The sequence below is a fragment of the Haemaphysalis longicornis genome, unplaced genomic scaffold, assembly GCF_048455015.1.
Source record: "Haemaphysalis longicornis isolate Haplotype H1 unplaced genomic scaffold, Haemaphysalis longicornis Haplotype H1 scaffold_7, whole genome shotgun sequence".
In the NCBI taxonomy this organism is placed as follows: domain Eukaryota; kingdom Metazoa; phylum Arthropoda; class Arachnida; order Ixodida; family Ixodidae; genus Haemaphysalis; species Haemaphysalis longicornis.
The window spans coordinates 188,587,785-188,659,456 of NW_027526422.1; the positions used below are offsets into that span (position 1 = coordinate 188,587,785).

At 46.7% G+C, this 71,672-nt stretch overlaps 3 protein-coding genes across 3 annotated transcripts; all 3 read right to left on the reverse strand.

Annotated features, from left to right (window-relative positions):
• Nucleotides 1-7,562: 7,562 nt before the first annotated feature.
• LOC144145637 (uncharacterized) lies at nt 7,563-13,622 on the reverse strand. Its single transcript, XM_077677311.1, has 3 exons — nt 13,469-13,622; nt 9,027-9,146; nt 7,563-8,042 (listed from the first exon to the last, which is right to left on the reverse strand). Exons 1-3 carry the CDS (start codon nt 13,526-13,528, stop codon nt 7,893-7,895), a joined length of 330 nt encoding a protein of 109 aa, XP_077533437.1. The 5' UTR covers nt 13,529-13,622; the 3' UTR covers nt 7,563-7,892.
• Nucleotides 13,623-17,178: 3,556 nt separating this feature from the next.
• Nucleotides 17,179-43,168, reverse strand: LOC144146720 (uncharacterized). Its single transcript, XM_077678648.1, has 9 exons — nt 42,821-43,168; nt 39,166-39,363; nt 35,078-35,474; nt 33,275-33,405; nt 30,029-30,067; nt 26,423-26,560; nt 24,606-24,850; nt 19,942-20,036; nt 17,179-17,320 (listed from the first exon to the last, which is right to left on the reverse strand). Exons 1-9 carry the CDS (start codon nt 42,864-42,866, stop codon nt 17,179-17,181), a joined length of 1,431 nt encoding a protein of 476 aa, XP_077534774.1. The 5' UTR covers nt 42,867-43,168.
• A 13,424-nt stretch (nt 43,169-56,592) lies between these two features.
• On the reverse strand, nt 56,593-67,214 carry LOC144145638 (uncharacterized). Its single transcript, XM_077677312.1, has 2 exons — nt 66,747-67,214; nt 56,593-57,149 (listed from the first exon to the last, which is right to left on the reverse strand). Exons 1-2 carry the CDS (start codon nt 67,026-67,028, stop codon nt 56,832-56,834), a joined length of 600 nt encoding a protein of 199 aa, XP_077533438.1. The 5' UTR covers nt 67,029-67,214; the 3' UTR covers nt 56,593-56,831.
• Nucleotides 67,215-71,672: the final 4,458 nt, after the last annotated feature.

Sequence of the window (71,672 nt, forward strand, 5' to 3'; positions counted from 1 at the left end):
GCCTGCCGGAATGCCGCCGAGCCATCAGCGGAAGCATCATGGCCGCTTCTTCAAAACCAACAGCACTGGCGCGTGGCTGATTGTGACAGCCTGCTTCGGGACTGGTCTGGTGGGCATGCCTATGATTTCCTCGGCGCGTACAAGGACAAGCCTACCGCTCTTCGACTGGCCTCTTGGTACAACGTCTCCTGCGCAGATCAAGGCTACACAGACGCCAGCTGGACCGTGACGTCATTCACAAGGGGTATAAAAGCCGAGGACTCGGCATCTCTCGTCAGTGGGCAAGGCGGCAGCAACGCCGGCACGATGTTCACCCATCGTCTACTTTTTGTGCAGGTATGTTACTACCAAAATGCTCGGTGCATGCGGTACGATGACCGCTTTCTGTTGCTGTTGCCTTGCCCATTTGACGTTGTTTCGTTGTGTTCAAATGATTTACTGCCAAGCAGTATATGTGTAACCCCCCCAGTTTTCATTCCGGTATCATCAATTTACTCGGCGCCGCTCCGGGGATCCTCGTCACCACCGCTGACACCTCTTTCACGTATATTTTACCCCTCGCCACAAGCGCGCAGTCAGCGGCTAATGGCGTTTTGCGGTTTTCAGAAGATTGTGAAAAGTAAACGGAAGCACGGATGGGCGTTTAAGAATGTACTGATGATTACTACACTCCCTAATATGAAATTTGTGTGCAGCGCAAGCTGCAGTCTTATCGGTCACGGCGCTTTTCTGCAGCGTCTCAGGAAGTGTTCGCGCGATCACCGAACGTACGGCGGCGTGCGCCACTCTGCTGCTACCTCGCAGTGCGCCGTCGCCACCGGCCAGAATGTTGCAAATCGTGTTTGAACCTGCCGCGCAAATGTCACGTGGTTCCGATTAGCCGCGGTCAAGGCAGCAGCAAGCATGTTGTTGCATATCGTGTTTAAACTTCTCGCGCAAACGTCACTAGGCTTGGATTAGCGAAGAATGGAACAGCGTATGTGGAAAGTGTCAGGGGTAGGGCGCTTCTTGGTGGCGACAAACATGAGTGAGGAAAAGGCAGTGAGAAAGATGACGACACTCATCTCCGTTTTCTTTCTTTCGTCGCTACTGCGTTCCCTCACTCGATTACGTGGACATAAACAGACGCCGCTCCCGCGGAGCCCAGGTAACGTCTGCCCCCTAAAACGACCGAAACCCGCCATCGCCGTTTCCACGCAACTTCACTTCGCCAAGTAGCTGCGAATCTCTCCCCGAAGAAGAGGAACTTCCCCAGTTGGAACGCCAGTTTAAGGCTATATTTCTTTTTCATCTTGGAAGGCCTTCTGAGCGACATTTTCACCGGTGTCTTTCACAGCTAGACTTCATGGTAGGCTTCACTTCAGCTAGGCTTCACGCACAGCTAGGCTTCATGCCGCTACCGATGAAACGCCGATTTTACTGGTGGGAGATTTAGATGTCAAAATTACATGACTCAATGCGGTTAGTCGGCTGTCCTCCTCAATCGAATGTTTCGGGTGTGGGTTAATGTGTTACACAGACAGTCTTACATACGCATGAAGAAGCATAACAGGAGGAACGAAAGGGGACCACCACGTGTTTGTACGCGGGGATAGAGCTCAAGGGCTTCCAGGTTTCAAATCGTTATGGGACGGATGCATGCCGTTCGTTTGGAGGAAGAGCAAGAATCGAAGCGTTGGCCCGAAAACAAGCGAGAATGGGCGCAAAAACAACGGAAAGCTGCTGGCACCGCCATTACCGCCTCACGTTCAGCACGTGGAGTAGCGGCGAGGCGAATTCCTCCCGGATGAAGAGAAAAGTGCCCGGTTGAACGCCGGCGTGAGCCAATATCACTTCAGAGGGCTTTCAGGGATATTTTCGACGACGTCTGTAACTTCTAAGCACGCGCACACGACCGGTAGCCGGTTTATGTGTGCGCAGGTTTGTAGAGGAGAATAGTCGGAGGGAGGAGGGTAGGCGGGCACGCGCAGCTGTAGGTTTCATGTACGTACTGATGGGTGGAGCGTCCGTTGTGCTGGTGCGAGATTTACACGCGGACGTTAAACGCCCCAATGGGACCTGTCCGGAATCCTTAGTGGTAGAGCGGATTGGGTTTGTGTGGTAGGCTATATTAAGAACACCGACGCAAACCCCATGTCGTTGTCTATGGACGTAAAAAATGCCATGTGACACAGTTCGGAAGGCTGAGACGTGGAATGACCTGCTTCTTTAATGTTGTTACGACAGTTGAGGCCACAGTCTGAACCCGGCCTTACACAAACAGTAAGGTGCTTTCGACGCGGGAGGGACACAGGCAGTTCCATGTTTATCTGCCAGAACAAAGTTTTGATCCGTCAGAAGTTCGTTCAGCTAATTGGCTAGGAAAGAGGCTCCGTCGCAAATTACGATAAACGTGTTTCTTTTCGTGGACTACGTGAACTGCGTCCAGCTTTGCAGGTCATCCTTCTTCAAAAGGTGGAAGGGCACGAATTTTTTTTCTGCACTGATCGCCTTTTGCTGAGCGGAGATATTGAACACAACCCGGGACCCTCCAAGCCCAACCCATCCTTGACTTTTCAAAGCGCAGAAGGACCTAGCTCTGGTCCAACTACTCGCTCCCAAACAGATTCAAACTCCGCTCGGCAAATAGCCGCTGCAAATCCTTCTGAAATTTCTACAGTTATTGGCATGTTTAACGAACTGCTTGAAGGGCAGAAAAAAATGGCTGAAGATATCGCCTGTATAAAATCTTTTCAAGAGTCGGTTCTCACGATTCGACAATCTCGAATCCCGCGTAGCAGTGCTTGAATCATGCAGCCCTGTTGTAGAAAATAGTGCGCTTCAGGATCACCTGCGCTCAAAAATTGACAATGTTTCCGTCGTTGTGACAGATCTGATTTCAAAAAAACGACGATGTAGAAAACAGGTCAAGGCGTGACAATATTATTTTTCATGGTTTGGCAGAACAGTAAAAAAAACTAGCGCGGATCTTCTAGCCAATATTTCTCGCCTAATCACTGGTCCCCTCAGCGTTGAATGTCCTCAAATCGAGCGCTGTCATCGAATTGGAAGGTTGCGTCAGGGCCATCCTCGACCCGTGATGCTGAAGTTACTGAACTTCAACAGAAAATTTTCAATTCTTATAAACTCTTTAAACTGAAGGACTTAGCTTCGCACGTAACAGAAGATTTTTCTGCCAGGGTTCGGTCCATCCGTAAGAAGCTATGGGATGCATCCACCTGTTTCAGAAATAATGGCTCCTCTGTCAAGTTGAGGCTTCACCACGTATTTATTGATGATGTTCGGTATGAATGGGACGAAGCTGCTAGTTGTATGAAAAAATGGCGGGAAAAAACGCATGCGCAGTCGAATTTCACTGCTAATGCCACTACTTTATAGTCTCCCAGTAGTGTTCCGTCGTCTTCTGCATCCGCACCACCCCCTGAATGACTGAACAAACTTTCAAGAGTCAACATTAATGCAAGAAATATTGCTAACACGTTTCCTAGTTTCTTATCACTTGTTTCTTCGTATGCCCCTCATGTGTTTGGCATCACTGAGACCTGGCTAAGTAAAGACGTACATGATTCGGAATTCAGGGCAAGTTCGCCCTGTGTCCTGTGACCTTTCGTTTATAACTTGACAAAAATCGGGTACCGCGAGCTGCAATAGTGCAGCACTTTCTGTCTCTGCAGTTTAAATACCCATTTGCAGAATTCTACAGTGACGCTTCTAAAACCTCCACTATGGTCTCCTGCGCTGCTCATGGTCCGAATTTTAATGCAGCCAGAACCATGAGCATACACACCATTTTTTCAGCAGAAGTGTATGGAATTTTTCCTATTGTACAACACATACTTGAAAATCAAATTCAGAAGTCTATCATCCACACAGATTCCATGAGTGTTGTTCGCGCACTGTCATCGCATAAGCCCCCCCAAACCCACATAGTTAATCTTGTATTCAACACCATCATGTCTCTGTATGCGCAAAAGCATCCGCTGCTCCTCTGCTGGGTCCCAGGACACGCTGGGATTGCTGGGAACGAGTTGGCACACGAGAGGGCTGCTGCTGCTGCACTCAGGAACACTGTAGACATTACAACGATACCCCACACAGACCTCAAGCCACACATAAGACAACACCTGTGCAGAACATGGCAAACACACTGGGATGAACAGACAGACAACAAACTACATGTAATAAAGCCACACTTGGGACGGTACACATCTGACTCACACAACAGACACACGGAAGTCGCCTTGGGTAGGCTGCGGATAGGGCACACCCATGCAAGGCACTCGTATCTGCTGAGGGGATCTTCTAGACCCCAGTGCAGCAGGTGCGGAGAGGCCCTATCCGTAGTGCACATACTAATCACATGCAAGGCACTTCACACAACACGACACAAACACTTCAGAGAACTCTACAGACAACATATTCCCCTACATCCATCGCTGTTTCTAGGTGACGATGCCATGGTTTCCGTGAAACGTGTGTTTGAGTATTTGTCAGACGTCAAGATTTTAAACCTCATTTCCTATCACGCATAATCAAATCTGGCCCTATACACCAGCCATCACCATTGCCATTAATTGATTTTATTGTTATTCCGGCTTTAGTAGCCACTAATTTTTTTAGATACTTTTGTTTGGTGCTCTTTGCCCCACCTGGCCTTGCGCCAAAAAACTCCAACCATCATCATCATCATCCTGGCTACGTTGCCGTTCGAGGGGACCGGGTGAATGGGAGAGGGAGAGGTGTCGCCTTGTTATTCTAAGCAGGTCTGAAGTCTTCAGTGTTATCCGCACCTATCGAGACAGGATCATTTTTTGTAAACTGTATTTGAATGGTCGCACCTTCGTAATCGCCATGTTTTATCGTCCTCCTGGATCTTCAGTGGAGGTATTCCACAACCTTGTTCAACACATTTATGACCATAATCTGTTTTCCTCTGAGCTCATTTTCATGGGTGACTTTAACGCTCCTTATATTTGTTGGAAAACCTTAACGTACTCCGCCCGTGATTCATGTGTTAGCCGTGACAGCATTAACTTTTCCTTGGACTTCGACTTCTCTCAAATCGTCCACGCTACCACTAGAGAGCAGGCTATTTTGGACTTGGTATTCCTCAGCTCTAGTATCACGGAAACAGGTCACGAATATGAAATTGAGGAAATTTCCGATCATAAGGCCGTTATTGTTTATTTAAACTCGCAAGTCTCCAAATCAAGCTTGACTTTCACTCCATTCCCGGACGTCAGCAATGCTGACGATGTTTCGATCACAGAGTATTTGACAGCTAGCTTCGATGCATTTAACGAACTCACCGCCCCAAGTGACGTCGATTCACTGGTTGAACAATTTGAACATTTAGTAGTAAAAACTTGCGTAAGGCGATTCGTTCCTTTTAAAACAAAAAAGAAAAATCCTAAAATTCCTTAGACGTCGCGAGAGATTTTGCATCTGTTTCGTCATGTTGCTAGATTAAGGCGACAGAGGCGACTGAATGATCCGGAAAGCGTCTCTCGTTTTAACGAGGAAAAGGAAGAATTTAAATAAAAATTAGCTCAGCAAGGAATTTTTTTTCCGCGCAGAATTAAATAACTTGCTAACAACCAACCATCGTAAATTTTGGAGCTCAGTCTTGCTACGCGACTCATCGTCCACATCAATCATTGTCGGTAGTGAGACTACGAGTGATCCGGAAACTATATCAAATGTTTTCAACACTCATTTCCAATCTGTATTTTCCAGCGACTGTACGGCGCTTATCACCTTCGTTGTGCCCAGTCAATCTTCTTCAATCCGCGACATTACTATTTGTGAGGACGGAGTATTAAATCTCGTTCTCAACTTTGAAACAAAAACATCTGCTGGCCCAGACGGCATACCTAACCAATTAGTACGTTATGCCTTACGGATGTCCCAATATCTCACAGTTATAATTAGAAAATCGTTGGCTACGGGTGATGTACCAAAATCTTGGAAACGTGCTAAGGTAACTGCCTTTTTTAAGTCGGGAGATAAACAGCTCTTAAATAATTACAGACCAATTTTTTGAAAGCCTATTCTTGCAAACTCCTAGAGCACGTAGTATACAAACACATAATAAAATTTCTTGAGGAAAACAACATTTTGTCTAAAACCCAACATGGTTTCAGGCAAGGGTTTAGTACCCTAACCCAACTGAGTGAAGTTGTCCATGATATTTCAGCTGCCCTCGATGCGGGGAAACAGGTCGACGCCATTTTCATTGACTTTGCTATAGCCTTCGTTTTCATAACCCCATACTAAATTGTTGTCTAAAGTTGACGCTATTCCACAAAACCCGCTTCTTGTCACCTGGATCCCCAGTTTTCTTTCAGATCGTTGTCAATATCTATCCTATAACTCCAAAACTTCCGGCACTGTCACAGTCACTTCGGGAGTAGCATAGGGTTCAGTCTTGGGACCATTACTCTTCTTACTATTTATTAATAATTTGCCATCTGACATTTCTGCAAAATTCGCCTCTATGCTGATGATTCTGTTCTTTACCACAGAATCAATTCACCTTCGGACCACTGCCACTTGCAGGAGTCTTTCGCAAGGTTTTGCAGGTGGTGTGATAGCTGGGACATGAAAATTAACTTCTGCAAGACGGTTCTACTGTCCTTCACCAAGTTCTCACTTCTCCCGTTTTGATTAAATCCTCAACGATGCAATTATGGCTAGGATCACAGAATACAAGTACTTACGAATTATAACCACCCCGAACCTCTCTTGGCATTACACACTGATTACATCTGCAAAAGAGCATTAAAATGTTAGGTTACCTCCGCCGTACACTAAAAAACACTCCTAAGGACACTAAATTAACGTTATATAAGACCCTCATATGACCGCTTCTCGAATATGCCTCTCCAGTTTGGAGCCCTTACAAGAAAACTGTAGAAGAAAGCTGTACTATTTATTTGCCACCGCTACGATCGTTATTTTTCCCCACCCTCAACACTGTCTTCTTTGAATTTGACACCACTTTCGGAGCGCAGGCGCATTGAGGCTCTGAAATTTCTGCACTGCATCATAAATGGCTCCGTCGCCTTTCGCAGAATTCCCTTACAACGTTTGCCAAACCCCGCACTACTAGAAAGAAGCCAGTTCAAGTTAAACCTGAACCCCTACTTCGCCTGCACCAAGACTTCCAAATACAGCTTTTTTTCACGTAATGTAGAGCAATGCAACGCAAAGGAACTTGCTTGGCGACTCCACCCGCTCTCTTTCTTCGTCTGCATTTCTATCCGCTATTTTTTACGCACCAACATATCCATACCGTCACTGTGTTCATTATAGTGTGTATTGGGAGTGTTCGTGATTTTTCCTTTTGTGTGGTTCTGTTGAACAATGTCAGTGTACGTTGTACGGGTGATGTATATGCTTTGCATGCCCCACTCCTGTGATAGCCCAATGGGGCTGCAGTATTTACTAATAAAATAAATAAATAAAACTGTTCCCAACATTCTAAAATAAAGCGTAAAAACTTGCGTCATCTGCAGTGATTGCTCACAAGACATACAAGGCTACATGATAGCAATCGTCACTTAACGGCAAAATGGACGTGTTTAATAAGACATCATAACCATAGAAAAAAGGGCATTCTGAAAAAACCAACAATCAGAGCGCATCGGCCCCTAGTTTAGGGACGTGGCGAGTCTTTCTACTAAACTGAATATAATGCGACTTTAACATTGTACTTCTATCTATACCGTCCCGTTTACAAGCCGTAGTTTTGGCATATGCAAATAAAAGTTAAAACGCAAGTATTATCGTCCATTTCAGGCTAAGGTACGAACTATCGCAATAGTTCTCGTAAAGTATGTGTTTCGCTCAACGTAATTTCACGGCAGGTTGAGAGTGGCTGCGTGAGCATGTCATCGCCGCGTGCTTCCGTTGACGAGGCTGCGAAGCCTCTGGAGCACAGGCGCGGGACCGGTGCCGCATGCTTCTCGGTGGTCGTCCAGCTCTACATGGTACACGGCCAAGCACAGTCTCGGGCTTTCGCGCTGTTGGACAAATATGGCCTGCAAGAGGTGGAACAAACACTTCTTACAACGAAGCCTGTATAGGCTGTTTTGCGTCCTTACGCTTTGCAAGCTGGATTTGCGATATGGGGTGTTCTCTGCCTACACCTTAACGTTGTGCCTTTCCCGCCTTAACACCAATCCTGAAGCCGCTCAACGCAACACACTGCCACTTACAATTTTCTTACTGCAGGCCAAAATCACAAGGAGGACCGCGCGCGCAACAACACGAGGGCTGAAAAACGGCCGCACGTCCCCCCATGATTCAGGACACTGTGATCACATCGATCGGGTTTGCTCGTCTACGTTAACTTCCGCCACCGCCAAAGAACACTGATGAGCGGTGAGCACCGCCGCCATCAATTGATGGCGGGAACCGCATTCATTGCCATACGACCTCATCGCCGTCATCACCATCTTGTCGAAAAACAATAATCGTCTGGCTCCCCCGTCGAAAAACAGTCAATATTCGTCAGGGGAACCAGACGAATATTGTCGAAAAACAATTTCCGTTTGACGCTGTATAATGCCGCTAGGGGCTCGGCGGGCGACCGGTTTGTGTTTTCCGGGCGTATTGTTCATAAAAACAAGCATCCATGTATTTTTAATCAAGGAACACTGCAAATAGAATTTGTGTATTTATGCTTCGTCTCCGGTTCGCGTACTGATATGTTTTGGCTCAAGAATGTTGACAAGTATGAACTTTGGTACCGGAATGGGATGTCTAGAAATTGCTGTGGGTATATAATAGGTTCGTTCAACCTCTGTTTCAACTTCCGCCTGAGAACATAAAGGATCAGATTTTGTGCTATGCCATATCAGATTTGAACTTTGCCATATTATTTCATTGCATCGCTAAGCTGCAGCCATCTCGTGGCGTCATTTGGTGAGCCGATGAAGACGACGTATCCAGCAATAAAAGTTCGAAAATTCCTTTTCATTTAAATTCATACACAGGTTTAAAAGAACGGCATGGCGAAGTACCTTGCGTGAGAGAGACCAGTCATCGTCGAAAGCGACCCACGTGTGCTTCGAGTGTTCCATCGCGTAAAAGGACAGGGTGCGCAGGTCTTCAAAGCGCCGATCGAAGTATCCCTCGCATATCTGCGAAGAAGAGGAGGAGGACATTGTGTTGCAACTGCTTCCCAGTCTCACAGTAGCGCATAAAATAACAGCTTCATGTCGCTTACTCCGCGGCATTTCAAGTGCTAGCACATCTCGCGAACGGGTGCCTTCTAGACTTATTTGTGTACAGTTCGAGGTAGTGGATGCTTTAGTGCATACTTTTAACACCAATATCGCGTTATTACGTCAGGATCTTGGAAAATCATAAAAATTACTGGAGCTATCAGGTGTAGTTACATCGCATTGCACAATAGAAACCCTGGGCGGGTTTGTTTACGAAGCCGTCTAGGTATGTTATTGGCATGTTTGATCTACCGCGCTACCATGAGTTGAACCTCTGTGAAGCGAATAGAACCCCTTGTACCCGTGATATTGAACATACGCCCAAAATACGGGGACTTCTTACTTAGGCCCAGGCAAATACTCTTGGGAGGGGGGGCCTCGGATCGACGACTCCGGTGACGGTCACCGTTGCAAGGCAGTTTGCTCTCTTTTAGGATTTTGAGCGCTGCACAGGCGTTAACCGTAGACTGTAAATTACCAACTAGACAACTTTACCAACTCATCCATCCTCCCAACCCCTTTTCTTTTCCCATGTAACTAACTAGTCGTGCCCTTCATGTCCTAATGAATATCTATGAGTTAGGCCTAATACAAGTATCAAGTGTGCCAGGGCAGCCGTGATGCTCCTCTGCCATCTACGCTGATTTACACCTTGTAATGGTGCTAGAGTTCCCTTTGGCTGATTGCGTCAAAACCCCATTGTCATCCCTATGCTGTGACAAACATCCATGCCATAAGATGCCAGAAAGGAAAAGATTCGCCAAAAAATGGCGCAGCAGACTCTCGCAGGCGGTGACGTTTTTTATACCAGCTTTCTCACACAGAACAAATTGCCGCATCTCGTCCCTCCCACTGGCTTCAACGGGTTCCATAGCGATTGCATCAGAAATATAACATAAACGGGCCTTAAAAGCTGCCCCAGCTGTCACCCTTTCCTCGCGCCTCAATGCGCTGTGGATGATAAGCGCAAGTAAACCAACCTAGAAACACTTGTCAGGGCGCTTGCGGTCAAGGGTACGCGCAGTCATAGAGTTTCTTAGTACGTATACTAGAGAGGAAACTGCGCCCCGTAAGCCATGTCGTCGTGGGGGTTCATGGGAAGACCCCCCTTTTTGGCTTGGTCTTGGCATGACAATTGGATTCTAAAGCGGTTTTTGGGATTTGCTTTCTTCACTATGCATTAACATTAACACGTTTACAAGCTACAAGGAAGCCGAAATCTTCCCGTTCCTGTGGTAGCGGTGTTCAGTGAAACAGCAGGCAATGCGTGATCGCACCTGACGTTGCTCATGCCGCAGTCGAAGGACGTATAACTGAGCGGGTAATATGCCGCCGCGAAATTTGTAGCCGACGAAAATAAGAAACAAAACGTCCTTCGACAAAGACAAGATACGGCACATACGGGCGCTTGTATGCGTCCTATCTTGTCAACGTCCTCGACTGTTTAACGCCACGTTTTCATGTTTCTTGTTAAACTAGCTGGCGGCCGCGGTGCACCAGTTCACCACGAAGGCAACGTTGTCATAGGCACGCTGGAAACACTTTCAAAACTCTTCAAATAATGTATTATTTGAAATAATGGTTAAATTAATAAAATCACAGTCTCTAAGGAGTTACCCCCCCCCCCCCCCCCGATATTAACATTGTTCGGAACTACAACCTCGGCCTGCGGAATAGAAGGCACAACCGTTTCGGCAAAAATACGCTTTACTTCTTTTTTTCTTAGTTTTAAAACAGCCTGTTTTTATTTTTTCACTTACATAATTGCACACCATTCTTCGCGTTTTTGTGGCACTTTGTTTAAATTTCGGTAACTAAAACGTTTCAATCCAAGCCAATGATGAAACTAAGGCGAACGCGATGTATAATCGCGATACATGATGACACAGACAACCTTGATGTGAGCCGAATAGACGCTAGCGCCAAATTCCTCTCTAGTGTATACTGTAAGAAACTCCATGCGCGCAGCCATTGGTCCCGCTCAGCGGTGCGTCCGGCTGTTTACATTTAGCATCCGGCGCGCATGCTCCGCTTGCTACTTGCTGCGTCGGCACTGCTCATCGCGTCGGCAGTTCTAGCGATGGCGGGTCAATTCTAGCCTAGGGGAAACTAGCGTTTGAAGGCCAGATAGGAGGCCTCCAGAAACAACATGCTGGCTCACGACAATAAGTAAAGATTTCGACCTACAAATAGCGGCCCGCTGGAGTTGTATGCATGCGCTGTTAATGCATGCATGCGCATGCCATAACAGCGCATGCCTCCCTTCCCCTCACTCTTTCTCCAGTAGCTCCGACGAGCGTCTCCTGCGGGCTAAGCATTCTGCCCTCCCCCTCACACTTTCGCCACACTTCGCTCCTCCATTGTCGTTGTCTTCGCTCGCTCGGTTACAACGCCGCCGCCATCGCCACCACCAAACTATCGTAGCGGACGCCTAAGTGCTTGCGCACTAAAAGGAGCGTCTCACGCGTCTTCGAGTGAGTCCAACGCGTTCGATAGCTTGGGATTCAGAACAAACGCTCACAGAAAATGATGGCGCCGCGTACCTTGGATTGGCAGGAAAGCATTCCCGACTGCATCCCATACAAACAAAACGTAAAAAAGCGCTCCGAGAAACTTCTGTTGGCTATGACACATTCCATATCCCTTGCCTACGAAATAGATCCGGTGATGTAAGCACTTTTTACGGCTACTGAAAGGAAAATAATTAAGGCTCAGTTGAACACCTGAGACCCTTCGCCTCTGCCTCGTATTCCAAAAGGCTTTCTTGATTTCCTGCTTGAGAGACTTTCTTTCGTGACGCGTTTACACATTACGCTTTCGAAAGTCTTCGTTCCCTCTCCTAGCGCACTCCGCCGCTGGTGGTTGCTGCCACCCTGCAAAGAGATTACGACTACGATGGTGAATTTCGCTGCCTGCTTGTTTACTCATTTGAGTACGTTCTTGCGCTTCCCGACACCACCACCACCGGTTTTTGGGTGTGGTGTCATTAAAGCCCTGTTTAGGCTCGCGCTATACCATCCGTCATGCCATAGAACGCTTCTAAGACGCGTGGCGTAGACGTCGTTTCACTGCTACCGACGCTGAAGCCCACACCGGTTCCAACACCACAGCTAACGACAGCAACCGCGTTTTACACCGAAGCTGTATGTAACGAGGAGGCAACAATTTACTTGGCGGCGTGTTTTCAACTTAGCGAAACATTTATAAAAAAATACAAATGTTCTAGACGCTCCATATGCTTATTTTATAAGACGGCTTATTATGCCCCCCAAAATAATGTCTCCCTAGCAACGCATTTCTCGTTAGAGGTGATTCACATTAAAGGGATCGGTGCAAGATTGGCCTTTGTAAGCTGGCTTCCCACACTGCATTTCGCACATGAATCATGCCCATGTACGGAGGGAACATGGTTACCGCGCCACTTTATACTGCCCTCCACTGCGGCCGTGTGTATCCGGACTACTCTACACTCCTCGCCAAGGGCTGCGTTTCTCTTCCGCCTGACGTTGGGCAATGGTGCACGCTCTTGGTCGACAACCTGTGCGAAGCACTTGAAGCTTCACTCGGATTTGTGCACCAGCGCTAAAATAACAGTTCATTTTCTGTGCCCACAAATCCGGGGTGTCCGTAATCTGTGATGTAGACGTCGCGCCCCGGCTCTTATAATTGTACTCAGTAAATCTCCAATATGGCTAAACCCCAACATAGGGAATCCAACTTGAGCAAAGCCTTCACAGGGTGAAAGAATGTCATTTATTTTTTTGCTCAGTGGACCATTTTTTTCTTCGCATTATTGCACGAAGAGAAAAAGGAGCCTCGAGTTCCCTCTGTTGGCCAGTGTGCGTTCAATAGAGCACACCTGTGAAAGAATATAGAACAATGGAGCGCAGGCAAATTGTAAACCGTTGGCCACGTAAGGAAGATAAGCGGGCAACGGCAGCTGTACTGCTCCGGAGGTTTGTTGCCGACGGAGTCGAATACCATCGCACTAAACCAATAATACACACCCGCACGCGCACGCACACCCGCACGCACAAGCCCGCACGCACGCACTGAGAAAGTGATGATCTGCAATTTGCACACTATTACGATGACCAAGGTTGCCCCATGTGTTTCTTTCCCAGAGAGAAGGAGCAGTATACACATTACAGCTCGAAACAGGAAGGAGGAGGGAGATATAGAACAATTGTATTCGATCCACGGTCAATGACGGTTAGTGCAGAAACGTGGGTACGCACCTCAGAGAGGGAGATCTTCTTCGGTCCTGTCTGGGCGTCGTCTCCGAAGCTCAGGCCCATGTGATAGCGGAAAAGGAGCCCGCCGAGTGCGAAGCTCACGCACCAGTCTTGCCCGACGGGTGGCTTTCGCAGGAGGGAAATCTTCTCCAGCTCCTGGAGCTACAGGTAGGACACGGGCAGAGGGAAACACACTTGTCTATAACACAGGTTTTGTACTTATAGCCTTGTCTTGCCTCGGCCGAAAAAGCATTTGAAGAAAACTATTGTGTCATTCTGAAGTCTTAACCATATATTTTGACCTCAACGTTTTTAGTGACAAGTTTGAGACCGAAGTTTTGAGAGGTAACTAGTTCAAGTTGAACGCAGTGTTATTGACAAGATTGTTGCGCACTGTACGTAGACATGTTGGAAATTTGCAATACGGTTACCTTGCGCCTCCCTTTTATATGAATGGTACAGCACCTTCATGAGAAATTTAGTGTTTTTGCACGTCGTCTGAGTTGTTAATAGTGGCGTCCCAAAATTACTCAATCCAAGGTGGTAATTCCGATCAGTCATCCGACCTATCTTCAGATATGTCTGCAAAGAGGACGTTTCCTTCGTCAAACATAAAAAAAACAATTATCCTCAAAATATGTAATACTTGTAAAATTATGTTGTTCGCTTGTTTGTTTACATTGAATGCTAAAGACATGCGTTCAAGAAACACAGAATATCGAATGTAAATGTAACCTACACGTGACTGAAGTTCATATACTGCGTGTGATGTTTGCCTACAGATGCTGTCAATATTTTGATAGATTAAAATAAAATCTGAAAAAAAACTGAATTTGGAACAAATTCTTTTGTGCACTTACGCAACCATCCCAGTCTAAAATCACAACAGAAATACCGCGAAAACATTACAAGAATACTTGTCCTACGACAAAAGAACTTTGCTGTGACAACAGAAGTCCTGTTGTTACGACAAAGCCCTCTGTTTGTACGACACACATGTCTGTCGTGACGACGAAGTAAATTTTTTCAACGACAAGCATTCCTGTAGTCACAACACAACTGCCATTGACGTTACTCTTCTCAATGAGAAATAACATTCAAAGCATGCGCAACTTTTGATGGAACATTAGGATCACGACAAGGCAGGAATTCGATACGACTGAACAGCAAAATCAGGAAAGGAATACGACACACGACCGAACACCGGAATCACGACACGAAAAGAATAAGACAAGACGACAGCACGACACGTCAAAATACGACAAAACTACGGAAATGTTTCTTGTCGCCATTTTTGACTGGGATCGTCCTATTGCTAAAGCAAAGTCGGATGTGGCTTCTAGAGTTACGGTGCGAGATTTTGAAAATTTTTGAAAATTTGCAAAATTTTTACTATATCGGAAAATTTTACGATTTCGCTCAATTGTTCAAATTCAGCGTCTGAAACAAATGTTCGTTCTCCGCATTATCCCTCTCTTTGAACAAATACGAATGTTGCCGTTGAAATTCCTTTCCGTGGGTCATGTGCAGGAATCAAGCAACAGGCTAGCATATCTTTTTTCTCGTTTTAACCCGTGAGCGTTCTTTATTGACTTATGAAGGTTTCGTAATACATATGCAAGCGGGGTTTCGAAGCTAGCAACACACCGTTATCCAATGGTGCGCTGAACACACGCCTATCCACACCCAAAGCCACTTTCTGAGCCTTCGGTAACTAACATTGGAATTCTTGTAATTCCAAGGAACTCCAGGCAATTCAATTTTATTGTGAGTGAAACAAGATTCAAATAACTCTGTTTATATTTTAACAAATAATTTTGAGTACTCCCGATTAACTCCAAGCTGCCGCCGTAAGTAGTTACAACTAATTGCCACTATTTTGCCTCATCTTGTGGCAATTTCAAGGACAGACAGACAGACAATGAACTTTATTGGAAATCCTGAGGAGTACCGCCACCCTTCAGAGCGGCAGGTCTGCGGGCCGCTCCCACATGGGGACGGGGAGGCCGAGCCTCACCGCCGCGTCGTGAGCCCTCTGGACGGCCCTCAGCTGGTGTAAAGGAATCGTAAGAGATTTCGAGTAGAACGTCAGTAATTAAATGTGACGTGTAGTAATTGAAACTCACCGACCGCAACCTACTATTCTAACTCCAATTCACATGAAGTAATTTCATAAAACTGCAAGTATTTCCAGCCCATTAGGAACCATTGCGCGTTATTCGAAGGAAGTTCAATCTCGAATGATTTTAGCAAATGCGAAGCCTGGTTAATTATATTTGACGTAATACTAATGTAGTCACTAAATTTTCAAAAATATCGTGTTAATATCAAATAGTTCACGATTACGACAGCAATTTCGTCAATACTGTTACGAAACCAAACACAAGCTAACAAATTTTCATTTCTGACAGATACTTTTACATTTTGCACAATACACAACTGAACAAATGGTCAGAACGTATTTTTTGTGGTAATTTCACGAAAGGTTTGCAAATTCATTTTTGCAACTTTTACTCGCTGGCGATTATTATTTTAATGAGGCTGGTCCTGCTATTGCTTAATTACCACGCTTTTTTATTTTGAAATGAATTCGAAACACTTACGTATTTATGTAAATGTGAATGTAATCTTGTCCTGTTCATTGCACTGGTCTCCTAGCGATTTGGTGTATTCTGTTGCATTGCATTGTATGTGTATGTAGATTTTTTGTTTGCCTATCCTGCTCGGGTCATTCACTTGCTCTGCAGTGTTATGTAAATAAATTTATTAATTAAATAACTGCTGTAAAATAACTATCAAATATGGTACACGATATGCCATAAATTTCCCGGGAAATATTTTTTATGTTGCTGAAATCAGCATATCTAGGGCCGTTTTCTAAACAGGTAAGCGCAAAAATGTTCTCAAATGATACCACAATTCTGTGTTGCGCGTTAACGGAGGTCTGCTTCTTGTGGCTGCAAAAACCCGGGTGGTCTTCGAATCAAATTTTGTCTTCATGCCTTTCACATACTTCCAGCATTCTTTCAGTATAATATACGCCTTAGCATTGGCGGAGTTGGATGTAGCAATAAAATATTAGTCAGGTTTAGTTCTCTATAAAAAGCGCTCCCCTTAAAGAGATCATTATTCTTGTGCGGCTATTAATATTAATCTGTTAAGTTATTCTTGCAGTGGGTGTCCCTACCCGGTATGCTCGGTAACCTTCATGTTTAAGAGTCGCATGCATCCCTCTGACAATAGACTGGCATCCCGATTTCTACGTTAAAGCATATTAAGGTTTTTTTACTAGCTCTTCTTACATTCTCATTCGTCCGCACTGTCACAGTAGTCATTCATGATTGAGAAGCCGACCGAAAAAACGGCGAGATTTATACATCTGGAAAACTGCGCTTGGCCGCTGTCAGACATGTTTAGGCCATTAGCGTACCTATCAGGTAGAAAGAAAATTGTTACGTGAGCACGTAATTAGACTACATGATAGCGGCACACATCATGCGTGCCATAGCTTGCTAAGCGTAAAATCAAAGCAGGGGACATTACAGGAAAATTATGAGTCATTTAAAACATCATTCGCCACCATGGGCGCAAGGCGAAGGTATTCGTATTGAAGCAAAACAGAGAACGACGTGAAAGAATGGCTAGAAACTATTTTAAGCAAAACACGAGCTTTATAAGAAAGTGTAACCAAACGAATACCATCGCATTCTTTCTTAAACTCGTGTAAAGAGGTGGTTTACCAAAAACAGTTCTGCCATGTCGGAGCCAATGTAGCGCCTGTACGGGTTGGGTGCTCGGAGTATCTTGCTGTTAAGCTCGTGGTTCTCGGCGCGAAACACCACCAAATCAGGGCAGCTGCGAGAAAAAAGTTGAACAGTTGCACAGACCACCCACGTGTGGACGATTCACATTGAAGAAGGGTGAAACCCAGCCCTTAAGACGCGTACACGAGGAGAGAGTAGGACAACTCACATGCTGGGGTGTGTGTGTGTTGTCGTACTGTATGTGTGTGTTGTCCCGGCGTGTGTGTTCTACTCTCTCCTCGTGTACGCGTCTTCAAGGCTGGGTTTCACCGTTCTTCAAATATGTACCAACAGGCCCAACACCAAACTCTTAAACGATTCACGTTGCTTGTATTCGAGCGAAGTGTGAATAGATCCAATTTAGTTGGTGGATCAGTGCACAATTGACACAGAAAGTTTCTTCGGCAGGCATGTCCCTTCGTACTTGTCGTATCGCGACTGAGCTACGCTCTGGGTACACACCAGCCATGGGACGAAAGGCTTCAAACAAAACTGGGGTGCATTCGCTTGTTTATTGCGCTCCACAAATATCGGGCTAGAGTGTTATATCCCATTTCCCACAATCAGAAATGCAACTTTCAATGCTGAGAATCAAGCAAGCGAAGTATACTGAATCACACCACAACGCCTTAGGCACCACCGCAAGGTGGTGGGCACGTGGTAACATACGACACGCACACTCTTGAATCGTTTCTAAAGAGCCTTAATTAACACCTGCGACAACGTGCCACAAGTTTATGACGGGTTTTGGTGAAATATTTATCAAAGTACTATAGTATTACCAAGAAAAGACATGTAACCCCGATAGCTTGCCACAAGTCTACAGAATTTCTAAAATCAACTGACCTTTTGCTGAAAAAAACAGTATCAAAAATTCAGAAACGTCCATACCAACAAAATTTTCAGAAACTCCAGAGTGGCAATTGTAGGGTTGTAGGTAAACATTCCTTTAAAGGGACACTGAAGTAATTACATTGTGGGATTAGGAGCTACTTGTAGTCTGGAGTCTGTAGGCCATGTTTCTATCACTCTCGCTGCGTTTACGCGAACTTATTCCCCAGCAAACCAATTCGAAAATGCTCTCCTCCTCTCTGCGTCCTTGCCCATTTTCTGCGGCGTTTCGTATGACGTCACAAAAGAATGGCTTGGCTTGACTGCGGTACGACACGGCTCGCCGACCCAGCGTTTAGTCCGCCGGCCGCTGACGGGTCATCGCAATTCGTTCGCTCAGTTGAAACTGGGCCACGCCACGTTTGTGAATGGGAGAATGTGCCTTTAGTTCGTTTGTACACTGTATCAAGATCTAGGTCCAGTCCAGGTAGCACCACAAAAGAGCTGCATAAGTGCACATGCGACGCTTCGCTAACCGGTATGTTAGTAGGAAAATCAAAGACAATTGATGGTGGGAGAATAGTAAGCGGAGTTCATATAGGCACAAAGAATATAAAATCAACCAAAACTTCTGCGATAAAAAGTAAAACTAGGGTACTAGAAGCACGTTTTTGCGCTGGATGAACAAGCACAGCGGTGAATGAACAAGCACAGGACACCCATTGGGTTGGTTTTTACAAACGCAAAATGTGGCAGTGCAACGTTGGCACGTGCGGGGAGAAAAGCACAAAGAGAACAGAATTCCCGCTGGCGCAGTTTCAGGCAGGGGGCGCGCGAGCACTGCGAAGGCAAGAAATTTGAATGGCGTGGGGTGCTAGCGGTAAGCGGATAACGGCGGTTCAGCCCATTATGGCGAATCACTCCTGTGCATTTCCGACAGCTTTCACATTAAGTGGAACGGCTTTATTTTTTTTTTCGTATTTCGAGCTTTATAAAAAAGTTCTGCTCTATCGCCCGGATAAACTATGAAAAGTGTGTTTATTTGAGCCAGTCTACACAGTGCAAGCAAAAACGAAAGCTTCACAAATTCACTTAAGTGTCTCTTTAATGAACTTGTCTCCGCCTGCACGCCTCTACAGCTGCTATCAAAGAAACTTAAAAGCACTTTAAAAGCATGAAGGAATGCAAGAGCCGGGTGTGTGTTTGTTAATTGCACGCATTGCATTAAACTGCCAGCACCCTAATCTGATTTTATATGCCCATTTTTTCGTAGCGACAGGCGGGTGACTGACTCATCACCTTTGGTATTTGGTAGGCTGTTTGAAGGAAATAACATAAGTGTTGAGTTGATCATTGCCTGGGGAAGGTGACTTCAATCAGCGCTTTTTTTATTTAAAAAAGTATTGTGGTGCATTGGTGTTCACGGACTCGGGCCTACCCCAAAGCCAACGCCCAACCCGGCCCGGTCCGCGAGTCGGGCTTCGGCCGCCAGACTAGCTTCGCACCTCGAGCCGGGACCGACAACGTTTGAAATTTTACTGCTATGGTTACTACTTACTTCCTGTCAAACGCGAGAGCATTATTGTTCACGACCTTTTCATCTTGAAAAGGTTTCTGAGAATCAGATACTACTTTCCAGAAATTGTTTTTTTTTTGTAGTGCATTCATTATTATTACTGTCACGTAGATACATTTTCCTGTCCCAGTTCACACTCCGTGGCTCTCAGGAGGGACCTTTTATTCCCCTCAATAAGACATATTTGGCTGATGATGGACACCGATGACATGGCGTTTAATTGGAGAATGCCCTAGTGTAAATAAGCGCCCCACAAGACCACGTACTCGACAAGCCTCTCCATGATGCTGTGGTTCGCCAGTAGCATGTCGTAGCGAAGGCGGAGGAACAGGATAGATTCTGGGTCACTCTCCTTCATTTCCTGGGGAAAAACAACAGCAGTTCAATGGCGAGCGGAAGGACGGTTCAGTTGGCTCAAACAACAGATACGAAAATGCCTTATTACACCAAACCTTAACACTATATTATTTTTACCACCCATCGCCTGAATAATGCCTCGTTTTTGCTAGCCGCCCGGGTTAATGTTTGTTTATATGTTGCTGCTTATTGGTAACATTTAGCACTAAACATTTATTCACATTTGATAAGCGTAGTCTTGTGTAGCCTTCCTGTCGGTTATTATAACCCTTTCGAATTGGAGGTTCTATATAGAGACACCACAGCGGCTCCACAAGACAAAGAACAGAATCTCATCAAGCGTCAGAGATAGGGCACCACACACACTGCGTGTCGGAACAAACACTGACAATCTTTAAAGCTCATTTTCGATAAACACCTAACTTTAGAGCTCTCACACTTTTCACGAAGATCGAAATATATAGAATACAGGTGCGGGAACTATTTGCGGGAACTATAGGTGACTATTTGTTGTATTGCGCTCGTGCAGTAAGCGTCCCCCGAGTTTCCACAAGAGCTCACGTCTAGCAATTGCATTTCGTAGACGGGAAAGCGTTCGCAGATGCGTAGTCGTGCTGCTGACCGCTCTGCTTGTTCGCCCAGCGCAAAAAAGTGTTTCCCGCACCCTAGTTTTTTATATAGAATACAGGCAACCGTATTTCTGTACTTATTCGAAATAAAAAACCTCTTCTCTACTGAATGTAGTGTAAGCCTCTTAGGCAGTTATGCGTCTGTTCGCACACGGAAAAACTTCAAGCAAGCTTTTCTTTCATCGCAGTAAACTTATTTAATGTAAAAACAAAAGCACAGCAGTCACCTGTGTTACTCCAGGATAAGATAGGCCATAACGTAATCACTTCTTGCGAAAATGTAATACTATATACTGAGCGGTATGTAAGTAAAAATGTCAGGCTATTTCTTGTCGCAGCACCCTGTACATCAAGTGAAAGTGACCACTAAGTTTTCTTAAATTACCCTAATTTGAGTTATGAGGCCTTGTACCGGTTAAATCAACCGCTGGCGCGGATTTTCGTTACGTTTGATCACTGCACTATGTAGAGCCTTTGGCAGAAAAAAAAATGGTTTCCGAGTCAAAATACAAATTCGCTTACACAAAAACGCTCTATACTAAATCTAAAAAAAACACAGTATGTGTGACACGTGTTCTTGTTTCTTTGAAACGGCTTGTTACGCAGCTATTTCAGGGGGGATAAAATATTAGCCAACCTGGTTCAACAACGTAGAGGTGCCGTCAGAAGTAATTGCAGTACGGTAGGTGTGGCCGAACCGCATGGGAGCGCCGTGTAGTTGCACCGGCAGTAAACGAAACGTGCAGAACACGCATGCGCGCCTGCCGCCATCAGCGCCATCGTCGAGACTAGTATGCTGCAAGTAACGCTCGAAGCCGCGTTAAAAGAAGCGGGTTGAGAAGTATAGAGGGGCTATCGGCATTGGCAGGCATGCATGCGTGTTCTGCTCCTTTCGTTTACTGCCGGCGCAACTACACGGCGCTCCCATGTGGTTCGGCCACAGCTGCCGTGCTCTAATTACTTCTGACGGCTCTTGCACGTGAAGCCGCACCCGTGACAAAGAACAGAAGGTGCTATGCTAATTGAGACGTTCGCCAGAGGGGCACTAAAAACGGAAATGTATTGAGCGGAATCTTCAGTTCTTGAGTTCTGATCTTGAGTTCTGATCGGAGGTCGGAACTTTCGCTCTCGAGTAACGAATGACCCGATCGTTGGCGGTGGAGACCCCGGCATTTCGTTGGCTCATCCGGCAGCTGGCCGCGACCTAAGTTATACTGCGATTCCGGGCACTGTTTTCATTGTTTTTTTTTATTACACTGGACGCAAAAACGCACTGGGGACTCGAAAAGCGCACTGACCGAGCCGCACGGTAGCTGCGCAAGTGGCGGCCGTGGCGGCGAAGTAGCGCAGGCTGCCGCAGGTAGCTCGAGCGATAGCCTGTTATCGCTGCACGAAATGGGACTCAAGTCCCCAACAAAGCGGAACATACGAGAAAGAAGTTAATGATGCGACGGCGAATTGTGTTAAAGATCGACATCTGCATACCAGAGCGGCAGTCGACTATCCGCCGCAGTGTCAAGCCTAACACATCGGTAGGCAGACCTGTAGGCAGACCAGCCGGGTGCTCCCAGCGCCCGTCTCCCCACCCACTGTCTCGAGCTTCACGCGTCGTTCTCTAGCCGCGGCAGTAATGTCCACTCGCGACGCCTGCATTACGTCCACGTCGCTCTTTAATTAAGCGGCTCACGAGATCAGTACGTAAAGGCATTAGTAGAAACTGCCGCCGACGCAGAATCGACAGTGCTTCTGAAGCTCTGCCCTGTGACATCCGTCCGGCAGTCGCGTGGGAAGCTTTGTTTATACCAAATCCAGCCTTTCGCGGCACCCGCTGAAACCGAAACTGCGACTGGCCGCATTAAAAACGTCTTTAATTAAACAACCATCGCGCGCTGAAGCAAATGATTGATTGTAGGGTTTAACGCACCGACGCAACGCAAGCTAGTGGAGGGCTCCGGATTAATTTTCACCACCTGGGAATCTTTAACGTGCGCCGAAATCTCGTGCACACGGGCATTTTTGCTTCTCGCCTCCACCAGAAAACCGACCTCTGCGGCCGGGAATTGAACCCGCGACCTCGGGCTCAGCAGCGCAACGCCTTAGACACTGAACCACCGCGGCGGGTGCTGAAGCAAATAGGGTTTCTACACGGGATAAACTGGTCATTAGCTACTTATCGCTACAAAAAAAAACAAGATGAAAAATGTTTGTGTTAGTGACCCTCTAAACAAGTCCACGAGTGACCTCGGCTGCAACCGCCAACCGCAAAGACGAAGTCGATTACGTGCCCGAAATCCTAAACCACAACGGTGAGGGAAGTAACTAATAAGCGTTAACGGAGAAGGCTCAGCAGACCGGATGGCTCGACTAATTATTCATCGAGCTGGGCATCCCTCAACTGCCGTCCACTGCATAAAAAAAGTACCATCCGTTCTTAAGAAAGTTCAGAGAAGCGCGAAAGCTAAAAAAGCGTCCAACCTTTACTGAAAGTGCGTGAAAACCTTCAAAGACCCAAACAGGTAACTAAAAACGAACCCATGCGACGATTGTTCGCATGGGTTCGTTTTTCTTACAAACGCGCCAAACTCATGTACGAACGATCTAGATGAACACCAATACGTGCTTTACGAGGTACACGTATACTACTGTACTCCTTCATGATTCATTCCTGTATTGCCTCATCCAGAACCGTTCCTTTTTCGTGATTTTCCAGTAACCGTTTGGCACAATAGAAGCCCGCTCTCACGCAAACGTTGTGTATCCATAGATCGTACCAAAGCTTTTCGGTCCACCAACAGGTCTATGCGGAAAAGCATTAGTTTTTTTTTTTACAGTACGCCAGTGGTCCCACTAACACAGCTTTCGCTTTAAAAAATGATTGTACAGGTGCCACCAGAAGTAATTGGAGCACGGGAGCTGTGGCCAAACCGCATAGGAGCGCCGTGTAGCTGCACCGGCGGTGAACGAAAGGAGCAGAACACGCATGCGCGCCGGGCGACGGGTGAGAGCCCATCTATACTTCTCAACCCACTTCTTTTAACGCGGCTTCGAGCAAATTATTCGCGACATACTGGGCTCAGCGATGGCGTTGATAGCACAGGCGGTATCTGGCAGCGTCGCTCAAACACTTCCAGCGCACGCCAGCTGCTGGAGAGGCGGCGCAATCTTGCGGATCTGAAATGAACTTTTTTCTTTTCTGATATTTTTATGTGGGTATGCTATCAGCGCCATCTCCGAGACCAGTATGCTGCGGATAATTTGCTCGAAGCCGAGTAAAGAAAGTGGGTTGAGAATTACCGATGGGCTATCACCGTCGGCAGGCGCGCATGTGTGTTCTGCTCCTTTCGTTTACCGCCGGTGCAGCTACAGGGCGCTCCTATCGGTTCCGCCACAGCTCCCGTGCTCCAATTACTTCTGACGGCACTTGTACACCATGATGCATTCCATGTCAAGGGCCGCCACTGTAACCTCCACTCCCCCATTATACCTCTGTTTAAAGTGAATGTTTGCACTTGACGCCCCTCAAGAATTTGGTGTGACCATCTAATAAATGCGCAAATTTGGATGATGTGCATTACAAAGTGTCTCCTTAAAGCGCAATATGATGAATCTGCAATGTAAGAACCTTGGATGACTTCCAGTCATGCCGATAAAAACGTATCTCTAAAAACCTGCAAACCTGCATTCATTTAGCTTTAATCATTAAAACTGTCCTAACGTTTTCTACGCAGCAGGACATTCAGCGAACATTTTGCAAGTTTTCAGTTCGCAACAGCCCTTCTTTGAGAAAGCAAAAATGATCCGCTATTATGCCATCGAGGCGTAGTTCTTCACCTATGCCCATAGCAATTCGTGCGTTGGCGAATTTAAAAGGTGGCTTCACTTTCTCCACCCCTCGCACTCCTCTTATTGACAGCGACTGGACAAAGTGTGGCGCAAATCAACACCTTGCATGTTATCTCGATCATGACAAGCACGTCGACGTTGAGGACCGCGGTGGGCGATAGGCGCAGCTCGACGCCGTGCACCGTGGCGTTGTTGACGAAGCGGGCCATGCCGGCTCCGAGGCGTCGCCAGAGGACGCCGTCACGCAGGCGCTGCAACAGCGGACCCAGGGGCACCGAGGCCAGCAGCTGGGGTACGTTGGAACTGGGGTTGCCCAGCCGACGGAACGCCTCGAAGTTGGCCGCATCTGGGGAAAAAAGAACTGTGGTCGATCCCGTTGTCCTACATCAGTAAAGCACGAAAGTGAAATCTGCAGCGAAATCTCCAGCTGAGCGTAATTTGCGGGTCTGCGGCTGTCTTGTGGGTGTGCTTGGTGAGAGACGTCATGCTGGCGGGTCGCTTCGGAAAAGGTGTACTGGCGTCATTAAAGTGACGGATGTTATGTGAGTTAAATATAGGCGTATTACGCATAAAACGCTTTCGTGTTAAAATATAAAAGCACAAACAGCATCTCCACTCCGTGGATTATGGCGAGGGTGCGAAGTAAGGGAACTCAAAATGACTTACAAGTTACGCCCCGAGTGACACCTGATTTGTGCCCCGACCGTCATTCCAGTTGACCCGTGAGTTGCACCTTGATTATTCCCTAAATGAAACTGCAACGCACGGCTCAAATCGAATTTCGCTTTATTTTCGCTTGATGGTGGTGTGCGCACGGATGAACGCGGACGGACATTGGGAGGTGTTAAGGTTCTCCGCACTGTAACAGGTGAAGGAGTAAGCCGTTTGACTCTCGGGTACTACCTCACGGTCCTAGCCCAATGGGTAAGACGAATGACACTAACTCTGTCTGGTCTACTAGACACAGGGTCGAGTCCTGCCGGTGCCTGTGTGATTTTTTGCGGTGGTACATGCTATGCACATGGACACGGACAGACATTGTGCGGTACTAAGGTGCTCCCCGCCTAAAACCCGCAAACGAACAACCCTTGGTTCTAAGGGTTGCTTCCCCGCAAGAAGACCCTGTTTTCAGAGGTGCACCCTTTACAGCCCGCTTGCTTCGTTATGCAGGCGTCACTTTCGTGACGGATATGACGTCAGCGAAATCTTTGTGTAGCCGGGAATAAAACACTTTCGGGGTAAACGATTGGAAATATGATATACAAGAGTAAAACGGCATAAACAGAGCGCATATACAGCGACCATATGTTTTATGCTGTGTTGGGTAATCGTTGTTTTAGTACACAAAAAAAGGTGGCATGAATATTTATTGCTGTTTAATTTGCGATCCGGCAAGACATTGTAACTACCAAAATTTTTAAACGCAGTGTCATTGTCTTAAAGTACATAATTTTCATTGCTTAAAAAGATTACATTAACTACCCTCACCCTACAATTACGGCACGTTAACATTCACCTCAATGAAGTGACTGCCGCATCAGCGCTGTTTCAACTACAGGCCAACGACACTCGAGGGATTCACGCGGTGTCGTTTAGGGTCGAGATGCGAACCTCAAAAGCTTTTTAGGAACGAAGTGTGCTGTTCAATCTCCCTTAGTTTTTGCAAACAAAAGAAACGACACTCTGCACAAAAGCGAAAAGCAGAAACTCCCGTGTGTACGAGGTTTCGGCGCAGGTTAAAGATCCCCAGGCGGTTCAAATTAATCCGGAGCCCTCCACTACGGCGCGCCTCATCGCCTGCGTTGCGTCGGTGCGTTAAACCCTACAATCAATCAATCGAACTCTGCACAAGTTGCTAGGCGTATTGTATTTTGTTGCACTTATCCCGTTGCCGCATGCGAAGCAAAGTGTCACGCACTGGTGGGCAGGAGCGTGTAATCGACGTAGTCGCTGAGGATGTCCATGTCCCCCGTGTAGATGATGTGAGAACACAGGCTGGCCAGATTTGCCAGGCCTGCAAGTTTGGACACTCCGCAGACCAGGGAAGGGGGAACCCCTGCATTGAAACAAATAGCCGTGCGGATTAACGATTGCCATTGCTTATTTTAGGGCGCCGCCCTTTGGCGCCCGCCTGTGGGCTGAGCCGGTCGTCGGCACAACCGAGAGAACGAAGGCAAGTGAAAGAAAAAGAGAACGATGAAAGAAATAAAAGCAGGAGAGTGTCGTGAAATTAGGATGGGAGGGCGGTTCACCTCGGCGGCGCGAGCCAGCGCTCTCCGAAGGTATGCGGTGGGGGAGGGGAGGGGGCAGTATGCTGTGCCCGCACGAGGCACGAGGCACTTCGCGCCGCCTATGCAGAGGCTCATCATCGCTAGCGTCGAGAGAACCCACGAGTGAGTGCTGCCTCAGCACACGGCTGCTGCGCCCAAATATCGCATTAGGGAGCACTGTAATCGCGAGCCATTTTTTAAAGCAAAGCTTAAGAACTTTTGTCCAGCGATTTCATAGATGCGCAAGGTGACCTTTTGACCCCCGGCGACACACCCTTCCCAGCCCATCACGTGATTCGCCGGCCCCGCTGTCGGCGGTGCGCACAAGGCCCCGTTATAAGCCGTTTTGCGACTTAGCGGCGGAGGCCGCTACGGGAACGGCCGCTCAGCTGATCGGTAGCCGACCAAAACCGGCGCCTCCCACGCATGCGCTGCTTGGTCGACTCGGGGTATATGACTCATTTTGCGCCGTGTCCGCCGTGAAACAGGAACGCCACGTTCGCCGAGAATGAAAGCGAGGCCGGGCCTCCTCCATGAGCGTTGCACGGGACCGAGCGGCTTTTAGTCGTGGTCGGCAATACAGCTACATCAAAGATTAAGCAGTGATACCAAGACTCAACCACACTAAGCCAAGATTTTGCTTTGCATATCCAAGGTTAGCTGAGCTTAGCCATTTTTTATTCGTTAGCCATTTTTTATTCGTGTAATAGTCGCCCTACTACGTTAGCTTAACACTCAATGTCTTCAGAGTGACTGGCTAGTGCAAGTGAATTTATTTATTTAGCTCCGAAAAGGTCAGCTCCACAGAACAGAATGATAATGCCAGAGAACCTCCAGAATGTATCAAAATGACTTTCTCGAATGCGTGTCCTCATCTCCACAAACCTGATTTCTTGTCTCCTCTGGCCTTTGCTGCCAAGCAGGCATGTTGGCAATAAAAACCTACCAAGGTGCGCGAGTAAAAATAGAGTTTTGGGCCTCAGTTGATCTCCTTTATTCTTTGTGGACAATTTGGTTTGGCGCAACTTCAGCGGACGTTAAGGGTGCAAGGCAATGCTATTACTTTTTATTTCGGTGCCCATGTTTGTGCCTGTGTAGGAAGCTGCTGATGTGACCCGTGTGAGAATAGCTAGAATTTATACGTTTATAAATAACGCATTTAGGAATTAAAATATGTGTGTTTGTGTTGCCTAATGGGAGTGGTTACTAGGCCATGGTATAAGTATGAAAAATGTTACAGGGATGATTAAAAAAATGAACCAATGGTATCATGGTATAAGTATGACAAATGTTACAGGGATGATTAAAAAAAATGAACCAATGGTATAAGCCAAAAAAGACGCATCCCAGGCAGTACAATTACTTTTATTTTTTCTTATTACTTTATACATGTGTATGGAGCTATTGATTTAACCTGTATAGAAGTAACAGGTATTTAACCTAACACGTTTAAAAAAATGGATTTGTGTAAAAGTAACAGGTATTTAACCTAACACGTTGGTAAACAATGCATTTAGTAACTAACGTTTGTGTGCTTGTGTTGCCTCATGTCAGTTGTTCCTAGGCCACGGTATAAGGTTGGAAAACTTTACAAGAATGATTGAAAAAAGTCATCCATTGGTGAGCCAAAAAACCCAGTCATGGCAGCTTATGTTAATACCAGCTACTTGGGTCAGGGTACTCGGTGACTTGCACGGGCATCTTGTGCACCCTTTTTCTAGCGCTGAATTCATGTTTCGAGTAACAGAATGGAAATACTAAAGTAGCCTGCCTCCATGTAACGTTATTAACCTGATGCTAATTCAGTTGAGTTCAGCTGTCACGGCACCAGGTGTCTCCTTAATAGCCATGTTTTAGGGGCGAAGCCCCTAGGGGATTGGGCTGCCGGCGTCTTCTGTCATCGTCGTAGCATCGTCTCATGTAGTCACGGTACTAAAACACCGGAACACTCGTTCTGGAAGTATTCGTAACGCGTACGAAAAAACACCGGGACACTCGTTAACGCCTCGCCACAGAACGTAGCACGCACTAAAAAACACCGGGGCATTCGTTTACGCCTCGCTCAGGAACGCTTCGTAACGAGCACTAAATAACACCGGGAAGCTCGTTTACACCTCGCGCTAGCACGCCTCATGCTTTAAAGACACGACACGAGACTTTTACAGCAAAGCTTTATACCTGTGCCCCCCTCCCCAGTCGTTTCATCCCCGTTGGCAAATACGCCGACGAGCCAAGAATGCATGTATACCCTGCATGCCTCGCCTAGGTTTCGTGGCCCGGGATTTTTTGTCCACTAAAAAAGAAGCTATGGAATGAAGTAATGTAGCACGACAGTCATTAGTAGGATTTCATTTCTAAAAGCGGAGAAATCCTTACATGTGTCGGCGTTTCTCCTTCCTGAAAATCATAAACGAACACATTCAATGGGCTTTCAGTGGCGACCTCGTCGCCTTTTTTCTTGCACGTGTTCCCGCTATATTTGTGACGAATATGCATGCTAAACAGATAATAAACTAGTTTAAAACCCCCAAGCCGCACGGACAAAAATATGTTGTGAGCACTCCCTCCACACAATTAACAAAATGCACAAAATCCGGAGGGTGAAATACAAGTTCACTTTTAAAGAGCAACATGCATTCGAACAGGACGTTTCCCTCACTCCACCTTCGCCGAGAAATGCAGGCATCGAATTGGACGACAAAATAAATTTGCGTTACGGCTGCACGAGAATGAGGGCACGCGCCGGAATACGCCTTGGTCTCCATGCACTTCGTCTTCTGAGACTATCGCCTGGAGGCGCACGCTACTACCTGCTTCGGCCGCTTCTCGTCACCTACATCTTTGCTATTAACCTTCAATACTCACAAATAATAATGGAAATTACAAATACTCACTACAAGATCGCACGAAATTAGGTAGCAAATGATTGTGCCCCGTTATAAAGCCGGTACGACATCTACAAATGCGACACGCCCTTTTTTTCTTCCGCCACCTGTTGGTGGTAAAAAAATATGCCTATCGGCTAGCGAATAAATGTCAAGTAAGTAAATTCGTGTGATACGCTGCCCAACCTTTCGATAAATTTAGTTCTCTGGCCTTTAAGGCAGACATTATTGGGCTGCAAAATGTTTCTTTCATTTAGTTGAACAAAGGGAAAACGCGTTTGTCAATGAACTCGACAAGAAAACAACGTCGAAGAAGAAACGGAGCCCGATTTTCTCCTCTAGCTCTCTTTCAGAGACACGTACACTCACCTTGTGGGTTGACTGTGCGGAGACTAACCACCAGCACACCTGGAAATGAACGATAAAAAAGCAGATTGCGGCATGGAGATATTTCCTAAGGCAAATAAGTTGTTTACGAGATCATTGATTGCATGCTAATTCACCCCCTCGTAGAAGCAAGAAGGAAACAATTAGGTTTAACGTGACGCAGTGCAATCAAACTTTGTGCTGTGTACTACGGTTGTGCTGTAACATATATTAAGGCAAAAACGTTAGGTGCCACATTCCGTAAAAAAACTGACGTTTTTGTTGAATTTGCAGTTGTTGTCCGGTAAAGAAAATGGCCGTGGCTGTTAAACGTAAGCACAAAATTTGTTGGGGCACTTAAGCTTGCTTTCGTGGTTAAGGTGAACGCCACGCGATACTTAGTAGCTTGTGTACCGCTACATCGCATCTGCATCTCTTTCTTGGCTTTCGTTTACCTTTTGGTTAGAAATACTGTAACAGACTGCGACGCCGTGCAGCGTCCCTTTTGTAGGTGTGCTGCACCTTAGGGGCTGGGGGTGTCCGCGTCTCGGGTCGTAGTCGCCTCATGCCATCGTATTCTCATGTAGTCCCGCTACTAAAACACCGGGACACTCTTTTCCAGTGCCTCGCCCTTGAACGTAACGCGTACGAAAAGAACACACCGGGACATTGCATTGGCGGGAAGCGCGAAATAACACGAACGAGGATAGAGAAGAGAACAACATGTACAAGACGAAGCGCTACCTCATCTCGTTTTCCAACGCCTCGCACTAGAACGTTTCATCTCCATGGGCAAAAATGCATAATAAAAAAACACACCGGGACACCCGTTTTACAACGCCTCCCGCTACTTCTTAGCATACTTCTCAGATTGCTGTGGCGTGTGACACGAAGAGAACTTACAGCGAGTCTGTCTCATTTTATTGCTTTAATCCAGTTCAACGCAAAAGAGGGCGCCACCGCCTGACCAAGCTCCGGCGGTGGCGCTAATCAGAGCGCGCGCCCTGTTGCAAGAGAGAGACTTCCAATCTCTCAACTGGTAAACTGCATGCTTCTTCCCTCCACAAATTTCAAGTTTATTTATTTATTCCTAACACTGTTAGCCCTTGCGGGATGTTACAGGAGAGGTAGTGAAGATTGCCAGGGATTTTTTTTTTTTTTTGCTTTAGTTTCTTCGTGTTACGGGGAACATTGCACCTGCAAACCGTATGCCACATGTCACAGCTTCCCTAAAATCAGGGTTTTGCGCGGCTGGTGTGCACCTATCCTCGCGTGCCGTCACGTTCAGGTGTCACGCTACGTGCACTACTCTACATATTTTTTTTTTGTTTCCAATTCATAGTTTTCAATTTTGTGAAGCGGACACATTGCCCATCAAAGCTCCTGATTCCTGGCCAATCCCCAAAGTGTGTATGTGCCACTAACGACGACAACTTGTGTTGTACGTTTGCAAAGTGCGGTGATAGGCCAGTTCGTAGAAAACAGGGATGTTAGTACGCAGAACCACGTTCAAACCCACCACATCAAAAATGTTTCATTTTATTTATTTACTTTTTAGAGCGACGGCTCTTTTCTTGACCGGGTAACAACAATGGCGCTTTTTCACAGAATGGAGAACTTAAATATTTAGCGTTGAAACACACGCGATGAGGTTGTATTGAAACCCGCGTCCCCTCAATAGCAGGCCACTGCCACTGCGCTGTCTCCTGACGTTGCCAGAGGTTGAACCAAAGCAGTTGTTACAGTTGTTATTTTATTCGTAGCTCATACCCGCTTGGAAAATTGTGAAGTAATCGAAAGTTTCGATGGACACAGTGCCCGCATCATTAAACTCAGAGATGTAAATAGTAAACGTAAAAGTTGCAGAATATTGCTTCCCACGTGAAACAGGAACATGAGCCACGTGAGTGGAACTGCCGCACACCAGCCACACATAACCCCGATTCTAGAAAAGACGTGCTGTGTGCCAGTCTTAGTCCAAATGTACACTCTTCCTTGCATCTCCCGCCTGCACCGCATGTACCCCGCTCTGTACCCTTCACCCCACAGCCCCGCTTGTGGGGTGGTCCAAACCATGGATCACATCCTCTGGCAATGCCACCACAACCCATTCCCTCCATATCGAGACGGTGAGCACTGGGCGAGGGCGTTGGGCAGCTCGGATTCGGCGGTGCAAGATGCCATCGTCGCCCGTGCTGCCAAAGTCACCAGGGACCTACCTCCCTTGGTCACCACCCCTCCCCCGAATTAGCCCTTGCGGCAGTAAAAGTTTTTTCTCTCTCTCTCTTCTTGCTATAATTCATGCTGCATAAGACGAAGAAACGAAAGCGAAGCAACAGACGCAAATATGGTGTAGCATAAAAGGGGTCGGTCTAAGAAGTTTTCGCCGAAGACATCGATACAAAAGCAATAAATAGGGCAATAAATAGGCATTCAAACCACCTGAGCGGTCTTGAGTGCTCCAGGAGTTTTTGTTTTTTTTTTAACTCCTAGCTTTCATCAAGTACCTCACGTACACCTCGCTCCCAAATGTAATTCCTAGACGTAAGTCGACGCTTTTCGATAAAGTCTGCGCGCAAAAAATGATTTTCTCCCTAATGTACGACCTGATCCCAATACCGTTCTTTTACAATTCGTTTGTACGCAAGCTTCAATTAACACAAATTTAGGCACTCTTTCATGCTCTGTAAAACTGCCGGCCGAAACATCCGTTATCGATGAATAAGCAAAACACATACCCACCACCTTGTTTCTTGTAAAATACCCACCAGCTTTTGAATGATTCTTTCTGCCTATATAAAAATCAGCATCGTAAGTGAAACAATAAATGCACGGGATGAGAGAATTCCACTCGACAACGATCCCGTTTGAGCCGTTTACAAAGTAGTTAAAGAAGGCTTGCGAAACATACATCATTGCGTGCATGTATCACCATGACGTTAATCCAGCCAGTGCCAAATGCAGACGTCGAAGCGTTGCTAGACCCAATTACTGAGGACATTTTAATATATTCTTAGTTGGAATGCACAGAATAATTTATAATGCAAAAAGGTGGCGGTCTGCGTATTTACAATGTGATAATACTTTTGTCATTTGCCTACATAATACTTGGTGACACTGTATACTATTCAAAAATTAAGCGAATCGAATTCTCATTAGCGGAAGAGTTTTAGAAGGGCGGCCAAAGCCACCTAATAACGTGTACCGGCGACGAGTGGTAGTCGGTTCAACGCCGCCACGCGTGCTCACCCCTCTGCTTGAAGAGATGCCGCGTGGAGGCCGCCAGTGCCGCAAGGACGACGAGGGTGAGCAGGAAGCCGCACATGTAGATAACCGCTTCGGTGTTCGTGGGCATCGGCAGACTGTCACGCCGCTCCATCCTGGGTGCGCATGAAGACGTGTCCGCGTGATATCACATCAGCTGCAGCCCTAACCATCGCTTTTGTAACGTGCTTACGCAGCACCAGAAGCACCCGTACTTTCCCGGGAGTCGCCCATCCGGGCCTCGTCAATTACTGCCACTATTTATACCTGTAAAAATAGGTGCCCGATTGTTTGCCGACCGACCGACCGACCGACCGGCTGACTAACGTAAGGAATAAATCATCGACGTCCAACTGCTATAACTACAGACTTCATACTTCGGAGTACATGTCCATCACCACGTGGGTGCTCCCCAAAGCGCTATTTTTGGGAAGGTACACCCCTAAAATTAGAAAGCGAGGTGATATTTTTTATTTATTTATTTATTTATTTATTTATTTATTTATTTATTTATTTATTTATTTATTTATTTATTTATTTAAAGTTTACCTCGCATTGCCCGAAGGCACTAGTACAGACGGGTTACGGTATTAACATAAAATATCTTCATATTTGCTGCCCACTTGCGCTTGAGACATTTTTCGATTCTTTAATGGTTCCAACAAAAAAAAAGATTTTGCGAATGAGTCCGTCCTGATACGCAATAGCCTTACTTTGAAAACATGGTAGTTCTATATGAAGTGTACTGGCGTTCTTTAAGGTATATTGTGTTGATTCTTGTTTTCTGAAAGGATATCTTTACTGCAGTTTTCGCCGACGCGAGGAAACCAGTTCCCACCCAAGTTCGTATTCAATTTGATTGCAGCTATCCCGCCTCTTAAGCTGTCCCAGGGCAAACTTAGCCGCCCCGTTTTGAATTTTCTGTAGTTCATGAATCGGTGTGACCTGCGAACGATCCACACGGTACCGGCATAATCCAGTGCAGGTCGAACACATGTCCATTAGGCCGTCAAGTCGCCCGTCTTATTGCACTTGGCGTGTTCAAGTACATCGTGTCAAGTAGGCCGTCGACTTGATCCCGTCAAGTAGAGTATGGTTTGCTCTAAAAATCCTAAGCAGCGTTGCATAAAATTTAGCGCCCTTCCAGCTCTCTCCACCAGGCCGCTTACACGCACATTCCATGAGCAATCCGATGAAAACACTACACCTAGATATTTATAGCTGGAAGCTTCTTTTAGACGTTCATTGTTTAAAAGGTGCTCACTCTCCATCGGCTTCCCGTTCCTTGTAAATAAACGTGAATACACTTCTTTTATCTAAATTTATTTTCCGCAGGGTGCATAAATCCTGAACAGGTTCCAAGTCAATGTTGAGTTGAGTAACGTAACTCTCACTAATTATTTGTTTGTACAGAACGCAATTGTCGGCAAATAGTCGCAAAAGTCTAAACTCATGAATATCGTGCCCACACACTCAGATAACCAGGTGTTTTTCAGTCCGTAAGAGGTTCTGAAAATTATGTTCTTCTGTTTCCACTAACAAGCACTAAGGGTGCCAATCTGCGTTTCGTAGCAAATTGGGTGTTTTCAGAGATTTTAAAGGTTTTTACACGATACCTTTATTGCCCTTACTCTACTAGTCTAATTCAAGTGCCTCAGCTTTTTTGTTCCTCTGCATGGCTCCAAAAAAATACTGGCCGATTTTTAATTCCTCTTGACAGGTACTGCATTTCGTCAGAAAGGCTTAATTGGCAATAGTGATGCTTAAAAGCGGCAAACAGACGTGTACCTGGGTTCCGGTTGGCTGGGTTTTTTGTGGCCTTTGCGTCGTTTCTTGCATCTGCGGCATTTCTGGCCCTTGTGCTTCTTGTGGCCTTTCCGATGTTCGGGAGAGAAGTCGATCATCACATGCTTCTCTCGCCCATCGCCCACAATCTCCGGTGACTCCAAATTCTCGGGTTGGCCTTCGGATGCGCCAGAGCTGTGTGTTCCGGACGAGGAAGTGCGGCTTGACAAAGGAGAGTTGGGGACTGACACTTCAGGGTCGTGGAGGTCCGAGGAAGATGTGGGCGTCGGGCTAGACACAGGTGAGTCGAAGTCCGCAGGACTTACTGGGGACGAAGCCGTGGTTATGGGTGAAGTCTCCAAGGCGACAGCGTCAGGACTGGGCGTTAAATCATCTGTAACTAAAAGAATCATTTTGTTGTGATCTTTCAAGCTTTCTGTATGTTGCCTGTCACAAGAGGGAATTGGAATATGAGTCTTAAAGTTTAAAAATCACGTCATTATAATGCCTTCAAGGGGGTTGGAATTGTCTCGGCATTTTAAAGTCGGCTCCACCTTGTAGGTCTGTACTCGCAGTGAACTTGGATACGGCCATTGCCTTTTTGTGTGGTTTTAAAGCGAAGCAAGGTGTGCCGTGACGGAGGGGTTCACAATTTTTTTTATTGCGTTCCTGCCTTAAAGGGACCTTGCAACATTTTTTTCAACTGTTTTTGAAATCTTAAATGCTTGCAGAACGTAGTCACCCATCACACCCAGTATTTAAATTAGGGGGTCGCAAAGTACCTCAGACAAAAATTACTGGCCTATGCCCATCAGATAACTTGTAAACTCGGTCAAAAGATTTTTCTCTCTTTCGCGCACTTTACGTTCTTCGACAGCTCGAATTAAGTCACTAAGGCCATGTACCAAGTGTTGGTGGATTTTCCTTTAGTTGCAGCACTGAACCCTTTCCGATAGCAAATTTAAACACAAAAAATACAGCATAAATGGAAGGCGTATCTGGGGCGACCAGCAAATCACGCGTTGCCGCTCCGTGCTGGCGATAACTTTAGCTTTCGCAGTGGTTCCAGACGCGAAGGAACAAGTGAAAGCGCTTATAAAAAGTGCTGCAGGGTCCCTTTAACTTTCCTTCCATGCGCCCCTCCGCAGCCTTCGGCCTGGAATGTTCTTGTATTATTTTCTGATACCAGGCGCGCGTACTCTTTCCATAATCCCTCTCTCAACACGCGTCCCCTTAAATCAAATGAGCGATGAGAGTTTTATTGGTGTGTTGCGTAAGTGATTAATGTTTCGCCTCAAAAATTATGAGCGATTCGGCTCCGCTAAGGTGGACGACCTGCGAAGTCGAGGTGACACAAAAGTTTCAACGAACGTGCGCACTCCTTTATAGCCTTGATCGAAGGTTATTGTGAAAATATACACGCGCACTCGTGCGGTTTCTTGTTTTCTTTCGGTTTTATTGTCTGTCGTGAGGACAAATACAAAACCTGTATGAGCCGGATAAACTCCACACGCCTAACGTTTTAACGGCCCAATCAGCCGCAGGAAACTTCACACGCCCCTGCATACTGGCCAACAAGAGAGTGCAAAAGGTCTCTAAATAGAATCGGCATTGCTTATAATTTCCACAAAGAGGGCGGTGTGGCCGTAGTGCGGCCGACGCAGTTCACACAGCAGCGAATCTTTCAGAAACCGTAGGAGTTTACCCAACCGCGGTTCCATGAAAAAGTCAGTAAGAACGCAAACAAAAATTACGAAAATAAAAAAATTACGAACCTCTAGTCAAACTGTCTCACTTTAAAAGCAATCAAAGCACTAATGGAAACAAGGCAGCAGAGGGTCTTATAGAGGGCCGTCACAACAATTGGCGATCTCAGTGCATATCGAATCGAAAATGAAGGCCGTAGTTTTAACGAATTATTACCAGCTGAGAAAAATTTTATTTCTCCGAGACGGCATCTGCCGTCTCCGAGGTTACATCGTCATACTCAACTACGTTTTATCCCTCTCAGTGCATTTACTTAAGCATTCTCCAGGTCTCCTCAAATTAAGACAACGTTATGCTCCAATCTTGAGTTGTTCAGCTATTTTCTATTGACTGGTATTCTTGAATCCCTCAATCAAGCTGCGTTAAAACCTTTGCAATACGTTTCGCAAATAATTGCAACGAAATTGTATCCTCTTCTCTGACGTCAATCCTAACTGCGAACTTTTTACTAATAATCTACAGGTTATCCTGCCCCTGGATCTATGGGGTCTGTCCTGCAAGAGCACTATATAGGTCTCCCAAATCCTAGAGCGCTATATACTTCCGCTAACTCCCGGTCCTCACAACTCTTACAACACTTCGGTTATATCTACTGTACCCTAACTGCGAACTTTTTACTAATAATCTACAGGTTATCCTGCCCCTGGATCTATGGGGTCTGTCCTGCAAGAGCACTATATAGGTCTCCCAAATCCTAGAGCGCTATATACTTCCGCTAACTCCCGGTCCTCACAACTCTTACAACACTTCGGTTATATCTACTGTACCATGTTTTTTTTTTGTGCTTCGTAACTTCAATCTACACAGGGTTATTACTCTCCGCGAATTTTTCCATTACGAGTTTGATGGCATGAACATTGTCTGTTGTAGAGCAGTATTCTCTAAATCTAGTGTATTCTAACAATGTTCAAAATCGGGGGGAGGTAGGGGGAGTTCAAGGCGATTATCTTGGATAGAACAAGAAATATGCCGATAGCTGAGTAATTTTAATCTTGATATCTTTTCTGAATTAAAATCAGGGTGGAATTGTCCAGTATGTAATGTTCTCTGACACTGTGGGAAACATTTTCCAGCATTCCAGTACGCCATTACAATTATTTTTTTAGTAGATTAGCGGTTATTACATTTTCACAGCCACTTTTACTTGCCTTCACTGCTGCGAGCGCGGTTTCCCTCTTGCCGCACTGCTGAAACCTCGCGATCCAGGCTTTGTCTTTCAAATCTGTTTCCCGGCCTGCTGCTGCTGTAGTTTAAGTCCGCGTTAGCATGCCCGCTGGAAGCATTCCTGTTATTTCGGTACTATGTCTTTAGACATTTTTTTTTTCTTCGTCGACTTTACACGGCCGCCCCATGTCATTTCTTTAGTTGTTTGTATTTTTACGGGTGGATATAACTGTTCTTGATTATGTTTGCCCTTTTTCATAATTCTGCCAAATAGATTTGCTGCTTCCTTGCTGCTTCCTTCCTGTGTACTGCGTTCCTTACCAGGTCCTCACCCTCCTGCATCTATAACTTACTCTGCTGTTACTATAGTTAGGCTGTCTATCGAACTGCCTACTCTTTCTTACTCTTCTGTTGACGGCACAAGTTCTCCAGAATTCTCATTCGAACACCTGTGCGGTGTTTATTTTCTTTAATAATGGCGACCTTTCACGCTTTTTAATCTAACATCTAGCCTAGTTCTGCTCCTTCCCATTCTGCGATCCCAGTTCTTGGCGTTCCCTAAAACTTCAACACCATGCAGAATGCACACATTGGCGCTGAGAAATAAGCCAAATTTACTATTAGTTTCACCACGAGCTTTTCTATGTCACTGTCTTCGCTTGTATGAGGAAGAACGTATTCTTTCTCCAAGCCCTACGTCCCTTCAGCTATTCAGGATACCCAATCTATTGTTTTCCACTGTCCGTTCGCCTACCTACCTCCCGACTACAGGGCCAAATACTCCCATTGCTATATTCTACAGAATTCTAGCTTCAGTGATTGCCAATACTGTATCCTGGCGAAAGCCTTTAGTACTCTGATCTCCAAAGATATACATTGGCGCATAGGTTTGAACTACCTTAAACTTGTACATGCAATTTATGACCTTAACAGCTTTATCTCTTCTCCTAACCTCACCTAACCTGTGATATTCCATTCAACTCATGAGGACTTAATAGGAGCACAGGTAAGCCCCCCTCACTGAATGCCTTCAGCGTGTTTAACATTGCCATATTTAGCCCTCTTTCACGGGATGTATATACCAACACTTCCTTAACACCTTCCGTTCTATCTGTAACCTGACCACCACCATGGTCATGTGCTGTAGCGACTCCTCTTACCTACTGATGGTGTTGCATGGTCTGGAGAGTCACCAGGGCTGTGGTCAATTATCCTCATCGTGGTTTCCCCGGTGTCGTCGTTTTTCTGCAGCACCTCCAGCATGGGGTCCTGGTCGGTCTGGAAGGGGCCTTCACTGGAGACGCGTTGCGCCTCGACCATTACGGCATCCGTCACCGCTTCCAGCAACTGTCCCGCCTCTGGAAGGTTAGACGTGTTGGCGCTATTTGGTCATCGGCGCCCTTGCGTCGTTAGAAGAAAAACGCTGAAATGCAACATTAGATGCCGGACGCACGATTTGGCCGGCTGGCCTTGTATACGCGTCCTCATTCGAACTTCTTATAACCGGAAACTCTGCAGCACAATCCCATTAAAATCAACAAAATTGTTTTGAATTTTCCAGCGAGGACATCGACTCCCATACTACGTTGTTTCCCGTATGACAACAAAAAGTGTATTATTACTACAATAGTGAGCCAGGTTGCACGTAAAGTAGAGGTCGACTGAGGAGGAAAGAGTGTGAGCGCTTGTACGACTAGAAAGAAAGAGCTCAGAAACCTCGTGAGAAAGGGGAGCGAAAATATTCAATGTCTTCAGGCTTTGTGAAGTGAGGTGACCAGCGAAGATGCACGCAGTTCACGGAGTGCACAAAACAAAACACGTATTCTTGAAATTTCTGGTTCAGTATGTTTTAGAGCTAACTAGCTGAGTGATACACAGAAAGGCTAGTTTTATCCTATCGTACAGGGATGGGGCTGTTCATTGATCACCCAGGTCGTATGCATCTTCCTGCGTAACTGTCTGTGTGCAGCCATTGTTTTAACACACCGGCCCAAACGCGGTCAGGTCTCACCGGGTCGAGCGACGCCGAATTTAAAATCTCAGAACAGACCGTGTGCCTCCGTGCGCCTGCACGTGCCCCTCTCTCCCTCCTCCCAAGTGCAGGCATAACGGAGCAACCAGTGATGTGCGTGCGCTTAGCCGTGAATGACGGCGTTCAAAATGTCGATGCGGAAGCCCTTCAAGCAGGATGGCAAACACCAAAAAAAAGGTCGCACCGGCAGCTCCCAAAGAATGAAGCACGAAACACTAGCTCTTGGGAGGAAAAATCTTCGTGCTTCGGCGATTTATCCATGCAAGCTATATGTGGAAACCGACAGATACGCAGCTTTGCTGTAAAAGCTGATTGCTCACGAAACCAGTTCAAGCACTGCAGACCACTGGCGTTTCCCACGGAGCAAGAATTTACTTGGATATGAAGAACGTGAAAATAAATTGCACAACTTAACATATGTTTTTGCAATTTGTAGTTCCAAGTTACCGCCCTTAAATATAAAGGTGATACCTTCTATGGCTTGCGAAACACTCAGAGCAAAGTGGTGAACTTGACACATTGGACAAATCAAGGATTCTCCTTAAACTGTAGGTGTGTGAAATTTCTTTGCGCTACACATAATAGCTCCACAATATTGAATTCTGAAAGACGTTCGACCATCTTAAAAGGTTTTGCAGCTCTAAAGAGATATTGTTCTGAGTTGGGTTTGAACTTCATCTCAATAAAAACAACACAAATTTCGTTCCGGCACCCCATTAGTTTTATAGTATTTTGCTCTCACGCATCTTAAATTTTAACACACAAACCTTTAACATCCGCTCTTAAAAAAAACTGGATAAAAGAGCGAAAACTTTCTTATATACAGCGTACGGCAAAATTGCATCAGAACATTCGATACAAATATGTTCGACATTTGCTGAAAGTTCGTCGAATCGATCGTGAAACCTTCAGAGATCCAATTCGCAAACGAAGGCTGAGTTCATGCGGCAATTTTTTAGCGCAAAATAAAGGCATCTGCAAACGATCTAAGCCTACACGAGTACGTAGTTTATGAGATAAAGGTATACTGAGGTACTCCTTCATGATCGTTGCGTGTACTGTCTTATTTAAAACCGTTCCTTTTTCGTGATTATCAAGTAACCGTTCTCACACAATCAAATCCGGGTCCACGCACGCGCATCGTATCAGAGCTTCTCTGCCGACCAACCTGTCTATGGGGTAATGTATTAATTTGTTGACAGAACGCCATCAGTACCATTAAAAAAGATTTCGCTTTATAAAGATTTGTTGCCCACTCGCACCAAATGCTTTCTGTTCATCACATTCAGTTATCAAGGAGAACTTGCATTTGGAGGCAGAGCTACTTATGAATCGCCTTTCAAAAATTTACGAAGTGCGTGTGGTACCAGGTATACCCATAAGCTTACCGCGCACGATTACGTCCATTAGTTTTAGTATTTGCCATGTAGGTTAAATGTGGAAAAGTGAGTCAATAATAAAAAAACTTGCCAAGCTAAAAAGCCCATAAAGAAAAATGACACAAAACTACGAAAACAGGCGCAACATCGAAACATTTCAACAACAGAAACAACGCTGTTTGTATACGACATCTAGGTGGCTATACGTCATAATAAAGAGAAACGATGAAGTGTAAAGGGTGCTAACAATCGCTCTTAAGCATATGTAAAACATTGCACATAGCAACAATACAACTGCCGAATCGTAAAGCAATCTATACGGACAGTGACAGTAGCACGCAGCCATTAGAGGCGCATACCGAATTGCAAATGAATTGGGACGGCTGAGGTTCTGAACCCAGCGAAAATTTGACCACATTTTTCCGCGGGGGAAACCATGGGGTGCTGCGACGCATCTGGGCGGTGCTTGTTACGGTTGCGCCGACCATCGCGGTAGCAGACCTGTTAGTCTCCATTCAAATCATCGGTGGTCATCGGATGTCATCGGAGCGGCGGCGGTGGAGCGACTGAGCGGAGCGGCGCAGTTATCGCGTTTATATGTACCGCGCGTTAACGGTGAGGGGAATGGGAGAGAGTAGCGCATGCTCATGTGTTAACCGAGCGCTAACGCGCGCTGACGCACAGCTGGCATGGCGAGGAGAATAGGGGAGAGGCTTGCGGACTACGGATGGATGGAGGGACAAGGCGAGTCAAAGAGATGCGTCGCATCTAATACACGCTATTTTCCATTTAGCTAACGCGTAATTGGCTTCGATCATCAACCGAATTTGGGTCACCGATCTTATTTTTTTTTTCGTTGCTACAAGGAGGCGAAACGTTACAATGCGTTCGTCGAAAGCATTCGTCTAAAGCATTCGTCGAAAACTAGACGCCTCTTGGCGCAAATTGCAGTGGAAACCCACACATCATCTTAGCGCACTCTGAGAGGAAAAGAACTGATTCCCCATCAGAAACGATTCTTGCCATTCTCGCGATTGTCCCGACTTGCACAAAATATTGTATGCGCCCAAAAAGCCTCTCAATGGTGCTCCTGCATTTTTTCAACTTGTACCCATTATTTGCAGCCCGTCAAACCTGGTGCCACGTCACCGCTCTTTACGTACGACCGAGACACCATCTACCGAACATTCTCACAGAGAATACAAATGTTTCTGCACGTTCCGGGTGATACCCGAATTAAGCGCGTTACATTTGAACTAATGAACCTCAATATAATCGCCCAGTCTCCGAGAGCCTCAGAGGCGATGACCGAAGTGGCTCACAGTTACACTCACAGACCCCGAGTGCGCCAAGCGGTCTCATTAGCACTTCCCCTCAAGCAGTCAACCTTCGGGTAGTACTCACCCAGGGATTCAGGGGTCCCCGTTAGAAGCTCACTTGCAGGTTCCATGTCAATCGGCGTCGTAGGCCGGCGATATTAGCAAGCTCCAGAATGCGAGAGCGCGAGGGGCGTTCTCTTCTTCTTGTCCTTCTCCTTCGCAGCCTTGCCCACCCCAAAAATTACGAAAAATGTCAACGGCCCAAGGCAAATATGAGAATGATGATAGGCATGATATGAAATACAATGAATACTCGTAAACGTTCGTACCGCTCAGAAATTCAACTACTAACAATGCGTTTGTAATCATGGCTCTCTTACTGACAACATATTACTGCATTCAAAGAGGGCCCTGTATGATCAGCCAAGTTCACAGTTGCACATACAGACAGGCAGGTTTCCCATAGCCTGGATAAAAGGAAAATGTGTATGCAGACAGTGCACCAGAAAGCTTGCAACATACAATCCGTTGGCTGCAGTTAAGCGAATGCATTGAGTCTCTCCCAAGCGTCTGGAACCTTACATTACCAATAATATGTTTATGTTTATGTTTATGTTTATGTTTATGTTTATGTTTATGTTACAACCACGTAAAAAAAATTACGTATGGGTTGTTCTCCGATTCTATCCGAATTGCGCTCGGCCATAGGTGGTAAATGTTTTTTTAATTATAGCTAGGACATTTCTATCTGACCAACACTTCTCTCGTGGAAACAAAAACAGAGATAGAGTGCGTGCTATTGCGATTGGTGTTTTTAAAACTCTAAAAGGACATTGGGGTTACGTAAGAATTTTTGGTGACCCATATTAAGTGCACAGAAGATGACACAGGAGACGAAGAAGACACGCGCTGACTGTCAAATGGTTCGTATTGGAAAACACCACCTCGCCCTACCGCTGAGCAGAGCGATGGAGGCAAGGTGGATTAAGATAGATTAGGCTTAAATAACCTGATCTGAGATGGATTATTGTGAACTATGGTTTATTATATTGTAAATTAAGGTAGATTAAGATGAATTAAGAACAGTTAGGCACTGTGTGTGCTATGTCGACGTGTCGAGGCATTTAAAGAATTCACTTAACCAATTAGCGCGCCAGGTTTTTGTCGTCATAACACGGAAGAACACTTCACTCTCCCGCAAACGTTTGTACAAGCAGAGTTGTTGAAGCTTTTAGTTCCGCCGCCCAGCGTTAGCATAAAAAAACAACAAAAATACCGAGCGCACGTAACCATGCGCCTCGTGAGGTGCGCCCAACGTCGGCCAGCTCGACCTTCAAGAACACTCTCCCAGGGATCGGGGCGTGATCTTTGGAATGCTGTTATCCTAGCCAGTTCACGTGTATTCGCGCCCAAAGTGGGGCACACAGACGCCGAGTTCGCGCTACAGACGCCGAGTTTGCGGCGTCGGTTGCCGCGGGTTGTAGCGCGTGCTAACGCGGTCCGCTTTGGGAGCGATGTGAATGGCTGCAGACAAAGCAATCCGGGCCTGCCAGTCATAACAAATCTTTCAGCGGCAAGTTTGGAAATTCATGTGAGGAGCAACAGCCTGTCTCCGACCTGTCTCTGACGAAGGGAGAAGGGCACAAGCTTTGCTGCTTCCTCAGCCAGTGCAAACTCCGCAATTTTTTTTGTCTTGTGACTTCCCAGGCACCCACTCTTCTTGCCGAAAATCTGGCCCCCTTTTCCACACGCTCTTGTAGGCTTCCTTGTAGCTTAGGAGAGGACCTTGACCCCGTACCTGTGCGCAACATTGTCATAATATGAGTCAACTGTGGACTTGTGTTAAAGCAGCCATCCTACTTTTTTTGTGAGCTTTCTGTTTTGGTGTCGCAATTGGGCTGTTATTGATTCATCATTATTTTTATCGCATCACACTATCGTGTCAAAATACAATCAGGATAACCGGCAGCTCTTGCCCTGGCCACTTGCCTCATAAAGCTGTCTCGGACAGCTTCGAGGCAAGACTTAGACAATACCAATATGAAGCAATTTTGTGACCAATTCTTCACGTTTAGGTTTTCCACATGTCGGGATTTTGACCAGCCCGGCCATTTTTAGGCAGAAACCGTTAAGTACCCCATTCTGCAAGAATCCGTCGTTACGGTTGTTGTCCGGTCAACAAAATGGCTGCCTCTGTGAAGAGTATAAAGAAAAGTGCGATATAATCGGTCTTCAACCCCGGATTCCACAAAGGCCGCCAACGCGCAACCACTGCGCTATCTCCACACATTTTTCTATTGTAATCGTACATACATGGTCGATGTTGGAACAACAGATGCTGTTACTTTCTTCCATGTTCATACCAACCTGGGGGATTGGCCAGGAATCAGGACCTTTGAGAGGCCAAAGTGCCGCTCCACAAATTTCACAAAACTTTGAATTGTAAACGTAAGTTTGTTGAATACAGCTTGCCTCATGTCACTTAAATGTAATGGCTTGAGAGTATAACGCGCACACTGTAGCCATGGAAAGACGAAACTCTAGGAAAGCTGCGGTGTGCACCAGTCTCGGAGATAAAATAATTTTCGCCACAACACACACAGAAGAAGCGAAAAAAAGACACCGGAATACGACGTAGCATAAAAAGAGGTAGTTGAAAATTATCGCCATGCTTCCAGCTTTAAGTCTTGTAAGCAGACTTTAGTGCCCCAATTATTTTTTGTAGGCATCAGACTGATTACCTGCCGGTACTTAAAACTGTCCTCCGTCTGAAGGTTGTCTTGCCATCATACCGAGATTTTTCTTGTGTGTTTAATTAGGGTCAATTGAACAAGTATGGCGATAAATACTTCCCGAAAGAACCTGAATTTATACAAGCAGCACGTAGACAGGCGAGCAGAGAAAATACGGGACATGTGCAGTCCCTCAGGAGATGCTAAAGGCAGGTGACAAGCACTACGCCACCTACGAACCACGTAAAGCGCGGCAGAAAGCCGTAAGCATTGCCTTTTACAAAGAGTTGATTGTGCTTGGCATATTATGGTGCTGTTATGTACATATCAATGTATAGTACATTGTGGCGCTTGTATTGTATACTTTTTAACGTTCTTTTTTTAATATGAAGTAACTGTTTTCATGGATTCAGGCATAAATAAAAGCTTTTTAATCAAATGTATGTATGGTTAATTTTCAGTTGAACAAATGCAGAGCAGTAGCCAATTCCTGAATAACGTTGACTGAAACCATTTCCGGGAGACACCTAAGACTGCTTACGAATGGGATTGCGAAAGCAAAAGGGAAGAGACTACAAAGATGAAGAAGTATATAGTAATATGACGCAGTCAAGGAAAGCGAGAAAGACATGGGAATAAATCGTAAAAGTGCGGGAGAACTACGGAAATAATAAAGTTGGACACATCCCTCCTGAAAGGTTCTGTATATACGAAAATATGGGAATACGGAGTACTTTCCTAGAAGGACGCAAAGCCGCAACAAAACAGGGAATATTGTTGAGAAACACACGTGAACAAAATAGTGCATACTTATTCAAAAATTTGACACGGATTTTATGTCTGTAAGTTTACTAGAACCGCCAAATCATTGTCCGTATGAATTCCGTATATACGGAAAACATACGGAGCGTCATTTTGCTTATTATTGAAGATAAAAACAAGAAACCTGTGCCAAAAGTTTTTATAGCGCACACTAATGGGATTTCCTGTTTTTTATACTAACATCTACTTTCAGTGTGCTTGGGGGCCGCATAATCCGTATGAACTCCGTATTCCCATAATTTCGTATATACGGAACGTTTAAGTAGGGATCTGCGATTGGAGGGGATGTTGGAGAATTACAAGAAACCGCAGTTAGTGATGCCGACGTGATTAGATCAAGGAGAAAGACAGGAGAATGAGGGCGTAGCGGGGAAGGAATCGAAAGGGGGGAGTGCGCGATTTACAAACAGAAGGCGAAGAAAGAAGAGAATATGTGGTGAAAAGGTGAAGCGCACGAAAGTGTGGTTGCGGAGTGGAGGGGAACGGTGAGGTGGTGGTGGGTGAGTGCGGAAGCAGGAATAGAAATTACGAGAGGTAAGTTTGGAGGAGGCAGAGCAAGAAGAATGGCTGGCAGTGAAGAGGCTTGGAGGAGGGAGAAGGTGTAACGAAGGAAGTAACTGGGGAAAGGAGGATAGAAATAAGCGTAAGGAACAAGGAGACGGATGGACGAAAGAACATCGAAGAGGGTAGAGGAAAGAACTACTTGCTGGGCTAGTTGAAAAGTTGTTCCCGTGATTGAAGCGCAGGGACAGAATTAGCAGCGGCTTAGCTCGGCTATGGCAGGATATGCGAAGAGAGAGTGCAGGTTCAACTGGCTATTCTTAGCTTTCCTGGTTGTCTAGGATTAGCTTGATTATCATGCTTACTGGTGCTTTAATAACACACACACGGTATACGCATAATGTGACACATGTATATTAATCAAGGGGCTCCGACGCAGCGTCACTGATCGCCCCAGAGCTTAGCTGGTTCCACAGGTGCACGCCGGTGTTGCTGTGACGCACGAGCCATCGGTTCCACACCCGGCCACCCCTCGCATGATCATCAAGTGGGCCGGGCCGACACGTGCCGTGCTTGCGCACCACCGTGTTGCTGCGACACACGAGCCATCCGTTCCACACCTGGCCACCCCTCGCATGATGATCAAGTGGACCGGGCCACCACGTGCCACGCTTGCGCAGCACGGCTCTCCAGGAGCCACGCGAAACTGCTCAACCTCGGCCCGTGTAGCTCACGCGACAAAAACAGGGACGGTGAATATGGGTAGACATTACAGGCGTTAACTTCCCTTGGCGCCTGTTAGTTACGAAGTTAGGAAGTTATTCCCGGTCCTGTCTGCTCTTATCCACTGTTTGCTTTTTGTTTTGTTTTTTTCGTTGCGCTTGAATCGATGGTAGAGGAAATATAAGCCACAGGGGACGAGAACGGAAGGCCTACGTAGAACGGGTGGTAAGTGGATACGGCCTAACATTGAAAGCAGGAAGACATACTGTACCCGAGGGCTCAGATTAGAGGGAGGGGGGAAAAGTAGGGCCTGCGAGCTTTTGGGAGACAGCGAAGTGCCAGAGAGGAGAAAATGCGATAGACGCAGAGAGAGAGAGGTAAAGCGGAGGGAGAGAGAATGCATTTAATGGTAAAAGCGAGGTTAGCCGAGCCATATCGCTTAGCATGCTACCCATATGAAGAAACGAAAACATGAAGGTATGTGAACAGAAATAAATAAATAAATAAATAAATAAAAGCGGGAGGAAGCGCAGTGTTATAGGGTGAGTTGGAAGAGGATCGGAGGTGATTAGTAGAGGAGGACGTTAACTTAGGATTGGTTCCGATGTTTAGAAGCAGCAGTAAAGGCAGGTAGACCATCCGTTGCACGGAGTTGATTTCAATTGACCGGAAAATAAATCCGGGCTGGCCAAGGACACGATGGCTGGATGCCCTACGAAAATTCGGGGGAAAGAATAAACTATGATACACCACAACAGACATACAGTGAGAAATCTTTTGCGGGAGCCCGCGTCCTGCTGTGGACAAAAACGGGCTGCTGTTGCTGATAATAGTTATGATGATAATAATGATGATGACAAACGTCAGGAGTTGGTGGAAAGAGAGACACGAGGGAGATGAATGGGAGGAGGAACAGGAGTTGGGGACAACATGAAGGTATAAAAGGAGAGAGGAAGCGTTTGGTTGCTCGGGTGCAAGAAATGCTATCGTCTTTCGGTGCCATTTCCAGCAAAGATAGCCTACGAGGCCACTTTATCAACAAAGCCTTGGTTAGCCCGTCTCACGGTTTTGTATGTTTTTTAGTTGCGGGATACATTATTCCGATTCGTTGTGATTTCGAGGGACATGTTGTTACCATGTATATTTTTGCTTCAGCTGATAATTGCGTGCCACCTAGCATTGCAATATTTGTCTGTGCAGACGGCCATGCCTTTAGAGATATAATTTTCCCTTTCATGCAGCCACAATACACAGAACAATATTCACATCTGGTTAAATGAATTAAACTAATGGGCAGTCGCTGTAAATTTTGCAACTTAGTAAATACGAGCCATTTTGATGGGTACCTCAGCGCTCAAATTTCGGTCTGTGTGACTGCCTGTCGCTGAGAGGCACTCAGGAAACTCAGCCGTCATGGTGAAAGTTAAATAACACTTTATGAAGAAGCATATAGAGCCAACTCCTTTAGAAACAACTAATTCTCTTGGCATTTGTCGTACATGTTCACATTTGTCAGCAAACATGGAAATGCCGGGAATTGCCGGGAAAACGGAAAAAGCAGCAGATAAGTACAGTGGAATCCCGTTGATACGTTTTTCACCGGGCCAGGAAAACAAAACGTAACAACCTGGAAAAGGCCGCAGTGAGGATGCCTTCGAAAATGAACGAAAACAGTGTAGCTTGTACTTGCAACCATGTATTTCTGCAACTTAAGCTTTCGCACCTTAAAAAACTCGAGAATGTAGGACTGTCATTGTTTGCGATCTCTGGAAAACACCACGCGCCGCAATTCAGGGTCTCTAGCGATGTGGACTCTCTTCCGTGGTGGCTGCTTGCCTACTGTGTTTAGTACGTCAAGCTTTTCCTGAAGGGAAATCGCCTACCGTTTTCGCGACGCCATCAAGGCGCGACAAAGTTCGCAGTTGCAAGTTCAACGTTGTTCTCGAAACTTGAAGCTCACGATGACGACGAGAGAGCGTGCTACTCTTGCGGTGGTGTTTTATGGCAAACACTCACTTACGACATACGTTTGAAATATACATTGTAAGCACAGAGATGATGGTGATAGTATTGAGTAACGTAGGGCTGTCTAGAGGTAACGAATTGCATCCACGTGCGGCTTCATGCAGTCAATGCTACAGAGACGTTACCGCCAGGCGCGTAGCCAGGATTTTTGTTCGGGGGGGGGGGGGCTAAGGTTATTCTCGGAAGAAAAAAAAGCGCGGTAGTTTGCAAGCGCCAATAAAGGCTATGAAGATAAAATACATGTTTGGTTCATTAAAAAGACTGCCTTGTCCCGATAACAATGATATCAATCTTACAGCAAACTTTAGAGGAATTATCGATATATTAAATTAAACATTTGAAGCAATGGCGAATCCCCGCCCACTTTCTGTCGGCGATTTCACTATGACAGTACAGGATCTTGTTGGGCGATTGGTGCCCAACGACCTAAGTCACCGCCAAGGAACAGGATTGCGCGATTGTAGGGGAGCCTCCATTGATCTCATCATTTAAATTCCAACGTGCAGTTAACACACTCACAACTACGATTTAGTGCTAGCCTATATATATACCACTCCTGCCGATGTGACTTCACTGCAGCGCTAAATTTGAAAATTTATGACATTTGTTGCATTGCTTCGGCTGAAAAAACGTCTCTAATTAGAATGGAGCTGTGCGAGTTACCAAAGGCTAGTGCTATTAAATTGAACAAGGTTGTGTTTTTGTCTTCAAATAGGCCCTTTAAGGTTCTCTCATGATATTGGTGTTGATTATGATTGTATTTGTGTCAGGTTAAGTTGTAAACTGGGCGAAAATCCGCAGACCGCGTGGTGCAAATCTACGCCCGTGATACAGCACGTACATTGCACGCACGAGAACCTTGTGCAGGCATTGCATTAAACGAGGATAGTTTCATGCAATTACTTACTTTATTTCAACGTGTGGAGTATGATGAGTGTGACATCCGCGATAAAATGACGTAGGCCGTAAGAATTAGATTGTTTATTTAGTTCTTCTTGCCCATGCAACGTCCGTACAATTAGCTGCCAGTGTAAAGCCAATGGAGCTCATTCTGTGCAGTATACATCGAAACTTTGAACTTGCGTTATGTGTAGCGCAGGTCTTATCTCCAAAAAACGAGAGGCTGTGAATTATGCATGCAAGAAGCGTTATATCACTAGCAATAATTTCAACAAATATCAACCCTAAGCAGACAGACATCACGCGCAAGAACAGCGCTGTTAAGGGCGAAAATTACACGAACCTGGCAGTATTAGTCCACACGCAAAGCGGAATAATTCAGCCATCGGCATTTGTAAAGTCATGCCAGTTTAAATTTCCGCTTCTGTTTTGAGTCTCAACGCAGTCCATTTCGTATACTATAGCTTCTATCACGACTCGGGGCGGACATGAGAAGCTTGTGCTTTGTAACATAATGAATCTGGTTGACATTTCCGCACAGCCCAAATGTAGTCTGCTGTAATGAGCTTGGTGGTCTCACATAGTTGCATTACTACCGGTCAAGTGTTCAATGCTTCGTGCATAAATGCCCTATAATCTATCTGAATGCGTGTACTATCAAGTTATACCTTTTCTGGACCAGCCAGGCCCTTTAGTTACCACTCCCAGATGAGGGAGAGCAAGTCACTGCAAAGTTCGCCATTCAATGCTGTATCGAACTTTATATTTAGCAAGAAAAAATAATAACGCAAATACGGCGATGTCTGACCATACTCTTGCGGTTAGGCATGTTCTGTGCAAGCTGAGCAAAATATTGCTGCGTTTTGAATTTTGTCGTGAGATCTGGGGAAAGAGTTATAATGCGGTCCTACCATTTTGCTTTCAAACTTTAATGAAAGGACATACTTTTTTAGCTGACGCGTGCGCTGCCATTTTTCAGCCGAGTACACACTGCCGGTTTTAAGGCGAAACGATAAAAAAGTATTTGCAGTTCATGAGCATGGGCGGCTCTGGAATGTATAGGTCGCACAGAAGTTTTGTAGTTTTCGTTGCAGACGCGGGCAATGGAAATTGTGTCTGAAATCTCCTTGGTCCACCAGAAAACGGAGGATTGGGCAGCTGTGCAGAGCCAGCATGACCTTCGGGCATGGTGCGATGCCCGAAACAAGTCAGCATTTTGTTTCCCGAAGTGCACCAAGAAAACATGCGTATTGGCATGGCCCCGCATACAGAACGACCAAAGACTACCATGCTTTAGCATGAAGCGGGCAGTGATGACACAGTTAAACTATTTTCTTGGTTGACAGCGACCGTGATGTTCAAACTAAAGCATGGTTTCAGGCTACGACAGGATAGATTGGCTAAAAATTGCAAAGTTGTTTACCGTGATAATTCCTCGGTTATTTCGGTTACTGAAGAAATGCTGACGATTGCTCAAAATGTCCTTCATGCAACATTTCAGAATGTATACGTAGCAGTTGTGGATCCAGCAAGAATCACATCATCGCGCACCCGTATGGGTGGGTGGGGGGGGGGGGGGGCGTAGTGGGGAGGAGGCGGGCGGAGGTGTGCTGGTGCTCTTGAGAGGGCCTGTTGTATGTGGCCCGTTTATTAAAGACGATAGTCTTTCTTGGGCTACTTAAACCCAGAAATTTTGGTCTGTCTGTATGTTTGTCTGTCTGTCCGACTGTCTGTCTGTGACTCGATTCAGCCACCCGGACATAGGAAAATAATGCCTGCGCAATAGTCGTATATAGTCACAGTCCGGTGTAATGCTCATACTTGTCAACATTGTTGAAGATGAACAAGACGTTACGCGAATATGAGACAGCAAATAATACAGAAATGATATTTGCAGTGTTCCTTTAAAATAAATCATACCTGCTTGATTTTTGCGAAATTAAATACTTCATAAACTGCACAAAAAAATTCACTCCGCCGTCGCCTGCTGTCGCCCGCGCCACTATATCTTCTGGCGCCATTTTAAGACATCAACCGGCAACAGTTACAAAAGGTTTCACTAGATTTGTTCCGCGTTCTGCTTGCAACGCACGTGGAGTAGGGAAACGCGGTTCTATAAGCGTTGAAGTAGGGCGCCTCGAATCACGCGCGTCTTCGCCGTACGACAGCGTTGGCATCGAGACACCCGGCCTGGAGCAGTGGAACGCGGTAAATTTGAAATGATTTAAGCAAACCCTTGGCGTCCTTACCTTGAGAGGAGCGTGACGCAAGAGGAACAACATGAGAGGTGAGCGGGAAGGCGAAGGGAGGCATTTACTTCGCAAAAGCCGATAAAGGCTATCGTCTTTTCTCGACATTTGCAACTAAAGGAGCAGATACGCGGCCAATTTTTTAATTATAAAATTCTGTTGTAATGCACGACCGATTGAGCCTTGAAAGAACTGTACTCCTGCGCCCACAAAACTTCAAAGAAGGCCAGGAAGAGTTAAAGAAAAATTCTACCAGAAAGGCACGTTCGTTTCTTCGCCACCAGTACGATGGTCATCACTTGCGCTGCGCACGCTGCTATGGTTTTAAAATTGGGTGTAGCAGTGGATGCACGCGTCCATATGAAACGCGGTAACAAAAGTCCCGATAACGGGCACACCATGCGACAGCGGCTACCTCACATGGAGTTTCGTTCCAGTAAAAGCAAACTATTAAAACTGCAGCCTGAACAAATATATTTTTCACTCTTCATGTACTGATACTAACACTGTCCCGATACACTCTGAGTAATCCTCTCCAACTTCGTGCATAATAAAATATTTGGGCGTTTACAGGAGTTGAATTTACGTTTTCCCTCATTAAAAGTCGCCTATCCGCTCCACCGTGGGCGCTTCAATTGCCAATTCAAACGCAAATACTGCATTCGAAATAAAACGAGATAGACCTTTTTTAGCTCGCAGACACAAGGTACTGTGGTATCGTGTAAATATCAGGAAGTGAATATTTAAATATCAAAGAATGCATAATTTATCTGCACCGCACAACTTAACGTACAATGCAACCTCCATCGTCAAAAGACATCAGTGATCATGTAAGAATTAGTCACTGGAAGAAAATGACTTACAATTCGATATCGCCGTTGTGACTCCGGCCCCTCAATATACACAGCTCTGGGCAGCCGCCGTCCAGGGAAAAAGCGGTCGTGGAAGCAACGGAGGGGCTTTAGTTGTGATAGAGGTCGAATATGGCCATCTGATCGTTGTTACTGTCGCGACGCCGCCTTGCCTGTGGCAGGGCTGGTGACCGTCGTGCCTTCACATTTAGGATAAAGTCTGGGACTGACTCGGGGAGCCGCAGCGCGCCCTTTTTGTCGACCCGCTGTTCTCCAGTTTCCTAGGTTAGGGGAGAGTACCACCGAACAAATCTGCCTAATCGCGGGGGTGAAATTGACTGTCGCAACATCGCCGTCGGAAGGGGACAACACTCAGTGCGCGCAATCTGAGCCCGCTCCAACAAAACCCTCCCGGGCTCGACAGAAACGTGACAAAGGAAGAATGAAGGGCTGACGCAAGGAATAGGGGCGTACCTTGCTGTGTGTCTCATTCACAAAGGCCCTCTGAACGCGCACGGCATTCATCCAGCTAAACTGCACGTTTCAACCATTACCTAGCCCCCCTTGCAGGAGTTGAATGTATGCCCACGGTCACCTGATCTCCCGCTTTCTAGGAGATGGAGCGGCCGTGGTCAGCCACAGCCGCTTGCACGTTGTGCTGCTTAACATACGAAGATCGTCTGTTCCTTTTCGGGCCTGCATTGTACCAGTCTTCAACCATCAATGGCCGGCGGTCCCTCTTTTTTTCCGCCTCGAGTTAGTGCGGTCCACTCCTTGCTTACCCGGGCGAGTCAATCTCCTCTGCTGAGAACGACTCAGCTGGCCAATTATTCTCTGTCTTTCCGCATGTCTCGTACAAAGGGATACAACGCATGCCTTTGGCGTTCCGTGCGCTGAGCTTACCCGAAGGCACCGTCGCTTTTGGGGCTGGACCCCTCCGAAATCATCCCTAAGCGGTTCGCACCCCTCAGGCGCTTCGTTTTGTCGCGGCCGGACTGGACTCCCTCTCCGCAGCGCGGAAAAAGAGTTCAGTCCGGCCGTGTTTTTGTGTAACCACCCATGCGAAGGGCAGACATGCACTTTCGTGGCATTTTCGTAGCATTTCGTGGAAAGTGCCATTAGTGGCACTTTCGAAGAATATGCAGCTTTGTTCATAGGCGACGTACCAGGCATAGAGGCAGCACGGCGACGGCCGGAAAAATTTCGGGGGGGGGGGGGGGGGGGGCTGAAGCCCGGTCACCCCCCCCCCCCTCCCTGGCTACGCCACTGGTTACCGCCGCACCTAGCGGATGCGGTGGCAAGCAAGGACTACGGCGTGCAATACAGGCCGTCCAGCAAGTGTTGGAGGCTCTCGAGCGTCAGCGGCCGAAAGCACTGTCCCCTCGGGGGCTGGGTGCGTGTAGGTAGCCGATGCCGAGGGACCGACTGACACGACGTTAGGCAGCGTCAATTTTGCCGTACAATAAAGATGTTTTATCTCTCTCTCTCTCTCTCATGCAGTCAATTCCGTAGCGAAGTCTGACCAAGGCTCGTCGAACGCCAAAATGGCGGTTACCGCATGTTGCTCGGGCGGCTTTGAAGTGACAGATTGCGACGAATGATCCGGGAACGTACTCTGAGCCACGACGTAACAGTGAGGATTTTAATACATGCGACTCTATGTGAGCTGCGCCGGGACTAGAAAAAAGGTAGCAGCCGGGAAAACGTATCACTGATGAACGTGAGAGCGGGGTTCTACTGTATATAACTGACAAGAGCACCGTTGTTTCAATGTAAAGTATAGGTGGGTTAGATGATGTAGTAACCAATTAAAAATCGACTTGAACCTCTGTATAGCAGAGAGGCAAGATGAAAGCAAGCCGTAAGAACAAGATATGTCTTTGAGTTGTTCCCCACGACTGAAAGCGAGTGGTTTCAAGCGATGGCGCGTGCTCAGTGCAACACCGGAAAATTGAGTACAATTCAGCCACTCCAATTTTGATGTCATGACAGGGTGAGCCGGAGGGACGTAGAACAGCGTGACGTGTGGCCAGAAAGAGAGGAGAGCGTGTTAGAGCACTATCGCCTGCCGCCGACATTTGTAGGGATCGAAGCAAGCGGATACGCTTGTATAATTTTTTTTCATTCACATAGCACCACCGGTGACAGTCAAACTACAAGGCCGACCAAAACACGGTGATTCGAATTTCTAAAGTTATATCTTAACATGCCGATGTTACGGTTTAACGGTGCGGCGACTTGTCGATCTTGTTTGGATCGCTTCCTTTAAAATGACATAAGACATTTCGGGGAATATTAAAAGACACGAAATTCACCCCCAAATTCAGCCATTCTACAATAGGGTTGGTGAGGTCGGCTAGTTATGCAGTTGTATGACTCCTTCTTACCACTAAAAGGCAGTCTGATGCCTGAATGAGCCAGAGGCGATCAATAATTTGTAAAAAAACATTGCTGGCTCCATAATTAATCGTTATCAGAAAAAAAGAAACTTTACTGAGCCCTTACACAGATAAGCAATGCGTTACCGTTAATTAATGACTCGCTTACCTGTAAAAAAGTAGCTGGAACCAAGGACTTGTGCCTTGATATTGCTGGAGTACTCAGCAATTTCAGGCCCCAAGTTCTCGGTTCCAGCTGTTTTGTCTGGGCGTTTGGGAGTGAGTGAGTGAGTGAGTGAGTGAGTGAGTGAGTGAGTGAGTGAGTGAGTGAGTGAGTGAGTGAGTGAGTGAGTGAGTGAGTGAGTGAGTGAGTGAGTGAGTGAGTGAGTGAGTGAGTGAGTGAGTGAGTGAGTGAGTGAGTGAGTGTGAGTGTGAGTGTGAGTGAGTGAGTGAGTGAGTGAGTGAGTGAGTGAGTGAGTGAGTGAGTGAGTGAGTGAGTGAGTGAGTGAGTGAGTGAGTGAGTGAGTGAGTGAGTGAGTGAGTGAGTGAGTGAATCAGTCAACCAGTCAGTCAGACACTCATTCAGTTAGTCAGGCAGCCAGTCAGTCGGGTACCTTTATTGGTTGCGTGTGGAAATTTCAGACTAAAGAAAACTAAATTTTAAGCGTTCCAACAAACCTTCATGTAACTGCTTTTAGCTCAGCGTAACCAATCGGTGTCAAAAAACTTGATAATCCTTACGAATATTTTCAAAATGTTTTTATTTCTTTAAGATCCCCCCAACCGAGCGCAAAGCTTAAAAGCACCTAAACATGTATGGAATGCGTGAACCTTGATACCAATTATCCACAAAACGGGCTCCCAGCAATTGCCTTAGAATTTTGTACTGCGTGCGTGTTGGAAATATAATCTGAACTAGCCATCCAACCCTTTTTTTCCGCAAGCAGAATCGCGGTTGTTGCGCCGCGTATTTCCCAAAATGAGGGCGCCCAAGAGTCCGGCGCCAGCGAGAAGGGCGCCTCCGATGACTACCGCAGCAGGAATGATGACTCCCTTCACAACTTTGCCGGCGTGATGTTCTTCCTCGGGCGGCTTGATGCCAAGCTCTCGGAGGAAGTCTAGGGCCCACGTCTGACAGTTGTTGCTCGTCAGGTGGTACCGGCCGGAGTCGCACATTTTCTTCAAGAGCTTTTCAAGTAGTCGATCAGGAACACGGTGCCTCCCCAGGTACCTCTGCAGGCAAAAAAAAAATAGAGCAAGAGAAACAATTTTTTTTCAATGCGGTAGCATTTAAATGCACTTCATTGCACAAAACTGAGTAATTGTTCAATTAAAAACATTTAGTTGTTTAATGGCGTAACTGTTAATGCAGGAGGAAAGCATTTAAAAAACTAAAAATTTTCAAAAATAAAAAACCAGTGAAAGCTGTCAAACTACCCGAACAAAATGAAAAATTTCTCTCTTAAACATCACCGCCGCACGAGAGATACAAAAATAAAAAATGGCCGAAAAAACCAACCGAAACAAAAAATTCAGGGCCCTCCAGTCTTGGAGAAGGATGACCAGCGAAGCAGGGCACAGTTCAAAGAATTAATGAAACAAAACACGTTTGTTCGCAATTTGCGACTGAGCATATTTCCCAGCTAATTATCTTAAACAAACTTGTGAGTACTAGAACATTATTCTAGTGTAAAAACCTGAGGCTGTCCGTTTCCTGCCTGCGTCGTGGGCAGCTTATTATCTGTGTAGCAAACCAATGTACAATACCAGTTCCCCAGAGGACCGCAGACAGGTCGCATCGGGCCGTGAGACGTCCATATGTTTCAATCTTCCCAAAGCAGAATGGATATAGCAACAGTGAGCGCGTGAATCGTGGCTGCGAGCGAGAGTCCATACCCTCCCTCTGTACCCTCCCGCCCGTACACGCCTAAAGGTGCCAGCGGTGCTCTGCTCGGGCTTAGACGTGAAGGACACCAGCCTAAATATCACTCCAGAAGCTCTTCGAGCCAGGCCAGAAAGACACCGGCACACACGATCAGCCCTTCAAAAAAGAAACACAAAACACTTTTTCTTGGGTGCGCAAAATATCCGGTTTACGTCTATTTGTCCAAGCAGGCAACTTGGAGGGACCGTCGCATGCATACAATCAAACCCGACTCTAACAAACCCGGATAGCGCGAATTATGCTATATATCGAACAAAAATAAATCAGTTACTGAAATACACGCGAAACATATTCTTTATAACGAACTTCACATCTGATATATCGAACTCGGCGTGCCTATAGAATGGCCACCAAAATGCATGTTCTCGGAGCGGCGATTGAGATGTTGATTGGCCGCCACCACTGAGCAAAGGCCGCGACTGAGACATTGCACCTCGTATGGAGTGAGATGACGCCCGACCCTTTCCCTAACTGTTTCCGACGCGCGGAACTCACGACAGAACCCGCCCAGTCAGTGAGTCCGGACCAAGACGGCAGCTCGCCAATGTTCTCGATGCTGTGCCGAAACGAGTGTCCTTCCAATATTTACTGAGTGTCGACGACAACGTTGCCGTCACTGTAAGCACCTCGGAAGCGGACATCGTCAGCAGCACCGTCGTAATGCTGCTGAAAAGCACCTAGATGGCAGTAGATGTCGCGAGTGAAAGCCGCCAGACGCTTAATGAAGTGCTTTCGGCAGTCGATGTCCTCCGCCAATATTTCTTCGATATTGAAAGACACGGACTCGAACTTGTGCAAACAATGTCTCGTGTAAAGAATGCTGTGCTAGTTGACGATGCCAAAACAAAAGGGAAAACAAAAATTACCGCTTTTGTTTTGGAAGTAGGTAGTTACGGCGTTAAGACGGAAAGTAGCATTATTATTTGCAATAAATACATTGTTTTGTGTATGGTAATGATATACGTTATTGTATTCGTTTCTGCGTGCGAGGATGGCAAGGGGATTCCCGCGTATTGCGAACTCGTAACAATAAACCCGTTAATGTCAAACCCGTTTATAGCGAACCGCAATATGCACTGCGATTAGTTCGATATATTCAATAGTTCGGTATAGCCGAACCCGCCTATAACGAACTTATTGTTACGAGTTCGCAATCCGCGAGAGGCCGCCGCCCCCTCCCCAGCTCCGCCATCCGCGTATGCAGAAACGAACACAGTACAGTAGCCATTACCATACACTAATAATCCATTTATTGGAAGTAAAAAAGCTATTTTCCGACTTAACTGCCCACGTTGCACAAAAAACGGTGATATTTTTTTCACTTTCGTTTTGGCGGCTTCAACTAGCATAGCATTCTCTACACGAAACATTGCACCACCAGTTCGAGTCCGCGTTATCAAAAATCTAAGAAGCATTGGCGCAGCACATTGACTGCCGAAAGCGCTTTATTATAAGCGTCGGACGGATTTCACTCGTGACATCACCGGGAACGTTGGCTAGCTCTTCCCACCGTTCACCGATGCTGCTGTCTTGGTCCGGACTCGCTGACTGGGCGGGTTCCGTCGCGAGTCGCGCGCACCGGAAAGAGTTACGGAAAGTATTTGGCGTCACGTCGCTCCGTGCGAGGCACAATGTCTCAGTCCCGGGCTTTGCTCCGTGGTCGCGGCCGATCCACATCTCAATCGCCGCTCCGAGACCATGCATTTTGGCGGCCATTCTAGGCGCCCAGAGTTGGATATATCGGATGTGAACTTACTTATAAGGAATAAGTTTCCCATGTATTTCCGTAACTGAATTATTTTTGTTCGATATATAGCCTAATTCGCTCTATCCGGGTTCGTTATAGCCGGGTTTCACTGTATAGGTGGGTTCGGCTATATCGAACTATTGAATATATCGAACTAATCGTGCGCCTATTGCAGTTCGCTATAACCGGGTTTGACTGTACACCGCTCCACTCTCACAACAATTCCGCGGTCTTGCACTATCCGGGCAAGGGGGACCAACGAAACTGGACCCACTACGCCAAGTACTGCAGGAAACGAAACATGCTTGTAGTTTGCAGTTGAGAATATTTTCTGTCTCATTGTTTATTGAAACTTGAATGCACGGAGTGTTATGCGACCGGCCAAACATGGGGTTGCCCTCTTCCCTATCGCGTTATAGGCATCTGACAACGCAACGTGCGCCCTGACAAGATTACTGCCGTAATGAATGCGAATTGGTTTTGTTGGTTTCTAGAGAGCAATAAACTTAGTAAAGTCTTATAAGCCAACACGAATTCACAGCAGCGGTAATTAGAACCGTATTTCACTTTACGATGCCTCGGCGACTTCGCAGGATTGGAACTGCTAATTGAGTATGCTTGCGACGTGCACACCTGTACATAATGTGAGGTCATTTCAGTGCAGGAGAAGACTTACCGAGGGTAGTTTAGGTAATTAGATATTATTATCAAATAACGTTTTTACAGTAAAGCATAAAGCCAAGTTAGGAGAAACACTTTTTCTACAATATGAAGTCCTAGTCTGCCAGCCTAGCAGCGATCACATTTTTTCTGCCGCAAGTAACGCAGTTGTTGGTAAACAGATATATTTTTTGAGGGTGAGCAAGGAGGGGGGCGGCTCCGGAGAAGCTTACTGCACTAGGATCATCAATAAATGTTTAGTGTAGCCGCCTCGAATGCTGCAATCTATCTAACAAACCTTAATGTGGACCTTGAATGATCCTCCTCGTCATAGAATACAGGTTATTGTGGCCAGACCACCCTTAATGTCTCAGCGCAGTACTAGTATGGAACATCACGCTCTTACAACTTTAAAGTGGTGAATTCAGGCCCCCGCGCTGCTTTGTTTATTTTTTTGTGTGTGTGGCCGGTTTTCTTAAATGACACATGTGGCGTATCCAATTTGCGAATCAACTTTATTGCGTTATTTGCTAGCAAAATATTTCATGCTAACAGGAATACGCTATTGCTCCCCAGTAAAACTACAATACCACCACAGCTATGAACGTTCCTTTATCTTTTTTGCAACGCGTTTGTTGAAACTACTATAGCATCGTGGCACTGTCTTATCTCTTATTAGCCTCTTATACAAGATAGGTATAACAGGCTAGTAAGAGAAAAGACACCTAGATACCTGTCTAGTACAAGAGGCTAAATTACCGCTGACGTAGGCACGAATGCATATTCCTATTTTGCACCTGAGATAGCTGCATACAGGGGATCCGGTTATAAACCGCTAGTCTGTTCTCTCTATTTGCTACTTACCAGGTCATCCATTTCGTGTCCTGAAATCATGTTAGCCATTCCGAGTAGCTGACCACTACGGACATTCGTCGCCTTCTTTTCTTGTGCACTGCGGGGAGTTTTTTTTTGCCATCACACCTTTCTGTGACTTCCTGCAGCTAACGTCTTTATGATGAACGCCTGGTATTTTGTTAAGTATTGCGAAATGCTACCTCACCTGTTTTCTATTTATTTTCTATTCTAATAATAACTGCGCTGGAGTGGAGATTATTGGATCCATCAAATTTTTTAATCGGTCGCTACGGCTACCAAAGTTAATGCAACGAAAACTGCTAGTTTATATTAGTTCAGCAAATTCACCGCTGAGAGTGACTCGTGTAAAACAATAAAATAACGTCCAATCACAGCGCTTATCACCCGTCCTGTTGTCTGTTTAACGCTTTTTGTTTAGCCAAAGGGCAATGCGTTTGGCATACCTAAAAGCATAGATTTTATAGACACACCCGAATTAATACAGGAACGGAGGTTACGAAGCGTATATTTCATTCTTAGGGGAAAGTGCCGGCGGCGGGCGCAGCACGACGAATACAGCAGCCAGCTCTTTCCAGGTTACTTCCGCGCGTAGTAAACACATTTCTGGCTGAGAATGTCGTTGATATAATCCAGTCAATATGCTAAAACAATTTACTCTGGACACCAGCACGTCCTTTTTTCTGGGGTAAGCATGTGCTGGGTCAAAACTGCAGGGGCGCAGGAGTAAACCACCCTGCGTTAATGCTTTTCTTGCCCAGTTTTTTTAAGTCAGCCGGGGTCATTGTTCAAGCGCTTGCACTAACATTTACAAGTGGCTAGCGGTACAGTTAAATAAAAATTGCTAAAAACCTGAATCGAAGCGGCGTAAGACTTCTTGTTTACGAAGCTGGCGTTTTCTTCACGGATGCAGTCACCGTTGACAGAAGTATTCTGTGCCAACGTAAAAGTAATCAACAACAAAAAGCGTCAGCCTGCGCCACAAAGTATGACAGGCTAGTCACCGTTGAGTTTCACAGTGAAGTTCTGCTCGTCGCCGCATTGTTCAGGCCCTAGAAGAAGTAATTACTTTTGAGATGTTTGCACCAGATGTTTGAACAGCTTGAGATGTTTGAACTGCACCAATAAAACATTCAGACCCATCAATACGGTGAAATTAAGCTGGCATGATTATATTTCTTGTCATGGCGAACACCTGCGTAGTGGGCGACGACGGTGCACCTTGCCTGCCACGGGATGACAATGCGGTCGATGGTGGCGCTGCCTGGTCGTGCAGTGACCCGCTTTAGGTGTCGAACGCTCCCTATAGGTCCAACCCTGGTACTGGGATTTACGACAGGATAATTCTAGGATTGAATTGTCCAACCTCACCTAACCCTCTTCAAGAAACAGTCTCCACAGGCGAAAAGATTATAATACCAGTAAAAAAAATGTGGAAACGAGTAGCTTTTCAAAATCAGATCCAACGCTTCCTCGCTTTATGCAAACAGCTGTGTCTCATCGGGGCGGTTGACGGCCCAGTGATTGAGCTCTCCAGCAATTTACTGATAAGGGCGTTTCATGGCTTACCCTAGCGTTCAACCATAGAGAGAGGGGTGCATTTTCTGTCTAATTTTACACGTCCATGCACCCGTCTCCAAATCTAAACTGCTTAGATCAGTGCCGCGCTTTATGTTTCTGGGACGCGCTGCAGTGCTTCTTTGACACGCACTGATGGCGCACCTAGATGAACTTAAGGTTCCTTGATGCGGAGTCGTAATGCCCACTACTCCGTGACCGCATCCATGTCATAGGTCTCCACTCGCTCTGGAAGAGGAGAGTTAATGCGGTTGGCTATGCCGAGCTCCCCCAACCGGAGTGGGTGCATTTTGTGCAGAAGACGCGGTGGGCAGTTACGGCCCTTGACGGGACTGAACCATAATCAGAGCTCCATGATGGGTTGGCGCGCTGCTCGCAAGCTTCCGTGGGCTTCAAGGCAAAGCAGCAGATGAGATGGGACTCAATTTGAGGGCTTGAGTCGGGGAAGCACTATAGTGCACTTCTGTTTACCAATGACTCTCCTCTGGGGCCTCCCTGCCCGTCCCTTTTCTCCGATCTCGTTCCCTTCAAGCTGTTCACAAATGACACCGCCACACATTTGGCCCTCTTTCGAGCATAAATATTCCCGGCACTCGGCGGCACTGCTAATATTACCCCTCCACTGGTCTTCACTCCCCTGACATAACATGCTGTCGCTGTCTATTGGTTCGCATAAATCTCAAATGTGTGTATTTTTCTGTGTGCGTAAAATTGCATTTTTTTTTCCTGAAACATCTGCAATAACTCCATGTGGCTCTGTATCTCTATTTGTAAATAAATTCACTGTTGCAAAGCAACGTTCCGGAATTGCGAAATATGATACACACCGGCTTCATAATGCGAGGGACTCAGGTTCGATTGCGACTGCACCCGGTTACAACTGAAGAACGGCAACGAAAGTTGCCGGTGTGCCTCATCGCCGCAGCCGCAGTATGATGTTACTGGGAATATTTTTAACATTGCACGAGCCATTTTGTATATTTTGTTTTACTTAGATGCTTATAAAAGACCCCAGCGACAACAAACAAACTGCGTGAAAAAAGGCAGACGATATCATGCATTTAGTAATCCCCTTTCAAAACGCGTGCGTCCGTTGACATCCGGGTCCGTCGCTTAGGCGAAGTGATACCGCACATTAGCTATTGTTGTTCTTAACTTGTTCCCGAGTGTACTACAAACGTTTTACCTTTTCTTAACTTGGCTCCCTCATCATCATCATCATCAACACCTTCTCCTTCATCATTTCCTCCTCCTCCTCCTCCTTCTGGTACTCCCCCTTCTCCTCCTCCCCTTCTTCTACTTCATCATATTCTTCTTCATCTCCTCCTCCTCTATGTCCTCCCCCTTCTTCCTCGAGCTCCTCCTCTGGCCCTCCCCCTTCTTCTTTCTCCTCCGCCTCCACCTTCACCTTCTTCTTCTTCTTCTTCTTCTTCTTCTTCTTGTACAGATAAAGTTCGCTTCCAGCGATCCACTCAAATTATGGGGTTTGACACCCCAAAGCTACATGCACCTGAGTTATGAGGTGAGCCAGTGCGGAGGGATTCAAATTAATTTAAAGGAGCACTGACACGAAAATTTTATGCTACACTTTCATTACTTTTATCGATGCTTAATGGTCTGGCCAGCCTGAAACAGCACTTCAAATACTTCAGCGCGCGATAGTTCATTACATTGAACGGCCTGAAAATCGTTTGTTTCAAATTCCCGCGCTTTCACCCCGACAGGCGCATATGACAGACTCCCTGCCAGACCTCACCGCTTTGTGCGGACGGCACCGGCGCCCGCTTGAGAGGGCGTTACGCCCGCTCGCCGCTCGTGGGGCCGCGCTCGTCAAGTGACGTCACGAGTTTTTGACGAGCGCTGTCGCGTCACTTCTTTTTCCTCTCTTGGAGTGATGTCACGCTGATGTCCATTTGCTGAGTGCCGCTCCGCGCCCTGCTCCGTCGGCGCGATAAATGAGATCTAATTGAACTATGTTCTTCGCGTCGCAGGACGCTCATATTTCAGCCAGGGTGTTCTGTTGAGTGAAGGAAGCGAACTGTACAATAATATTAACGCCGAAAATTGGTGTCAGTGCTCCTTTAACAACCTGGGTATATTGCACGCGCGCCGAAATCATGACACACGGGCGTTTTCTCTTTTCGCCTCCGTCTACAATGCAGCCACCGCGGCCGGGATCGAACCCGCGTGCTTGGGCTCATCTGAGAGACGCCTTAGCCACTAAGCCGTGCCGCAAACGCTGTATCTGGCAGCTAAACGATTACTACTAAAGAAACCCGATCAAAATGAAATAAATCGTAAACTGTCAATTCATGCAGACCCTAGACACGCCGTTGCTGATTATGAGGGACAAAATAATAGCATTGAGTACCTGGCAAGGCGACGTTGACGTTTGGAATGAAATACTTGCCGAATTAGATAAAATACAAGTCGAATTGCGTGCGATACCTGCGTGAGACATCAGTACCTGTCGTTTTTAGTTTTTTAAAGACCCCATACAGAGAAAACGGTTATTGCAGCCATGCAAAAGTTGTTTCGAAACTATACAGCCGAAAAGGAACCTTCGTATACACGTAACACATTATTGAATAGGCCTGGGCTAGACAGAATTTTTGGCTGCGTGCCGTGTTGTTCAGCTGATGACATAACAAATGGCAAGCTCCGTTTATAAAGCACATTACGGCCAATAAGAATATAGAAAACAATAAAACAAGTACAAAGAAAGTCGCTGTGCCTCCTTTCATTAGCAGATGGCGTTAGAGCTCTTAAACGCAGCTCCACCGTCTTTAGAGCTTTAAACGCGGTGCACTGCCTGACAACGGCTTCAGATAACTCCGACTTTTTCTGCTGGTTTTGCTCTCAAAAACGTTTTTCAAAAACGCTTTCCGTTATGACCTCCACTAGTCAGTTGCAAATATTATTTGCGCTTAAACGTCAACAAAGTGCCGCATTTGCGCGATTGTGACGCGCCCCTTTTTTTCTAAAGTAGCCTTCAAAATTGTGTGCGCGTTGCCATCGGGCTACAAATCGAAATGGGCTTCAAAGCGGGCAGAAGTATTGCAATGCCGACGAACTCATCCCGAAATCCAACTCAATCGAATCGAAAAAATACGTCAACCTAACGTGAGTAAAGTTTGGTGCGCCCAATCATAAATGAGCACACATCAGCCAGATGTTGCACATACTGCTGCTCCTGCAGGTATTTAGTCGGAGTCGTTATGGCTTTGAAGAAGTGCCACTGTGAAGCGCCCATTAAGCGCAAGGCAATTTTACTTCCCGACAGCGAGGGCAATGGAGTAGCATCATGCACACTATGCGTCCCAGAGAATTGGTTGCCCGATTGATGTAAACAAAGCACAACGACATTTCCATGCAAGGTGGCACCGGCCCTCAGCACGGACGTTTTCGAGAACTTGAAGACTCTAGGTAGAATACCTAAATTAACACCTATAAAACTGATTGATTGATTGTGGGGTTTAACGCGCCGACGCAACGCAGGCGATGAGGCGCGCCGTAGTGGAGGGCTCCGGATTAATTTTGACCACCTGGGGATCTTTAACGTGCGCCGAAATCTCGTACACACGGGCGTTTTTGCTTTTCGCCTCCATCAGAAAAGCGGCCGCCGCGGCCGGGAATCGAACCCGCGACCTCGTGCTCAGCAGCCCAACGCCTTAGCCACTGAGCCACCGCGGCGGGTCACCTATAAAACTATCGCCCCTTCATGCCTAAAATATTGAAGTCAAGGTACTTCAAATAGCAAGCACTTTCCGTGTTGCCTTTTCCAGTTTGAATGCTAGTAAAAGCCGGATAAACTTTGAGTTTATGAAGCACAAGGGATTTTTGCTGGCACAGCAGTTTGTATGAAATAAAATATCTTCTGCCAGGTACGTGGTGTCATGTATTTTACACCTATGTGATAAAATCCGCATGAACCTATTTTTTAGAATTTTCCTGCGTAAAGATGCCGGCCCATTACAGTATTCGGCGCGTAGGAATAGCGCAAATCCGTTAAGAACAAGCCTCTTACCCTGTTTGGATAGCACTTCTCGAAGGCGGCCCTTTTCTTCCAGTACCTCCGCCCCGTCAGGTCTCCGGCGGAGTCCATGTCAGCGTCGCAGATGAGCACCTCATCGTCGCCGTAGTCGAAGACCAGCAGCCAGTGCTTATTCCAGGAGTCACCGCTCGCACAGCTCCCCGACGAGGCGAAGTAGGAGAGCACGCTGGAGGCCAAGTTGAAAGACTCGGCCCTCTGAACGGGCGTGTTGCAAAGGTACACGTCGCACATATCAGAAAACACCGTGCCCGACATATTTCCACTTTCGGGTGACCAAACAACCCCTCTCGATCTCAAAGGATTGCCTTATCGGCGTTCACGACACGAAACTAGTTCCGTTCGCCCCTCGTCAGCTCTGAAGATGCGGAGACGCTGTTGGTGTGTCGGAATCCTCCAGTTGTTGCAATCGCTGCCGACGCTGCGGCTGCCGCGGCCGCAGTGATGTCGACGGCGGAGGTTATTTCTGTTTTCGTCAGAGCACAGCTGGCAGTTGGCGGGGCGCCGCGAAACGCCATCGAGCGCGTTGGCGGCCACATCTACCGTCCTCTTCCTAGGCGGGGTCGTTGGGTAGGCGTCCGCGGAGAGGGTGTTGGCGCGCTTCCACATATTTGCCCGGGGTTCGCGTATGCAGCTGGGCGCTCAGCCTTCTTCGTGTTGTTATGATGGATTCCACGAGGGACTACTCCCTAAGGAATTTAGAAGTAGGCAACGGCGGAAAGACTTTAGTAGCATAGTTCTGGGTTTAAGTGTGTTAAAAACAGGAGGCGTGGGAGAAAAATGCGTGGAAGAACGCGGCGTCGATCCTTCAACTTCGAGAAATTACCGGGCGTCGCTCCAGCTAGCGATTCATGACAATTCAATTCTAGATAATTATAACAAACAAGAAAAGCATTCGGGGGAAATACAGGCACTCCAACGCAAAAACAAAGGGAACACTGCTTCCAAGAGAACTCTATACAACAACCCTCGCTTCTTCTCTATTTTTTTACGCCGCGCGACCAAAAAACCGCTGCACGGAGCCAAAGCATCTGAGCAATGCAAAATCCAATCCACGAGGCGAAGGGTTTACAGTTTATACCGCTTTGAAGCAGTCATGAAAATAGGGTGGAATTTTGCGATTTTTCTTTGTGCATTGGAGAAAAGTATAACAGACTACGGTGCGCTACAATAAAAAAAACTGTGAACACTGAACAACGTACACAAAAATAGAACTATCCAGAAGTTAAACAGGAGGATGTTTCGACGCTTTCTAACCGGGGTAGTTCTGCTTGCCTCAACACAGAGACAGAGAGAAATAACTTTATTGGCAGAAGCTGGTGATCCTAGGCGTCGTACAAGAGCCCTTGGGCTAAGCAGCGTCCTCAACCATCTGATTTGCGCAGACTTGACCCGCTCGGTCAGAGCTGGGCAAAACGGCCTCCCATTGCTCCGTCTGAGTGATTCTGCGCGCGAGTATAGCCGCCTGCGGGCACGCCCACGGCATATGTGCTAGGTGTGCCCCTTCTTTACATTTTTGGCGTTTCTCTGACTGTTGCCCATTCATATCCGAACCAAGTTACACACAGCTATTGCCTCAGCAGCCTTTTTTCGGGACACTGATTTCGGACGTAAAGTATGCCATACAGCACTGAATTGTTTTCCAGGAAGTTTCTCATGTGTTTGCTTTTAAATATATCTGCCCTATCTCCATTTTTAAATGCATGCCGGCCGTTTCTAAGCCAACAAAACCAGTGAAGCATCCACAGTCAAGTTCTACACATTTCTACTGATATTCGGTGGGGATAGATGCGCTCCATCGTTACGATTTAGCGTTTTCCAAAGAAAATGTCACAGAATGTTTTCCTGGCAAGAGAGATTTTCGATTAGACTAAGACATCTCTTTCGTAAAACTTTAATCCATCTGGGATTTCCATACAGCATGTGCCGCACCTATTTGAAAACAATTGTTAATGTTAGAGCACACACCGTCGCTCGTCCGAGGTCGATAATTACAAACGCGGTCGTTCTATTTCGAGTAGAAATAAGCAGTGGTTTCTAGATGGCAAAAAATAGTTCTAGGCTACTGTTTAGCAATTCCCTAATCACGTGTTCAAAGAAAACCATATCTCTCACCCTATGCATGTGATGTCCACCGAGTTATTTTTACTCCGCTCACAATTCCACCAATATTTTGCTTTTTGTTTTGATTTTTCTTTTTTGTTGTTGCTTCAGATTGAATTTACTAAGTGAATAAAAAGTATCTTAGGGCACTTCATATGCTAATTACATCGACAGGCTCATTTTACTGCAACATCATGTTTGCGTTTCTTTCTTCGCCGTTATCTCTCCTTCTCGTGGCGCGAATTGCTTTAGCTAGCAGACTTCCGCCCGTCACAGCTCCCCTAAAATCAGTATTCTGAGCGGATGGACATGTGGCCTGTCCTACTCATCATCATTAGCAGCAGCATCAGCATCAGCATCATCACCACCAGCCTATCTACGCCAACTGCGGGGCAAAGGCCTCTCCCATTAATCTCCAGTTACCCCGGTCCTGTGCTAACTGCAATTAATTAATCCCCGCAAACTTCTTGATCTCATCTGCCCATGTAACTATTGTTGCCCCCGCAACGCTTTCCTTCTCTAGGGATCCACTCTCTTACCCTTAATGACCAGCGGTTATCTTGCCTTCGCACAACATGCCCTGCCCACGTCCATTTTTTCTTCTTAATTTCTACTAATATGTTCTTAACACGCGTTTCCTCCCTGACCCACTTCTCTGTCTCCTTGTTCCTTAATGTTACACCTATCATTTTCCGTTCCATTTCTCGCCAAGTCGTACTTAATTTAACTTGAACCCTCTCAATGAGCCTGCAAGTTTCTGCCCCGTAGGTGAGTACCCATCAGATGCAGCTGTCATACACTTTCTTCTTCAGGGACACTGGTAGGCTGCCATTGATTATCTGAGGATGCCTGCCGAAAGCACTCCACCCCATTCTTATCCTTCTAATTATCTCTGCCTCATGGTTGCGATGCGGGGTAACAACTTGGCCTAAGTAGATATATTCGCTCACCACTTCCACTGACTCGCCACCAATCTCAAACCACTGTGCTGCCCCGAGGTTATTGATCATTACTTTAGTTTTCTGCATATTAATTTTCAGGCACACGGTTCTACTCTGTTTGTCCAGAGCGGAAAGCATGCTGTCCTACTCACGTGCCATCATGTTCAGGTGTCACACGTCATGCGCTATTCTTAAACCTTTCCCTTCAAATTCATAGTATAGTGAAGCGGGCATATTCCCCCCTCAAGGCTCCAGGTTACTGCCCAATCCTCCAACCGGTTATGTGTCACGAAGAAAAGAACATACAAGAAAAGAAAAGAACTAGAGGGAAATCTGGCGCCACTGTCTAGGGCAGCCGCGCTTCAGCGAGAGAGAGAGAGAGAGAGAGAGAGATGGAACTTTATTCAGGCATCCGGCGTGCAAAGGATACGATTCCCGGCCACGCAGGGCTCGGTTGCGTCCCCTCTATCTAATCACCCTAAGTCGCAAAAGTCCTAGGGCGTCGGGCTTAGACCCCGAGGCGGTTGGTCTCGGCGTCCGCTCGAGCTACTCGGAGCGCTCCCGGCCGCCACCGTCGGCCCCCGACCCCCACCTCCCGCATGGGAGGGCGGAGTGCCGGGAGGGACGGGCGGGCGCGGGGCCCCCTTTCGCCTTTGCAGAGCCAGAGCCGCCTCGAGCCGCTGGATGGCCCTCCTCTGTTGTTGGGGCTCCGCAGAGCCCACGCATTCGCGCACGTCCGGTGGGTACGGGCCCTGTGGGTCCTGTCTATCCCCCCCACCGTCGCGCACTGCACAGTCACAGCCCCACATGATATGGGTCAGGGTCGCAGTTTCGCGTTCACACACACTGCACCGAGCACTCTCGTAGAGGTCCGGACACACGTGCCGCGCGAGCGCCGGCGTCAGAACAGTCTCTGTCTGTAATTGCCTGAGCTTCACCGCCTCCGCCCGAGACAGGTCCCGGTGCGGGAGCGGAAAAGCACGCCTCTGGTCCCGATGCCAACGAAGCACCCCGCCGTAGTCGGTGAGGGGCTCCGCTTCTTCGTCGTCGTCGATGTCAGTTGTTTCACCGCAGTCCTCGAGGGATGACGACAGCGGACGGGATGTCGCGACCCGGCACGTGGCGAGACCACGGGCCGCAGCGTCCGCCTCCTCGTTGCGGTTGCATAGTCCGGGTGCCAGCTCCCGGCCCGCGTGGGCCGGGAACCACTTGATGATCGTAGTCTTCGTGACCCCCTGCGCTGCAGCCCCCATCGTCCGCCAGGACTCCAGGAGCCGCGCAGTGCCACCACACACCACGCCGCGAGCAAAGTTGCGGATGGCTGTTTTGAGTCACTGAGCACCGTGCGCACACCGGGCAGGCCCAGGGCCAAGGCGATCGCCGCCTCCTCTGCCTGGCTCGCCGACCGGGCGCACACGCTGCCCGCCGTCAGTTGTTCACCGGTGGAGGCCCGCGCGGCCACCGCCACGAACGTGCACGGTCGCCCACGGCACTTGGCCGCGTCTACAAACAGCGCACCGTCGTCCTCGCTGTACTGGTGAGCCAGCGCGCGCGCGCGCGCGGCCCGTCTGCCGGCGTCCCTCTCCGGGTCCACGTTCCTCGGGAGCGGGTACACGATCAAACTTCTGGCGATCTCGTCCCGAAGGGGGACGTCATGTACCCCGGAGGTACGTTCCTCTTGTCCTTGGCATGGCTCATGAACAGGCTGAAACGTTGGCTATGGCTGCAAAAAAGCAACACTATTACCGTATATGGTTCATGATATTTGTTTTGTAATTATAGAATTGCACCTCCAAAATGTCAGTAGTTTTTAGAAGCTTAATTTACGATGAACAAAAAAATGTTACTTTTTTGTTGA

Excerpts from the sequence above, each read along its gene's own strand:
- LOC144145638 (XM_077677312.1), bottom strand. The coding sequence starts at position 67,028 with ATGTCGGGCACGGTGTTTTCTGATATGTGCGACGTGTACCTTTGCAAC. Across the intron at positions 57,150-66,746 it reads AGAAGTGCTATCCAAACAGG|AGGTACCTGGGGAGGCACCG; the intron begins GTAAGAGGCTTG and ends TTTTGCCTGCAG.
- LOC144145637 (XM_077677311.1), bottom strand. The coding sequence starts at position 13,528 with ATGGGCCTGAGCTTCGGAGACGACGCCCAGACAGGACCGAAGAAGATC. Across the intron at positions 9,147-13,468 it reads AGAAGATCTCCCTCTCTGAG|ATATGCGAGGGATACTTCGA; the intron begins GTGCGTACCCAC and ends TCTTCTTCGCAG. Across the intron at positions 8,043-9,026 it reads ACTGGTCTCTCTCACGCAAG|GCCATATTTGTCCAACAGCG; the intron begins GTACTTCGCCAT and ends CACCTCTTGCAG.
- LOC144146720 (XM_077678648.1), bottom strand. The coding sequence starts at position 42,866 with ATGGAACCTGCAAGTGAGCTTCTAACGGGGACCCCTGAATCCCTGG. Across the intron at positions 35,475-39,165 it reads CCATGCAACACCATCAGTAG|TTACAGATGATTTAACGCCC; the intron begins GTAAGAGGAGTC and ends TGATTCTTTTAG. Across the intron at positions 17,321-19,941 it reads ATCATGGAGAGGCTTGTCGA|CTGCCCTGATTTGGTGGTGT; the intron begins GTACGTGGTCTT and ends TTTTTCTCGCAG.